General features: G+C 39.4%; 1 protein-coding gene and 1 non-coding gene across 2 annotated transcripts; both read right to left on the bottom strand.

The window, feature by feature from the left end:
* Positions 1 to 2,971: 2,971 nt before the first annotated feature.
* RS1 (retinoschisin 1) lies at positions 2,972 to 46,863 on the bottom strand. The gene is made up of 7 exons (XM_063444296.1): positions 46,774 to 46,863; positions 40,153 to 40,221; positions 26,271 to 26,287; positions 25,522 to 25,606; positions 4,759 to 4,900; positions 4,137 to 4,332; positions 2,972 to 3,634 (listed from the first exon to the last, which is right to left on the bottom strand). The coding sequence occupies exons 1-7, from the start codon at positions 46,823 to 46,825 to the stop codon at positions 3,482 to 3,484; spliced, it is 714 nt and encodes a 237-aa protein (XP_063300366.1). The 5' UTR covers positions 46,826 to 46,863; the 3' UTR covers positions 2,972 to 3,481.
* A 23,700-nt stretch (positions 46,864 to 70,563) lies between these two features.
* Positions 70,564 to 70,635, bottom strand: TRNAC-GCA (transfer RNA cysteine (anticodon GCA)). Its single transcript has one exon. It is a non-coding gene; the product is annotated as a tRNA-Cys (tRNA).
* Positions 70,636 to 72,089: the final 1,454 nt, after the last annotated feature.

Genomic DNA, 72,089 nt, shown 5'->3' on the forward strand with positions numbered 1-72,089 from the left:
ATACTACTTACTGCTAATTAAGAATTTCTCATTGAAGTATATCAAATTTATTATTTCATCTGCAGTTGCGTTCCAAATAAATTTTCTCCTGAGAGTATTACAAATAACTTCTTTTTTTTTTATTGGACTAACAGAATTTTGGAATGACAAGCTTTCAAGAGAACCTCCCTTTCTGAAGTCTAAAGCATTTTTGAGCAAAGACGACACATAGATTTCAAAGCTGAGTGAGACATAAGTGCAGATAAGTCACAGATTTGATAGAAAATAGACACCATTCTCACAGAGGGTCGTAAATATCTTATGTTAGTCCAATAAAAAGGTATTACAAGATATACATTTTAACTGTTTTACATCTGCATCACTGGACTAATACGGCCACAATCTCTACTCTCATATATAAATATATCCCTCCTGGGTGGTATGTTTATCCTCATTCTCTGGTCCTCTACCAGAGGCCTGGGAGTTTGAGGGTTCTGTGCAGTATCTTAGCTGTTCCTAGAACTGAACTCTTCAGGACAGCGATCTCCGATGTCCCACCTGGAATATGTTGAAGCCACTCCCCCAACTTGGGAGTCAAAGCCCCAGGTGCTCCTATCACACATCCTTCACCTTCCACATCCTTTCTAGTTCTTCTTCCAGTCCTTGGTATTTCTTCACCTTCTCACGTTCCTACTTCCTAATGTTATACAGGGAGTGCAGAATTATTAGGCAAGTTGTATTTTTGAGGATTAATTTTATTATTGAACAACAACCATGTTCTCAATGAACCCAAAAAACTCATTAATATCAAAGCTGAATATTTTTGGAAGTAGTTTTTAGTTTGTTTTTAGTTATAGCTATTTTAGGGGGATATCTGTGTGTGCAGGTGACTATTACTGTGCATAATTATTAGGCAACTTAACAAAAAACAAATATATACCCATTTCAATTATTTATTTTTACCAGTGAAACCAATATAACATCTCAACATTCACAAATATACATTTCTGACATTCAAAAACATAACAAAAATAAATCCGTGACCAATATAGCCACCTTTCTTTGCAAGGACACTCAAAAGCCTGCCATCCATGGATTCTGTCAGTGTTTTGATCTGTTCACCATCAACATTGCGTGCAGCAGCAACCACAGCCTCCCAGACACTGTTCAGAGAGGTGTACTGTTTTCCCTCCTTGTAAATCTCACATTTGATGATGGACCACAGGTTCTCAATGGGGTTCAGATCAGGTGAACAAGGAGGCCATGTCATTGGATTTTCTTCTTTTATACCCTTTCTTGCCAGCCACGCTGTGGAGTACTTGGACGCGTGTGATGGAGCATTGTCGTTCATGAAAATCATGTTTTTCTTGAAGAATGCAGACTTCTTCCTGTACCACTGCTTGAAGAAGGTGTCTTCCAGAAACTGGGAGTTGAGCTTGACTCCATCCTCAACTCGAAAAGGCCCCATAAGCTCATCTTTGATGATACCAGCCCAAACCAGTACTCCACCTCCACCTTGCTGGCGTCTGAGTCAGACTGGAGCTCTCTGCCCTTTACCAATCCATCCATCTGGCCCATCAAGACTCACTCTCATTTCATCAGTCCATAAAACCTTAGAAAAATCAGTCTTGAGATATTTCTTGGCCCAGTCTTGACGTTTCAGCTTGTGTGTCTTGTTCAGTGGTGGTCGTCTTTCAGCCTTTCTTACCTTGGCCATGTCTCTGAGTATTGCACACCTTGTGCTTTCGGGCACTCCAGTGATGTTGCAGCTCTGAAATATGGCCAAACTGGTGGCAAGTGGCATCTTGGCAGCTGCACGCTTGACTTTTCTCAGTTCATGGGCAGTTATTTTGCGCCTTGGTTTCTCCACACGCTTCTTGCGACCCTGTTGACTATTTTGAATGAAACGCTTGATTGTTCGATGATCACGCTTCAGAAGCTTTGCAATTTTAAGAGTGCTGCATCCCTCTGCAAGATATCTCACTATTTTAAACTTTTCTGAACCTGTCAAGTCCTTCTTTTGACCCATTTTGCCAAAGGAAAGGAGGTTGCCTAATAATTATGCACACCTGATATAGGGTGTTGATCTCATTAGACCACACCCCTTCTCATTACAGAGATGCACATCACCTAATATGCTTAATTGGTAGTAGGCTTTCGAGCCTATACAGCTTGGAGTAAGACAACATGCATAAAGAGGATGATGTGGTCAAAATACTCATTTGCCTAATAATTCTGCACGCAGTGTAGTCACTGGGTATTGCCACATCCACCTTCACATACATATATATATATATATATATATATATATATATATATATATAAACACCTCTAGACTAAGCTTGTTTGAGCAGGGTCCTCGTCAACTTATTGTTCTTGTAACATTTTGTAATCGTCTCAGTTATTGTTAAATTTCCACCTTTATAATATTGTAAAGCGCTGTGGAATTAGTTGGTGCTATATAATTCCTAATAATATAAAGAATATGGGCTGGACCTGCCTAAGTCAAGATGGGAGATACCATAAAGGGTAGTTGACAATGAGAGGGCTGATGCTGTTGGACTTTTAGATCAAGACAGCCAAGCTACTAATAGCCAACCACCCTGACATTGTGGTGGTTGACAAGGAGCAGAAGACTGCAGTGGTGGTAGATGGGACAATGCCCAGTGGCTATAATATCAGGAAGAAGGAACATGAGAAGGTGGACAAATAACAAGAAATGAAAGAATTGCAAAAAAGGAGGTGGAAAGTGAAGGCAGTGGTGATAGGAGCACTTGGGACTGTGACCCCCCAAGTTGCGAGAGTGGCTTCAGCAGCTTCCAGATGGGACATCTAAGATCGCTGTCTAGACTCCCAGTCCTCTTGTACACTAATACACAAAACATATACCATCCAGAGGTTTTTTGTTTTTTTTGCCATCGCTTGTCATCTTACAAAAAACTAAAAAAATGTTAAGTGAGAAGCAAAAGATCTGTGTGGTTTACTGGCTAAAAAAATGTGTGGTTTACCGGCTAAAAGATTTGTTTGAGTACCTGATTGAAAAATACTAAGCCAACTGTGACCTGAAAATTGTATATTGTATTTTCCATTTAGTTATTTGCTATGTCTGTTATTCAAAATGTTGGTGTTTTAAAAATTGGAAACAATTTGAAAAGTAAATCCATTAAACATTCCTTGTCTTCAAATGAACTTTACGCACACTGTTTACAGTTAAAACAAAACTTTTTTTTTTATATGGTAGCTTTTAATCACAACAAAATCTGTCCACAAACATATACCATTTAAAACTTCTTAAATGCAAGATACTGTGTTAAAAAATATAATCACATACATTTTGTGTATATGTTGCAGCTCTAATATGTTTAGCTATAAAGGGTTTTAAAACTACTTTTATGACTTTTCTTGATCAAAAATTAGTTATTAGAATACATTTGTATACCTAGATGTACACTAGGAAGTTTGTTACATATTCTGTGTATGGTAATTTACAATTTTCTGATTGTTAAGCACATTTGCTCATACACTCAAGCAATTCCATTCTTATGGCTATGCGGACATGCCAACCCAGTGGAATTATCCTTATGTAACGTGCTATTATAGGAGGGCGTAAGAAGTTTTGCACTGTTGAAGAGCGATCTGAGTTTCCATAAAATACCTAGAATAAAAAAAAATCCTAGTTATCATGTGACGAGAAAAAGTTTACCACTACATACACCATCATTAAACATATCCATTTAAATGTAGAAAGTATCTTATCTTGGTTAAATTGAATATTTGTTTCCCAACAAATTGCCGAGTTGAACATATGATTTGTATACCCCTTCCCTTGAAATTATTTACTCTGTCACCGATGAGACTATCTTCTTTGCAGATGTGACCACTGGGATTATCATCTTCCCCAAAATGTCACTCATATTGAACATAATTTACGCAATGGGTATATAATTAGATTATATAACCCAGTAAATTCTAATGAGTGTCCCAATTGTAAAACAAATATATAGAAATGTTGACCTCCAACATAAAAAAAGGTTTGTAATTGTTATTGTGTGTGTTGGTGTTATATAGGTTAACACAGGTTTTACACATCTACTTTTATTAGAATCAATATCCTTAATCATGCATATAGTCTGAAATAATTGTTATATGTCGCTTACCCGATTATTTCCTGTTTGATCTTTATAGTAAACCCAATTTAAAGTCTCATCCAATCGATATTGAACACTGTATTTTGTCGTCCACTCATCTATGTCACATCTTCCTTGTGTCATAATGCCAGAAATAACCTTCACATCTCTCAGGTCTATCTGTAGCCATTGTCCATTGTCTTGGATTTTAGCTAGCCATGCACATCTATTGGCATTTAAAAAAAAAAAAGACAAAATTGCAATTGTGTGTAATAAAGATCAGAAGATCTTGCATATAATAATAATAATAAAAATACTTTTTGCTGGAAGTAAATAATATACCAATGAGAATCTGTATATAGCATAAGTGCATAGAAAACTGCAACATACAATTACTATTTTGACCTATATCTACGAGGCAGCCCATTTCCAGGTCTGTCTATCTCTTGTACAGTTTATAAGCTCCAGATTAGAGTTATTTTTTGTTTGTTTCTTTTTCTTTTTTCAAATTAGCAATGCATTTTATAAGGTTAAAAATTTTTATGGTCATCTATAAAGAAATATGCTGTGAGCTTAAAAAAAATGCAGTGCTTTTTCTATTAAGAACATTCTTTGACATTCTCATTCCATGGCAAAGAATGAATTAACTTACCCAAAGCCTTGTCCATTAAGCCTTGCTTTGTTGGGAGTCCATGATGAGTACCATCCTGAATACTGGTCCTGGCTAGCAGATGTTAACTGCTCTGCACTTATGGCTCCAGATTCAAAACCAACAGCTTTATGATATGGACATTCTAAAAAACATTTTTATATTCTTTATTAATTAATAATTTGCTTACAAAGATCATAAAAAGTAGATAACATTTCTCATCAAATAAAGCAAGCAAATCCTGGCATTATGTGCCCATTCACATACAGAGAATCCATCATAGCATTAGTCTATCTCATATCTTCTATGCTGTCTACGTTTTGAGAGAAGGAATCTCCCCTAATTTCCAGAAGACTCTGATAAATGATTTGGACACCTTTAAGAGATGATGGACCAAGGATTTTTAGTGAAAGAGATGTACTGTGAAACAAGAACACCTCTGGCCTAAATGGAGGTGCCTCCCTCAAGATCATCTCCAGCTCCACATGGATCACAAGCCAATAAGGAGCAATCATTGGAAAGGACTACCAAATATATAAAGTCCAGCCAACCATTCCCCAGCATCATTAACACTCTGTGAAATTATGTTAAAGACATCCAGCCAGAAGCAGTTAATTGTGTTTGTTAACAATATGGGTTGTTTCTTGGCCTGACATGCGGACACCCCTGCAAGACTCTTGAAGGAAGCAATACAGGTGCATCTATGTTTGTGGCTGCAGCTCTCCTGAGATGGTGTATGGATGAGCAAATGTGCCTTCCCTGTGTATGTCTCTCCGGGAATGTCAGACTTGATGCTCTTCTTCCAAAGATTCTCTGTTCTATGTCTCAAGTCAAGAATTACATGGCTGTCAAGATTGAAAGAAGTGCTTGAGAGGTGAAGGCAGAGATCCATACTTTATTCCTGTTTTATATTTAAGGAGCTATTTTATTGCAGCTCACATGTCATGCATTTCACAATTCCACTGGGTGGAAGTGCCTAATCCTCAATTTAAGGTCTTTGGATCCCTTATTGAGACCAGAATATATAATAAATTAAACAAAACATCTTTAACATTTTGTAAATACCATAAATCATGATATACCATAGTACTCAATATTTCTAAAAATAAAAACCTCGGGGGCGGGGCCTGACTGCCGTATTGAATGGCAGCACATGGAGTGAGCACCGTGCAAATACTCCTAATCTTGCAAATTAGTACTGCTACGTGCTTGAATAAACTATGCCTCATGTGCTAGGGACAACATACACAAAGCAAAGCTGACATCTGAAGCTTTTAGACGAGCAGTTCACACTTTATAAGCCTCTGCAGCCTACCTAAGGATGCAGGCGAGGGAGAAGTGGCCGATCTCCCCAGTGGTATTGCGACTGTTCTTGCGGACGACGGAAAGGCAAATATCCCCCCCCCACCACCAGTGAGGGAAATCCCGGCACCTGCTACTCGGCTCTACTTACCTAATCCTGGAGGGGCTGTGACCTTATTAACGTCTCAACTGCACAAGATCTGCAATACCGCTCCTGTCAACATTATGGACATCGCACGTTGCACCAACACACAGGGCCTGCTGGAGACCAGTTGGGCACAGCTCTATGCAATCTTTGCCCAATTCTGGTTGAAGTTGTACAGTAAGCAATGTCAAGTCAAAGGAGACAAGACGGCAAAGCATCACAACACTCACCTGCGGAAGTCCAGTGTACTGCGTCTGCAGCTGTCAGACAGAATGCCATCACTCTGCCCGAAACAGCCAAAGAAGAAGAAGTCACAACCCTCAGATACATGTCTGCCTCCCTGGTTCCCCACTACCCACAACCACTCTCCTGGGCTTGGGGCTTTAACGGAACTACCCTTCACTCGGAAGAGGAAACATTAGAGATGTGCTGAATGCCTCAAAGCAAAAATCCTGCACCATAAGCCAAACAGGGTCTCGAAGCCATCAAGAAGATTCCAGTAGAACTACTTTTCGGCAACTGTACACCTACCCTCATGTGGGCACCAAGGCTTGATTCTAAGTTACTCACAGCCGAGCAGTTGCATTCTCTCTCAGATGTGGTGTCCCAGCATTCAACGCTAAGGAAGACTCTTATGTTTCATGTATTTTGGACTCAAGGCTAGCCTGCCCAAGGGGCCTCCTGGAGGTACTTTCCCTACCAGTGATCTCCGTGCCTTCCACTTACTTATTTACTTACAGTGAGGGGAAAAAGTATTTGATACCCTGCTGATTTTGAAAGTTTGTCCACTGACAAAGAAATGACCAGTTTATAATTTTAATGATAGGTTAGGATAGCCTTATGCCTATCCCACGCATGCTTAAACTCCTTTACTGTGTTAACCTTTACCACTTCAGCTGGAAGGCTATTCCATGCATCCACTACCCTCTCAGTAAAGTAATACTTCCTGATATTATTTTTAGACCTTTGTCCCTCTAATTTAAGACTGTTGTGGTAGTTTTTCTTCTTTTGAATATAGTCTCCTCCTTTACTGTGTTGATTCCCTTTATGTATTTAAATGTTTCTATCATATCCCCCCTGTCTCGTCTTTCCTCCAAGCTATACATGTTAAGTTCCTTTAACCTTTTATCCTGCAATCCATGAACTCTGAACTCTCTCTAAAGTATCAATATCCTTCTGGAGATACATTCTCCAGTACTGTGTACAATACTCCAAGTGAGGTCTCACTAGTGTTGTGTACAATGGCATGAGCACTTCCGTCTTTCTACTGCTAATACCTCTCCCTATACAACCAAGCATTCTGCTAGCATTTCCTGCTGCTCTATTACATTGTCTGCCTACCTTTAAGTCATCAGAAATAATTATGCCTAAATCACTTTCCTCAGATCTCTAGGTTAGGACTCTATCAAATATTATGTACTCTGTCCTTGGGTTTTTACATCCAAGTTGCATTATCTTGCACTTATCCACATTAAATTTCAGTTGCCACATCTCTGACCATTTTTCTAGTTTACCTAAATCATTTGCCATTTGGCTTATCCCTCCTGGAACATCAACCCTGCTACATATCTTAGTATCATCAGCAAATAGACATATCTTACCATCAAGACCTTCTGCAATATCACTAATAAATATATTAAAGAGAATGGGTCCAAGTACAGATCCCTGAGATACCCCACTGGTGACAAACCCATGCTTCAAATATACAGGGAGTGCAGAATTATTAGGCAAATGAGTATTTTGACCACATCATCCTCTTTATGCATGTTGTCTTACTCCAAGCTGTATAGGCTCGAAAGCCTACTACCAATTAAGCATATTAGGTGATGTGCATCTCTGTAATGAGAAGGGGTGTGGTCTAATGATATCAACACCCTATATCAGGTGTGCATAATTATTAGGCAACTTCCTTTCCTTTGGCAAAATGGGTCAAAAGAAGGACTTGACAGGCTCAGAAAAGTAAAAAATAGTGAGATATCTTGCAGAGGGATGCAGCACTCTTAAAATTGCAAAGCTTCTGAAGCGTGATCATCGAACAATCAAGCGTTTCATTCAAAATAGTCAACAGGGTCGCAAGAAGCGTGTGGAGAAACCAAGGTGCAAAATAACTGCCCATGAACTGAGAAAAGTCAAGCGTGCAGCTGCCAAGATGCCACTTGCCACCAGTTTGGCCATATTTCAGAGCTGCAACATCACTGAAGTGCCCAAAAGCACAAGGTGTGCAATACTCAGAGACATGGCCAAGGTAAGAATGGCTGAAAGACGACCACCACTGAACAAGACACACAAGCTGAAACGTCAAGACTGGGCCAAGAAATATCTCAAGACTGATTTTTCTAAGGTTTTATGGACTGATGAAATGAGAGTGAGTCTTGATGGGCCAGATGGATGGATTGGTAAAGGGCAGAGAGCTCCAGTCCGACTCAGACGCCAGCAAGGTGGAGGTGGAGTACTGGTTTTGGCTGGTATCATCAAAGATGAGCTTGTGGGGCCTTTTCGGGTTGAGGATGGAGTCAAGCTCAACTCCCAGTCCTACTGCCAGTTTCTGGAAGACACCTTCTTCAAGCAGTGGTACAGGAAGAAGTCTGCATCCTTCAAGAAAAACATGATTTTCATGCAGGACAATGCTCCATCACACGCGTCCAAGTACTCCACAGCGTGGCTGGCAAGAAAGGGTATAAAAGAAGAAAATCTAATGACATGGCCTCCTTGTTCACCTGATCCGAACCCCATTGAGAACCTGTGGTCCATCATCAAATGTAAGATTTACAAGGAAGGAAAACAGTACACCTCTCTGAACAGTGTCTGGGAGGCTGTGGTTGCTGCTGCACGCAATGTTGATGGTGAACAGATCAAAACACTGACAGAATCCATGGATGGCAGGCTTTTGAGTGTCCTTGCAAAGAAAGGTGGCTATATTGGTCACTGATTTGTTTTTGTTATGTTTTTGAATGTCAGAAATGTATATTTGTGAATGTTGAGATGTTATATTGGTTTCACTGGTAAAAATAAATAATTGAAATGGGTATATATTTGTTTTTTGTTAAGTTGCCTAATAATTATGCACAGTAATAGTCACCTGCACACACAGATATCCCCCTAAAATAGCTATAACTAAAACAAACTAAAAACTACTTCCAAAAATATTCAGCTTTGATATTAATGAGTTTTTTGGGTTCATTGAGAACATGGTTGTTGTTCAATAATAAAATTAATCCTCAAAAATACAACTTGCCTAATAATTCTGCACTCCCTGTACTTCACTGACTACAACCCTCTGTTGCTTGTCACTCAGCCACTGCCTTACCCATTCAACAATATTGGAATCCAAACTTAAAGATTGCAGTTTATTGATGTCTTCTTTCTTTTCTTTGCCTTATTATATTTCTTTAAAAGTGCAGTATACCTAGCGTTTTATGTTCCATCAACTATGCTTCACTTATATGTATATGCCGTCATGTTATTATATGATTGTCTGTTAACCCCTGCACGCCAGAAATAAAAAAAGTTAAAAAAATATTTTACAAATGAAAACCTCATACCACAAAACCAAACTTAATTAAAAAATAAAAGAAAATATATATATTTTTAAATCTATGTATTGCCACCGATAAAGGGTTAATATGTACTTAATATAACCATTTAGACCAGTTTAGAGTTCTCTTTTTCAGGCTGGCTGCTAATAGTGCTCTTGGTTTATTACCTAGACTAAAATGTGGCTGTTTGAATTTGAGGAGCATTAAACTAGTTTTAGCAATTTCCAAAGCCTGTATATCACTCCAAAGCTTTAATATTTCCCTGAGTGTTGTTTTAGAAGTTTTCTTCTTGTTAGCAAAGGTTGCCTGGTGAGTTTTTGGTTAAGTTCTACATAGGCCCAATGCATTTTCTCTTTTAGCAGGATGCATGTTTTATGATCATGCCTTATGCGCTAACCAACATGTGGGAATAGGCACAGTCAGGTCCATAGTCAAGTCAAACTAGGGATTTATTTTATTTTTATTTTTTAAATCGTTTTTATTAAGATTTTTTAATACAAAAGACAGGACAAATATGACATAAAAAAAAAATATATATATATATTTGTAACATGGTTAACCAATGAGTAGATATCGAAAGTGGGAGCATCCCAAAGAGGTAAGCCCATTTCGGGATTATATAGGCTTTAATAGTGTTGATCCTTCCCCACCAGGAGATTTCATGTACTCTCCATTCTTTTAGTAGAGCGTTAGTTTCTTTTAACAATTTCAAAAAATTAGTTTCCATAGTCCTTTTTGTATCTGAAGATATAATCACCCCAAGATAAGGAAACTCTTTTTTTGTCCATTTAAAATCAAACTCTTTCTTTAACATTGTTAAATTATCCCTTTGTATATTAGTAGACAGAGCTATTGTTTTATTCATATTCAGACTATAATTTGAGACAGTACTATAATTGTCAAATTCTTGCATTAGGTATGGGAGCGAAACGTGAGGCTCTGTTATAGAAATTAGGATATCATCTGCGTACAGACATATTTTCCATTCATCATTGCTTGGACCCATTCCTCTAATCTCCTTATTTTGTCTAATATTATTCGCTAAAGGCTCTATCGATAATACATATAGAAGGGGGGAAAGAGGACACCCCTGCCTTGTCCCATTATTTATACTGAACCATTCTGAACAGATATCACGGGTTACTATGCGGGACGACGGGTTCGAATATATAGCCCCAACTGCATCCATAAACCGCCCCTCAAAACCAAATTGAGAAAGAGTTCTCCTCAGGAACCCCCACCCGACCCTGTCGAAGGCTTTTTCTGCATCCACCGACAGGGTCAGGAGGGGGGTTCCCTCAGCCTGCGCCCAGTCCAACAAATTCAGGACCCTACGCGTATTGTTAAATGAGTGCCTACCTAGCATGAATCCTATCCTGTCCTGGTGGATAAGTGATGGCAATACTGTTTTTAAACGATCCGCTAAAATTGCGGCATAAAGTTTAATGTCAACATTGACCAACGAAATAGGGCGATAATTGCTCACTTCATATGAGATTTTACCTTGTTTTAAAATTGATATGAGCCCTTAATAGATCTACAGAAGCAGATCCCTTAGTCGCCAGTTCATTAAAGGTGTTCGTTAATAGAGGGAGAAGTTGTTTTTTAAAGACCTTATAGAACAAATTCGTATACCCATCCGGACCTGGAGCTTTCCTGTTAACCAGCTTTTCAATAGCTAATTCAACTTCATTCTGAGATATAGTCCCGTTAAGTCTCAATTTTTGCTCAGGGGACACTTTCATCAGATTAGATTTTTCCAAATATTTCTCGATCCCATCCATATCAGGTGACTTATTCAAATTGTATAAATTCTCGTAGAATGACCTAAATTTCTTAGCTATTTCGTCTGGTTTGTAGACAAAGTTTTTACCATCTCCCAATTTGGATATTTTATGTTCAGCCCTTTTTTTCTTTAATTTGTTAGTTAACATTGAGTCAGCGTGATTACTCTTGTAGTAATAACTAATATTAAGTTTTTTTAGATTACGTTCTATCCTTATTTTAAGCTGTGCGTTTATCTTTTCTTGGCATATTTTAATAGCAGATGTTCTCCCTTCGGAAAAAGATTGCTTATTAGCTTTAGCGAGGTTATAGAATTCTATATAAAGGTCTGACAAAGTCTTATCTACATTCTTTTTTTGATGACTTGCTAATTTTATCCAGTATCCCCTGATGACAACTTTAAAGGAGCACCATAGGCATTCTTTAGATATATCCTCAGATGAATTCTCCTTAATAAAATAATCCATAAGTTTCTCTATATGATCTACATTAGTTTTATCCTTTAATAGATAGTCTGCCAATCTCCATATCGTGGGGGGTCTTCGAGTTCCCACCATATCTGCAATTACCATATCATGGTCTGACCATGTATTTTCAACGATAGAGATTGTAGACATCGTCTGGATTAAATTTAGATTACCCATAATCATGTCTATCCTCGCCGATGAATTATGAGGGATGGATCTATGGGTCGTATTCTTTTCATTAGGATGGAATAGTCTCCAACAGTCATACAATTCTGCTTTCTTTAGCACTCTATTTAATGATGCTGCCTGTCTTTTCAGGGATTTGTCTATTTTTTGATTTTTAGCTAATTGTTTATCCATTAAAGTATCACAAATACAGTTAAAGTCCCCCGCAATCATAACTATACCCTTTTTTACTTGCTCCACCATATCTAGAATTTTGAGCAATGTTTTAATTGGATCCTTATTGGGTAAATATACATTATCCAAAGTATAATCTATCCCATTCAATTGACCAACCAGTATAATAAACCTCCCGTTTGGGTCTAAATAATTAAAGCAACAGTCAAAGTTAACTTCTCTGGAAAAAATTATTGAGACACCGCATTTTTTTTCCCCTTGTATAGAGGCAGAAAAAATCAAAGGATAACTTTTATACAACCAAAGTTTCTTCGATTCCGCCATCCAGTGGGTTTCCTGAATAAACCCTATTTGTATACGTTGTTGAACAAGGGTATTATATAAATAGCCTCGTTTAATAGGGGAATTGAGACCTTGAGCATTAATAGTTAAAACTCTAACCATATTTCAGCCTAATCTTCTTTCTCATGCTCCCTGACCATATAAGCGAAATGTCCGACCGGTTACACAGATTACATGACTGACAAAACAACATAAAAACATATATATTTACATAGAAACCTGGAATACAAAAAAGTATTCCATATACTGGGAATCCCATAGAGTCCCACAGGGAGGGGTATATAGATTCGGAGTATCTTATTAAGAGAGAGAGCGAAGGGAAGAAAAAATTGTAATAGTAGGCCCATATAGCATTAATTTTAAGAAACATTATAGTTCTCTATATCGTTTCGTCTATAACTTATTGTTATTCCCAACATCATAAAGAAAATTTTATGGATCAGATCTTCCCTATGTCCACTCTATACATATGAGATTAATTGTAACGAGAAAAACTAAAGATACTGAATGTTGCAATTAATTACAGTGTCATAGTTAATGATATGTCCACTCTATACATATGAGATTAATTATAACAAGAAAAACTAAAGATACTGAATGTGCAATTCATTACGGTGTCGTAGTTAGTAATAATAGAGAGTGGTTTACCTAAAGGTCCTAAGTCCTAATTCAGGGGTCTAGGCCCATATTTCATTTTATGCATAAAACACAGTGAAAAGCCAGAGATACTAAAAGTATTATATACTGTCATCAACAATCCCTTATATCCTTAAGTACGTAAAAAAAAAACAAAAAAAAAACCGAACCCGTGTATCATTAACTTTTTTAAAGAACATTATATTAATCCTAATCGATTGGTGTTTTACTTATTAATTTTCCCATTTACCTCTTGAGTGTTTTGTGGATAAACTCTACTTAGTTCTATTATATAGGTGTGAGATTAATTGTATCATAATTATTAAAGCCACTATCTATGAACTGACTTAATGTGTCTAGGTTACTACTGGTAATAAGTGAGTTAATTAATACTTTTAAGTCCTAGTGCAAAATCCAAAGCCAATATATCACTATAAGTGCATAATACTGTGATAACACTAGACTAATAAAACTGAAAATATTATATAATATCTCAAGTTAGTGGGATGACCCCTCATTAACTAGATGATGATTGGGAGGCTGCATGTCATTGTCTGTAAGCCAGGCTTGGGCAGTCTCCGGTGTCTTGAAGGACTTCCATAGATCTTTATAGCAAATTATTAAAGCTGATTGCGAGTTCCATTTAAACTTTAAGTTGTATTTCTTCAGGGTTGGGAAAATCATAGAGAATAGGTTTCTTCTTTGCCTCGTTGTAAAAGAGACATCTGTGAGAACTCTTATGTCTTTATATTTTTCATCAATTATCGTTGTCCTTCTAGCTGCTTGGAGAATCTGTATCTTAAATTCATACGTAGTGAACGCCACAATTACTTCTCGCGGATATAATTGATTCTGTTTTCTATATGAGAGACGATGGTAACGTAACATCTTAGAGTCTTGCTGTGTAATAGAAATTCCCAGGCATTCAATATATTTTATTAAAAAGTCCTGTAGTTGAGCATCTGATATTTCCTCTGGTATATTTCTAAATCTCAAGTTCGATCTTCTTGATCTATCTTCTAGATCACATATTTTATCTTCCAGATCTTTCAGTTTCATTGTCATCTTAGTTTGGATCTCATTTACTTTTTGTAGTTGAAATTCTAAAGCCTCTTCCTTTTCTTCTATTTTCTGGATACGATCATTTATCATGGCTAAATCTGTTTTTAAGTCTAAAAATTTATTATTCAGCTCCATTTTGATATCATTAGAGATGTCTTCCAAACATTTCTTTAGAAAAATAGGGGTAACATCCCCTTTATCTGAGATCTTAGTGGGGGAGGATAAAGCCCCTATATGTAACGGTTCCAGAGAGGATTGTTCCACACCTTCCATGTTATCTTGTGGTACAAAAAAAGCGGAAAGTCTCTTTTCATGTTTCTGACCTTTTTTATCTGACCTGGTTGAGGTTTTGTCTGGAATTTTTTTAGTTGACATTTCTCCGTAATAGGTAGATATAGATTCCAAAAATATTGAGGTTTTCAAAATGACACTATTAGAATAAGATAGTTTAGAGGTTAAAGATGTGTCTGAGTCTCTTCAGTAGATTTCTTCGCTGGGAGTATATATTTTTAGAGTAGAACTATGTATTTTTGTCTCTTCAATGAATTTATATATTTTCAAAGTCAATATAATACAGAGAATTAGTTTGAGACTTAAAAGGATATCTATGTCTCTGTATCTCTGCAGTAGGTCTCTTCAATAAGGACGTATATTTCCCAGCACATATAGTAATTTAACCTGTGGTGTCCTGGTGTATGTTGGTTTCCAAAGTAGCTAAATTGATTTGAATTAATTTAAAGCGTTAATAAGGTATCTTCAATAAGAACTTATCTTTTCAACGTGGCTATATTAGCATAAATTAGAGTGGAGCTCAGGGAGATCTCTCCGTTTCTGCGTTAATAAGATATCTTCAAGAAGAACTTGTCTTTTCAACGTGGCTATATTAGCATAGATTAAAGTGGAGCTCAGGGAGATATCTCCGTTTCTGCAGTAGGTCACTTCAATAGGAGCATATATTTCATATATTTCAAATGTTTTCAATATTTTCATAAAACATATAGAGGTTTAGCGAATAGTCCCCTAATTGTTGACACCTCTAAGTTTATAATCGGGGGTAACTTTATAACATAGTCAGAAATATTTACTCTCTCCTCTCCCCCTTCCTCTCTTTTCGTTTGCCTCCAGAGATTATGATGTCCGTGATATACTTTTGCGGAGAAAAAGGGGAACCCCCTTTTATTTTTATTTATTTATTTATTTTTTTCCCCCCTGTCTGTTCACTTTCTGTTAACTTTCCCGTTGTCCTGCCCCTTAGGGGCAACGTTGCACCAGTAGCTTTGCACCCTGATCCTCTTGAAAGGCTTTGGTGGTTTGGCCGTGGTTTGACCGTTTGACCGTTATTATCCCTGGCGTTATTATCCCTGGTGTCAAAGTGTCTTAATCTCACACTATAGTGGGGAAACAATCTGGTGCAATCTGGTGCAATCCGATGTATATGCTCCAGTAGGACATAATCTCACCACATCTTCCAGGCTCTTATTGTCTGCTTATGTTGTGTCCATACGAGCATGTTCGAAATCTCTCCTCCGTCTCTCAGTGTCTCTCAGTGTATCTCGGCTCCACGCGGTGATGGCGACCTCAACCTCTCCTCACCTCTCATCTCCGATCTCCGATCGTAAACCCTCCCCACCCGGCGTGAGCGTCATCACGTCATCACTAGGGATTTAACTAGGGATTTAATTCCTCTTGTAAGTTTTACACAATTACAGGGTTGGTTCTCAAACGTTAAATGAGTCTCCATGAGCCAGGTCCCCTGAATGGGAAAGGGTTCACTAAGGGTACGAGTTATAGGAGCATTATAGGAGCAATTGTGGCTTTCTCTGGGTGCAGCAAGGAAATGGAAAAGGGCAATTCTAGAATATGAGTTGTATACCACCATGTGTAATCGATACCTGAAGTATGGAGAAAGTTCCACAAAGTCATGGAGTTGCATGAGTTCTTTAAGTACTTTGGCTAGTGTTTATCTCTGTATAAGCGTGTCTGCCAAGATTGTTTTAGCTGAAGATAGGTCTAAACTGGATCAAGTAAAAAGTAGCTATTCACTCCTATTATAACTTCCCCAAACATTGAAATGTTAATCATTGTCAGGATTTCCTCTAAGAATTTTACTTGTTTTTTGTGAGGTCCATATATGTTAACTAATGTGTAGGATTGTAGATATCTACCCTCTCTATCACTTTATTTACCAGGGAAAAATGGAAAAAAAAAAAAAAAAACACCCCTCTTTTTATACGATTGCTAAGGAAGTGAAAATCTATAGGAAAGTGAACTATAGTTACATTTTGGAAGTGGGTCTTTTGGAAGAAGTCAATTTGAGCGTGAGCTCGAGTAGCTTCTTTCAGAGCCAATCGCTTTTTATGTGGTGAGTTAGCCCTTTGGCATTAAATGATACAATAGTTTGCTGTCTTGTGGTGAAAAAGAGAAGTTATACTAAGCATAGCTAGTGTATTGCTAGACTGGACCGGCTCCCATAAGTGGTATAGCCACTGCTTCTTTATGGAGAGCATCCATGAGTGGTGGTGGTGCACATGCTAGATTCCACGAGTAAAAACATCACCTTATTAAAAAGTGACCCCTCCACGGACCGGAGAGATGATCACTCGGGACGTTGACTGCAAGATACACATAACGGGACTCTATGGGACTACTACCCCTGCACGGTGACCCCCTCACTCACAAAGGGCATTGCAGTTGCACACTTACCGCAAGATAGTGGACACTATCAGACCGGAGTGCATTGACTTTTTGGTTACGTTACTTTATTATTTTCTTGTTTGAATGTTTGAATGTTTTAATTTTAACGGGGTAATCCAGGACGCAGAGCCGTTCCTACCCGCAGATCCCACTTACCAACCCCCCATATTTCTCTCTGGGCAGAACACATGGCACACGATATTGATATTGTTTATCTAAGGTGCTGTCCAAAGACACAGAACTAGCCATAGGCAACACTTTAGGGGGAGAGGCTATTAACCCACGGCTGACTGACCCTGAGCTGCTTAGCTACGCAGCTCTACAAATATTACCACTACAACTCGGTAATTTTGTCGGCAGATGCCGAATAGGTCCTTACTAGTTTCGTGAGGTCAGACTCACTTCATCAGAGGCTGACATCTGTACGGAGTCTCTGTGTTTAAATAGCCAGCCAAATCTCTGCGGTTGTGTATTAACTCCTTGTGGTACAGATGAATATGAGTATATTTTTTTCGCGTGGGATTTATGGTACAAATTAACAAACATCAATTGAAGTCAGAGAAAATGATATAATAATTCAGAGTATCAATTAAAATAATGTAAGCATGATTTGACATATTATGGATAAAACAAAGTGTTCCAATTGTTCCAATAATAAAGTAACCTTACAGAGTAGTAATATTAATACATTGGTACATATAAAAATAGAGTAAAATGGTACACGTGAAAAAAGTACATGATTGTAGAATTACATGCATGTTTTTAAGATCCATGGGAGTTCGCAGCACTCTACAGGCCAGGATTATGTACAGCCACAAATGGGCATTGGTTAGTCGCAAAAGCAGAGTCTGTCTCGGCCATAGGCCTCCCTCCATGCTAGGCCACACATAGCAGCATTAAAATTGGCTAGGCTAGCCTAGCCTGATACTTACCACAGCTGGCCAAGCTGGCACACAGAGCAATTTTTTACGCTCCATTATCTTACTTTGCTTTAATTTCTTACCCACGTGACTTGAGTAATTTTCTTACACCACAGTTAGCTACAGTTGTAATGCAGGGAGCCCCATTTTGTCAAGCATGTATAGCTGATGCCGAAGGCAAGTGGCATAATATATCCAGTGTTAATCCGAGCTTGTTATATTATATTTCTCTTAACAATGCTTAACTCCTACCTAGCATATACCATGCATCAAGCAATACGTTACTCTTCTTTAAACTCGTAATCACTCAGATCTAATGTTCAAACCCACAGTTAAGCTTGATTTCTCATACCTATAAAATGAGCGATTTCCTCATATGACATGACAAAGTATCTTGATGTATGTTCATACTATGACTGCCACAGCTGTCATGGCATCTCAAGCCTATATGTCTACCGTTAACATGTTTCCTATCTTGATTATAAAAACAAAAAACTGTGCTATGTATTTCAATGCCATTCTTATGTTAATGTATGTTTACTTATTTGCACCAGCTACTGTGGCAGTGCAAACATGATTGTTCACGCTATGCACAAATAAAATAAAGAATTAAAAAAAAAAAAAAAAAGTGACCCCTTACCACACTACTGCTAAGATATGCTTCGAGTATAAGTGTAGAGTGTGAAATAAAAAAAGAATGGGTGGGGGGGGCTTCCCTCAAAACTAGGCGAGACATCAGTGTTTACCTGTCTGGGCAACAAAAATCAGGGCAGAGCAATAAACCCCTTGTTACTATGGGGTATTAACATAGAGGGTCTTATTATAATACAGAAATAATAGAACTTAGCAATGGATAAAGATTGAACACAATTGCAAAACTTCAGTGTAGGCAGTTTTGTGAAAGTACATACTGCTTCACAGAGCCCTGCAGACTTGGATAGGTGTAATCCTCCAGCAGGATGGCCACAACTGACGGGTCAATCAAGTGACCGGGATGGTAGACGAGTGTCCTGGGTTAGATCGGGGCTTGAAGGTGGGGATCTTGGAGAGGTCCATGTATTGAAGACGAGTGTTGTTGGCTTCCCTCGTCAATATAAGATCCAGGCTGTGCATGCTGACCTCCAACTCCTGTGGGCTCCGTGCCCTGTAGGTTGTCCCTTGGTGCGTAAAGAGGAGTAGTCTGGGAACTCCCCAGCTGTAGGTATTTTCCTTGAATTGCAAGTATGGCAGTAGCGGTTCAGCAATCTCTGCCAAATTAGGGTAGACCTTGTGAGGTCTGGAAACAGTTGGAGCGAGGAGCCCTTGAACTGGATCAGTTTTTCCTCTCACTGCAGACTGGAGTAAGCTTTATCTTGCATAGTTTGGAATTGGAAGATAAGGTCTGCTGTGGCTGCAGTTGGAGCATTATATGGCCTTGGTAGGTGAAACATGCCATCTAATTTAACAGATCTTGCCTGTTTCGGCAGGAGCAGGGCCGAGAAAAGCTGCCAAATCGAGTCAGGGATGCCCCTCAGTTTAATGTAGTGGCTTCTCCTTTGGTCTTCTAGGGTTTCAACACGTGATTCTGTGCCTCTCTGGGCTAGTTGAGTTTCCTCCAGCTTTTGCTCCATGATGGTTAGCCTGGAGTCCTGAGTGCTAGTGGTGGCCTCCAGTGCTGAGAGCCCAGTAAGTGCACAATCTACCGCCGCTTTAAAGTGCGAGATATCGGCTGTGATATTAGTGCGTAATTCAGCCAACATAGATTGGAGCATTGCCTTTGTAATAGGCTCTTTGTCCTCAATTGGTATGGGTCGCTCCCTTGGTGCTGTCTCACCCGAGGCTCCCTCTTCTAGGTCAATATCGAAGTCCACAGAGCAGTAGGATGAGCCGCCATAGTGCTTTTGGTTTTTTAGTTTTGCGGCCCATGGTAGTGTGTGCGCCGATCTGAGGTATGTTTCCCAGCACGTTTAACCTGGTTTTGAGGCAGTTTTTGGACTCTTTGCAAGTCTTCACTATGGAGCTCTCTAGACATGCGCCTGTTATGGTCTGTTGCTAGCTGCGCCTCCCATAAATTTCATTTTTAGTTCTTCTTGGAAGAGTCTCTCTGAGAAGGTTCATTCAAAGCATATGCCTTGATACTGTCCATGTTAAATCAACTGAATTCCTTTTTTTTTTTTTAAATCACTTGAATGGTTGGACCGTATTCAAAGGTATGTCAACCTAATTGCATTGTTAAAAGAGCAATACTGTAAGTGCAAACAGACTTAGAGATAAATAACATGTTCAAGAGAGTCTTATTGCAGGTTAATTCATAGCCAAAGACTATTTTGCTGGAGATCGTCATTCATTGTTCCCTGCAACATGCATGTTCTTAATGTGTACATTCATCCCACTGTTCTAAGAGGCAGATGCTCACTGAGGTGCTAATCTGCTTTTAAGTTGGCCTTTTTTTTGTGGTGGAAGATTAAATGCTTATGTGTTAGTTTGATTAGAAGGGTGCACGTGACAACTGATGGCAGCAGGATTCTGAGGAAAACTAAAAATAACACAAATACTGTATGCATCTTTAGTCTAGTGAAATAAAATCTGATACTAAGGGGGTGGGGCCTGATCAGCAAGATGGCCGATTGTGCTTTTTTGTAGTGCCTGACCACTTGTGCAATAAACAAGGGAAAACCGCTTCAAAATCTTGTACCTTAAGCATCCCGAGCAGCAAACAGATTGCCGTCATAGCCAAGCACAAATCCCTAAGCCCAATCCAGAGTAACCTGCTGACTAGCAGCTGTGATTATCTCCATGGCTTACTGGTGCTGGCGTGCATGCCAGGGTGAGAGGCAGCTGATCTCCAGCGGGTCTGCACGCATACAACTACAGCTTTCACAGAGCCCTTTTACCACCCCTTTGGACTGGCGGGGGTCATCCCGGTCCCCACTGGTCGGTTTACCTCTTCACACGCAACAAACAAGTAATGCTGGTGGCCTTAAAAGCAGTGTGGTGCAACCAAAATGGCTGCCATGTTGGAACTTTCTCACAGTCGAATGAGCCTGGAGGGTCAAGAATGGAGAGACTTCTTCCTAGCGAAATTTGATGCCATCTGTGAATGGTTTTGGCAACGGATTGCGAGCAAATCCCTTACCCCCCCTGCCGGGGACCCACTTGTTGAAATCTCCACTTCGCCTTCCATATACTAGGAGGACATCACAGAAGTCAGTGCACGATCCTACCACATTGGCACGCGGGATCCATGGACATAAGGCGCAGACTCCTGCTCAGGCCTGGATCCGAAGACATGTGGCACTGATGGTCTGTGGTTTGAGAAGCACTCAGCAGTGGGGCATTCCAGGTCCGTTGACGGGGAGACGGGATGCTGTTTCTGAAAGGGGGAAGAAAGTTTTACCACGGCCCATCTGAGGTATTGGGTGAACAGATTAATTGGCTAGCTGGTGCCCTGATGATCTATTCTTTTTCCTTCTGCTGTTTTACTTGTATTTTAATTATTCCTGCAAAGCTACTCACCCAATATATTACTATGTACTAGTATCATAATTGTGGCTGCCTTTATTTTTTACTCATCACCCAGTGGTACCTGTATTCTCATGATAACTAGCGTGGTTAACCCTACATCCTGTCATTTCATGTTCTATTGACATATCTTTTCTCATTTTTTTTTTTCTAAATACCTGTCCCCTAACCCTGTTAGACACTACTAATCCAAGCATGGCTTAAATGTACATAGGCTGTGCCTTCTAATTAGCAATTAGTATTGTGCTTGTACAGCTACGAATGGATTGCCTACCATACTCCCTACTCATCCTCACCTGGCAATCTCCCAGTGTTTGGTGCCATGCCTAGAAAAGTCTTCTCAGAACACTCTTGCGCCTTGTTTTTTGCTATGCCTAGAAAATACCTTACATTCCAGCCTGTGTTCAGCTGAATATGTCTAGCCTGTTATCAAGCATGTTTTATTTTACTAAAGCACTATCAGTTAGAGTAGACAGATCACTGCAGGATGATTCCTTACTGTTATATGTACCATTCCGTTTACTGACCAGCCTGATTTTACTTAAAAAAAAAAAATTGTGCAGTTATTTCATATACCATGTCAAAGTTATACCTTGTCTGTTACTTGAATTGCTTGCGAATACTGTTGTGGTATTGCAAGCCTGTTTTTAATTGCATGCACTGCAAAAATAAAGAATTATATAAAATAAAATCTGATACTAGATAATCTGGAAAATATACATAGTTTGATTCAAGACATTTAACATTGGTTTATGAAAACACTATTTTACATAATTGGCAAAAAATAATGGATATAAAAATGGCTGTGTAGGCAGCTTACAAGCTGGGAGAAAGATGTATGTAAAAAAAAAAAAAATTAGAGCTGGTTAAATACTTATGAATAAATTTTTAACAAGATAAATGTAATTTTTCACATTATTAAAAAGGCTAAGATAAAAGGCTATATAGTTGTTTACATCATTAAAAATGATACCATATATGCTATAGTTCGATGTAATAGTTATGCTGCATAACTAATAGGGGCATAATCTGCACTTTTTGTCAAACTTTTTGTCAAACTGTACGAGAGTGATTTGACTAAAACTGGGCCTCTGTTTAGTACCTAGAGGCTCTAACCTTTTTAGGCCAATTTAATGTTGCAGAATTTACATTTCAACATTATCAATTTTAACTCTATCCAACTTGCAAACCTGTGGACTAGGCAAGCAGTAAAGATGGGAAGACAAAAGCACGGTTTGGGCAAATAAATTTGTCCGGGTGGACCAAAATTCAACCATGTGACGTTTCACTTCAGACAACTGCTCTTCACGCAATTGTTTTGGGGAAACCAATTGAAAACCGGGAAAACAAAATTAAGTCAAAATTGGCCAGTGTACTGCAAAATATATACCAAATAAAACTATTACATATATTTTTCAATACACTAATAGGAACACTTTCCTGCTATGCAAGTGAGAAGTGACCAACAATGGGGGGTGGGGAGAGGGGTGGTGAAGGGGAGGGAAAGAGGAGCAGTAAAACATTTTTTTTAAATTCTATATGATATATTGATGAAATATATAATATATAAATACAGATTTTTTTTCTGCTCCCTTTTGCCCCTCTATTGGTCACTTCTCATTTGATCTGTGAGTAAAATCAACCATTTAGTGGCTGTTCCCTAGGAATACCTTGTCTTTTTTTTCCAATTATCTCTTTTTCTGGTGCCTTGGGCGGAACTCCAAATCTTGAAACAAATAAAACTTGTTGTCCATTGTTTCGTCCATATTGTGCTTCTGAGTTGCGAATTTTGGACGACCCGCCAATCGCCCAAAATGCAGACAAATTGTAGTTCATTTGAAACCAAAGTATATCACCTGTTTCTATCTTCTGAACCCCTCTCTGGACTTATCATTATTGGGTGAGGGCTGAATTAAAATGAAATGATATCTGCTTCAATTTTGGCAAAACAGGAACATGTATGGGTCCAGGATCTGCACAATAGCTTTCAAACTTTGTAATTCATTAGTTATGTCAAATTATATGCAGTACCAGTTTAAAAACATGATCTTTTTATACACTTTTTCCATGGTTAAGACATATTACACCTTGTATTATTTTTTAATTTTTTTTAAGTATTAAATTGAATGATGAACGAGTATGATAAAATACGCAATAATAACATAAGCTTCTTCAGTACAAGGGAGTAGTTAAGCATGGCTCCATCATGATCTGGGGCTACAGTCACTCAAGGGATTTTATAATCAAGTATATAGTGAAAATTAACCTGTAGGTTAAGTAAATCATGACCCAGGGACTCCTCTTTAGGGCGTAACCCGCAAAGTATTAATAGACAAAAACACCTTATTAAACCACAGTGGCACATAGGTCACTTAGGTTTAGGATCTATGAAAGGTGGGTATATAATATATTGGATGTAACAAAACAAGATAATAAAAATGGTCTTTATTATCAATCAGACACGTGCTTGTGATAATACACAGATACAAATGGTATTTTACACTCCTAGCAGGGTGTCCTAAAAAGCTATATTTGATAAGCTTTCCAAGGAAATTTCTATGTCTAATGAATAGCATTGCATATCAAATCCAGTGGAGTGAGAAGAAACAGCTATCTATGGTGTAGACAACCAATAAATAAAATAAGCTGAACAAAGAAGTAGTAGCAGGAATACAGGTGGATAAAGGTAAGAAAAAGACCGAAAGGGGAGTATTCGCTAAAACCTCTCATTGTCCCTAGGTTAACACAATATCCCAGAGACACAGATACCTGCCTATCTCTCAGCACACCTAAGATATGGGTGCCAAAGAAAAAGATAGTAAACCTCTATAAGCAGAAAATAAACTTAAAGGTAATCATAAAAGAAGGAATATACAGCAGAATGAGGAGTATAGATTTGACCTAATTCAAACCCCCAGCAAACTGTCTCCTGCCTATACCTCAACAAACCTAAAATACTGTGTGCCTACCATAGGGTACATATACACTATAGGAAAAAGGAAAAGGAAAAGGAAAAAATACTGCAACCTAGGATAAACCTAGCAACACATTGGGACACCCACAAATATGTGTGCCTACACAAGCCACCAAAAAGTCAAAAAAGTTGCTAGGAACCCTGTACAACAAATAGCTACAGTCCTGCTAGGCCTAATAAACCCCACACTACCTCTGTTCACCTCACTGGTTTGCTTACATACCTAAGAAAATAGTCCACACTAAAGCGGGAGAATAAAAAATATACTACTACATACTAAATAATATAAGATTCGGCGTGTATTCAACAGGGGATACACGCCGAAACACGTGTCAGGCTGGTCTTGTGTGATTTTTTTTTGTCACTTTCTGTAGCTCTTATCTTATTTAGTATCTAGTAGTATGTTTTTGATTCTGCAGCTTTAGTATATTGATTTATATTGCATTGAGAAAGGCAGTGCTGGTATGTATTCTTACTGTGTGTGATTGACTATGGCCTGATTAATATGCTTTATCTGTTCTTACAAGCAAAGATCCCCTAAATTATATGGGAACAAAGGTTTGGGTTTTGAACTGGCTGTTAAGAGACATTTATCTAGAGTCGATAGAAACAACCTTAGTCTTCCAACCAATGATTTACAAATCTCATAAAAGAACCATGATTTACAAATAATTGGAAAAGAAACCGGTAATATACAATGTTATGGCTATAATGCACCTCACATTAAGATATAAAAGTCGTGCATTTATTTTGCCACTGTACAATGAAAATTACAAAGATTTGTTGATGTGAAATGCAAATGTAAACTTTGACCATTATAACACTCTATAACAGTGGTTCCCAACCCAGTCCTCAAGTACCCCCTACCAGTCCAGGATTTAAAATTACCCTGTTGTGTCGGAAGTGTTTAGTTTTTTTTTCTTTTCTAAAAACACCTTAGACACAACTAGGTAATCCCTAAATCCTGGACTGTTAGGGGGTACTTGATGACTGGGTTGGGAACCATTGCTCTATAAGAATCTCAGTAAAATTATACTCTCACCTGGCATGCAATCTAGTGCTGCAACTTTGGAAGACAATGACCCGGATCCTCCTTGGCAATCACATTTGCAGGATTTGCTGTGCCACTGTCAATACAGTTACATAAGAAAATCACAAGATGGCTCTGTAGACGCACCTTCATCAAAGTGTAATAGCTATTCAAGGATTATATCTAGTGGACAATGTAGCAACAGAGATCCTTGCAATTAGCTAGGCCTGTGCTTTTAGCATATAAACATAACAATTAACAGCTAAAAGTATATAGATTTTCGCAAGACCCAGCTTCACTGTAGACATTGGCTACAATTAGGATATTCTGGTTTAGCTCTTCTCAAAAGTTTACTCCTTTTCATGGTATATAGGTGGCTAGGCTGTAATAATACAATTCAAATTTGGCGTTAGATGGTTATGTACATACATTGTTATGAGAGTTAGAGACTCTTGCCTCATTCAGACCTTAAGACTCATCCAAAATATATATGACTTATCTCAGAATATATATGACTAACTCCACGTGAGGGCAGTAACATTGTTACTAGGATACTCTGTGGGTGCTACACACGTATCAAGATACTCTGATACAATATTTCTGTATTTATTCTGTGCTGTATGTTACATAAGCAATGCACCTACTAAAGTACACCCCACCCTCTCTTTATTCTTTTCATAATGGTTAGCTGTTAAATAAAAAGCACAGTAAATAGGTAAACATGTATTTTTGCTAATCAAAAGGCTTTTGCATGCTCTTACCTCATTTAGACTTAATGCTGATGAAGTGAAGGGGAAAAAAAAGAATGAAACCATAAAATTAGAGCACGAATTCAACAGTAACAAATATTTTGAGTACATTTTGTAGACAGAATTCCCAGACACTGTTGAAGGCTCATTACTTATTAAACATAATAAATACAAATGAATAGAATAAAGACAAATTATCCACTATTTCTCAAACAAAACAATAAAAAAATGTTTCTAAAAAAAATAGAAGCTATTTTTGTTAAATGTTTACTAGAACTTGTGCCATTTTTGTCCTGTTTGTTACAATATTTTTTCCAGTTATTCACAAGTCAGCATGCATTAAAGGACCACTATAGGCACCCAGACCACTTCATCTTAATAAAGTGGTCTGGGTGCCAGGTCCATCTAGGATTAACCCTTTCTGCTGTAAACATAGCAGTTTCAGAGAAACTGCTATGTTTACAAATGGGTTAATCCAGCCTCTAGTGGCTGTCTCATTGACAGCCGCTAGAGGCGCTTTTTGATTTTCACAGTGAGAAGATGCCAGCGTCCATAGGAAAGCATTGAGAATGCTTTCCTATGGACTGGCTGAATGCGCGCACGGCTCCTGCCGCTCATGCGCATTCAGCAGATGACGGGGAAAGGAGGAGGAGAGTCCCCAGCCCCGAGGGAGTCCGGTGCTGGAAAAAAGGTTACCCCTTCCTCACCCTAGAGCCCGGCGGGAGGGGGGCCCAGAGGGTGAGGGGGATCGAAGGACCCTATAGAGCCAGAAAAACAAGTATGTTTTCCTGGCACTATAGTGGTCCTTAAACCATAGTGAAAGTTTTATATATTTGATAGTTAAGTGGTGATTTATATATCTAGCAACACAGTACCGAGCATCCCTGGTTCTGTATTAAGGGAAAGCGTTGCTTCAGTAGGAGCTCAGGGAAAGTTGACTGTGCAGAAAATTGTAAGGGTATTTAATCGCTCGAACTCAGTTATAGTTACCCTCCACCTTCCCACACATTTTATAAAATGAACTACTCAATAAGCATCCCTGGTACTCCTCAACCTATTTTGCTTTATTTGGGAAGGGAGGGTCCTAGAGTTGGGTTTTCACTGGTAACTTGTTGGTTATGGAGGCCCTCAGTGGATTACAGTAAAAAATGATAAGGTAGTCCATCATCAATAAAACCCAGGAAAAGAAGATGTAATGATATTGTTCTGATATTTCAAGGGACACTATATGCACTAAAACAACTTTAGCTTAATGGAGTGGTTTTGTTTTAAAGACCATGTCCATATCTAAATGCATATCTGTGTGTATATGTATTTGTGAGTATGTTTTTCAGTACAGTGTGTGTAATACAGTGTACAGTTTCATGTACAGTGTGTGTAGTAATATGTGTGTATGTACGTGTGTTTGCATAACGGTGCCTTTATTAGTGTGTGCGAAAGTATGGGTAGTAGCAGTATGTATTAATAGAACTTTAATAACAAAATAATTTAAAGAAGCTACACTATTTCTCCTCAATGGTGGACATAATCCACAAAAACATAAAACTGATACCAACCTTAGCTTAATGAATCAGTTTTGTTTTATAGATAATGCCCATGCACTGTGCCTAAACAAGATCTTGAAGTTCCTTGGCGTGTTGGTCCTAATTTTTTTAAATTGAGGTGTGTATGCTGCTGTAATATGCTTGTTTTATAGCTTTTTATTTGTGCATTTTTGGGCTGTTAGATTGTGTATGTTCATGAGTGGTTTGTGGTATTGTGTATTATACCTATAAATGTGGGCTATCATATCCCCTCTGAGATTTAAATGTGTTAACTTTTCTTCATAACTAATATGCACCATTCCTTTTATTAATTTTTTAGCCAGCCTCTGCACTTTTTCTAGTGCCATAATATCCTTCTTTAGAACAAGTGCTTAAAATTTCACAGCACATCTAAGTGATTTATAAAAAAGACAAAATTATATTTACATCCCGAGAATTAATGCCCCTATTTATACATGATAAAACCTTTGTTTTAGCAACTGCCGTTTGACATTACATATTGTTGCCTACTTTGTATTTGTCTATAATACCTAAATCCTTCTTGTGTGTTGTTATCCCTAATTTACTATTATTTAGGGTGTAATTTGCTTGTGCGTTCTTTACCCTGAAATGCATAACGGTGTGTGACGATACGGCCACTGGCGGATCCAGGGGAAGGGCAATGGGGCAATTGCCCCCTCACCTCCCCCAAGGCTCTCCCCTGCTGGCTAATGCAGGGCTGGCACTGTCCAAGCGCCAGCCCTACAATGTGCCTTCACCGACCGGAGGGGAGATCAGAGATCTCCCTCCCCGGTCTGCAGGCAACTTGCTGGCAGCCGGCAGGGGAGGGAGAGAGGACCCGGGAGCTCAGCCTGCAGCTCCTCAGGGTCCTTCTCTCATAAGCACGGAGCGTTGCCACGGTTACCACGGCAACACTTTGGATCTTGGGAGAGTGAAATCTAGCCCTGGAGCTACGGGCTAGAGTTCACTTTCACCACTGTGACCACCAGGGATTCCCCACGGACCACCAGGGATTGAGAAATGTCCCCTCTCCTCCCTCAGTAATGGTAAGAAAGGAGGGGGGACATACATTTATTTATTTTTTTAAATTTAAAAAAGACCCCTACCCTCCTCACCACACATTCACACACTGCCCCCCCAAACACAGCCCCCCATGCACACATTGCCCTAAACACACATACACAGCCCCCATACACACACTGCCCCCCCACACACACTGCCCCCACACACACACTGCCCCCCCCCACACACACACATACACTGCCTTCCGTACACACATTGCCCCCCCACACACATACATTGCCCCCTCCCCCCCACACTCACACACACTGGCACTATTCTTAAACGGTTTGACTACTTACTCTGGGAGGGGGTACCGGCACTCCAGGCACCATAACCACTACACAGAGCTATGGTGGTTATTGTGCATGGATTATTTAATCTACAAGTGGCCCTCCCAAGATCAGGCTCTGGATCCGCCACTGCATACGGCCCTAGCGTCTGTCACCAAAGGCACAACAGAAACCTAATATTGTCAGTGGGTACTTGCGTTAACTTGCACAGCTGACTGCTAAACTAAGTGCCATCACCTAGGCTTTGAGTCGCTGTATCCATCAACATTGCAGGATACACTGGCCTGATATCTCCAGTTACTATAGGATATACTATTTAGTCCTCTGGCCATACTCTATGAGTAACTGTAAAGAAACCAAGTGTATTTAAACCTCCTTCGGTAGTTTCCTCCCGAACCGTCAGAGCCTAGTATATATAGCTCTCCGTTCGGTAGTTGAAATAGACGAAATCCATACGAAACACAAATAGCTTTACAAGATAATTCCCTTAGTAAAGCATACGAATCCCCAAACATCAGCCAAAGTCAAGAAGAAGGGTACAAAATGAACGGTCTTTAATTACCACACACCGGCTTTTATGCAAGTCCCCATGCAAGGGGACATTCCCCAGGGAGGGACAAAATATAACCAATCACATACAGTAAAAGCATAAAACACACCTAAGCACAAACATACAATTCCCTGCCCTAGCCCTGAAGATAATCAAGTCTGATAAAGTAATAACTTGATTATCTCCAGGCAGAAAAATCACTATTTTCCCCAATATCTGGAACACCCCTTTATACATGAGGTATTCCCACAAATATGTCCCCTGATAGCCCCGATCTGGGTGACCAACATATTCAAATTTCACCCAGATCGGTTCAAGGGTTCTCAGAAACTATGGAAGTCCTCTGTGACCGGTTCACCGTGGGTGGGCTGCCCAAAACAGTTCCACAAGTTTGGGTGGTTTTGCCGGTCACTTCAGAAAAGGGAGAAAAACGAATAAAAGTACTGAATGGATTCCCCTGGCTCCTAGCAGCGATTGTTCCCCTCAATCGTATGCACAACTGTACCGAATAGCGCTCTTCTAGCTAATCGGTACATATAGATCCAGCGTTCATGTGTTTGAGACCGGTGTTCGGGAAGTCGAGTGTCCGATTTTAGTTCCAGGCACTCGATGACCAAGTCCAGCTGCCTTTGTTTGTCTGAAAAAAGATGGCCGCGGTTTTCTCAGCCACGTGGCGTTCGGTAGTACGAACGCTGGCCGCACACATAGAGGGTTTAATTGACACAGGCTTTGAAGTTAAATGAGCCAGGGGGGTGGTCTTTGTTCGGTAGTTCCATCTACCGAAAGAAAAAACGAAGAAATAACCCAGTAACTACTCTATAGAGGACAATAAATCGCAATATGAATATCTCAAGAAAGAGACACAAACAGCTTCTTCTTGATGCAAACCACAGCAAATAAACTTTATTTTTCACTGCCAACAGCATATACAAACTGCACCATTATCTCAACACTTCCCGTCCCCCATCTGCAAGTCCACCTTGACAACAAAAGCACATCTAGTTTTGCCAGGCAGATATCTCAGCATCAATCTATTTTTGGTCCCAGCTGGCTCTGTCTCTTGTGCCATTTGACACATTAAAGTCCCTTTTTGTCACACTGTGCATTTTCTGACATTAAATTTAATCTGCCATTTGAGTGCCCAGTTTCCCAATCTATCTAAATTAATCTGCAGCAAAACAACATCTTGATACATTGTATTACCTTCCAGAGGCAAACACTGAAACATAGCTTTCAATGCCTATTTCAAGATCATTTATACAGGTGATACTCGAAAAATTACAACATTGTGCAAAAGTTCATTTATTTCGGTAATGCAACGTAAAAGGGGAAACTAATATATGAGATAGACGCATTACATGCAAAGCAAGATAGTTCAAGCCGTAATTTGTCATAAGTGCGATGATTATGGCTTACAGCTCATGAAAACCCCAAATCCACAATCTCAGTAAATCAGAATATTGTGAAAAGGTGCAATATTCTAGGCTCACAGTGTCCCACTCTAATCAGTTAAGTAAGTCATAACACCTGCAAAGGGTTTCTGAGCCTTTAAATGGTCTCTCAGTCTGGTTCAGTAGGAATCACAATCATGGGAAAGACTGCTGACATGACAGTTATGCAGAAAACCATCAATTGACACCCTCCATAAGGAGGGAAAGCCTCAAAAGGTAATTGCAAAGGAAGTTGGATGTTCCCAAAGTGCTGTATCAAAGCACATTAATAGAAAGTTATGTGGAAGGGAAAAGTGTGGAAGAAAAAGGTGCACAAGCAGCAGGGATGGCTGCAGCATGGAGAGGATTGTCAGGAAAAGCCCATTCAAAAGTGTTGGGGAATTTCCCAAGGACTGCCTGAGGCTGGAGTCAGTGCATCAAGAGCCACCAAACACAGACAGATCCTGGACATGGGCTTCAGATGTCGTTTTCCTCTTGTCAAGCCGCTCCTGAACAACAAACAACGTCAGAAGCGTCTTACCTGGGCAAACTTTTGCATCTCATTTGGAAACCAAGGACCCAGAGTCTGGAGGAAGAATGGAGAGGCACACATTGCAAGATGCTTGAAATCCAGTGTGAAGTTTCCACAGTCTGTGTTGATTTGGGGAGCCATGTCATCTGCTGGTTTTGGTTCACTGTGCTTAATTAAGTCCAGGGTCAATGCAGCCATCTACCAGGAGATTTTGGACCAAGAAGAGCAATGCTTGGGCTGAAAAAATTTAATTTCTTCAACCAAAAATCAATGCAAGCTACTCCGGCCATGAGGGCCGCAATGCAAGATTGCAGCGGAGAATCCAGGACTGGTAACCCTAGCTCTACCCCCGAACACCAAGAACCCAGCAAACATCTTATGTAAACCTACCTCCAACAAGCCCTCGATGATCTCTTGAGCAAACTAATATCTTCATGGAAAGCATCTGTTGCTGATATCAGGAAAGATATCCAAGACCTGGGACGGCGCACCACACACATGGAATCCAAAATGGACAAATTTGCAAATGCCCATCATGACATGGCAGACCACGTCAAAGCACCTGAACAAAAATAGAAAGTATGGAGGCAAAACTCATGGATTTAGAGGACTGAGCACACAGAAATAACCTCCGCCTCAGGGGGGTCCCTAAAACAGTGCTACCACCAGACCTGCCTCTTTATGTACAAGGCCTACTGCATGCCTATGCTCCAGAAATACTGGAAGACATGCTCCTTATAGACCAGGTCCTATTAGACCAGGTCCACAAACCTCATCACCTGCCTGACACAGTGCCATGAGATGTGCTCTTGAGGGCACATTATTTTCACATTAAGGAGCCAGCAGATATAGAACCTAGCCACCAGAAGAATATTCCACAGTAAAGATATTTGCCAACCTGTCAGCAGCCACACTCTGGAGGCACAAAATGTTTCAGCCGGTGCTCGATATCATCAAGAACAACTTTATTCGCTACAGAAGGGGATTTCCTACCAAGCTCCTCGTCACTCGTGAAGGGGGCATCAAAGTCCTGCTGCCACCTGAGGAAGGTCTATGCAAGATGAAAGAGTGGGGTCTCATGGAGCAAGAACCTGAAAACACCTTTAAACCAAGACAGAAAATTACCCCAGACTGGCAAACAGTGAAAGCCACTTCGATCAATGGATGAGCAGAACCTGCCCACAAGCTCGGACAGGCGAAAGTACACCTGCTAAAAAAATTGCTCATAATTGACAGACTATGTTGTCCCCTGTTACTATAATGTCAGAGTAAGAATAACTGTCCACTTAACGGTACTTAGTATAAATATTAGGCAGCCCCTTATGCACAGAAAGGACCCACTAGATACAAAGAGGCAAGCGAAAGTACTGCAAAAGAGTAACCCAAAGAATCCATACGGATAAAGCTTATAGTCTCCACAAATAGCCCAGTACAACCCTCACTAATGTTCCTACACATATGTATTCTCATATGCTAAGACATCAGGTTCGGGTTCGCGCAAAGCACTAATGCACAGGTGGAAGACGACCGGGAGGAGTCAACGCATTCGGCCTAACTACCTGTGAAGGTCTTCTGCTATTCTGCATGTTTGTAACCACCTGCTCTTTAGCGCATAAGTGCAGGGGAGAGGGAAATAAGCAATCAAAAAAAGGGGGGGAATTATGTTAAAGACTGGGAAGAAAACGTAAATTGATTATAGAAACGACTAACACAATGGGACTGCCTGACAAAATGTTTAACGTACATGTATTGCGCACCTATGCTCTCATCATATAACCCAACCACCTCTCTCCCCCCTCAGTAACAACATTTAACCCCACTTAGGGGTCAGGCTGAAAACACCTCTATGGTGTAAAAAGAACTCCAAGCCCTGATAAAGACTCACCATGCTGAGCCCCAAGCCACAATAGGAGATGCTGTTCTCCACTACTCCCATAGTGCGTAGCATCCGCACTACTTCTCCACGAGAGAACCTTTGTAAATACTTGTGTTTGGTACCAGTTCTCCCCCTTGTTTTTGCTTAAACCCTAACCTACGAACTTCCCGATACCTAAGAGGCACCATAGCCAATGAACAGCACCATATCTTAGGCCATCATAACAACCAGGTAAAGCTGCTTGAAGATACAACAACCACAAAACCTCCAGCTGTTCACACACCCACCTACATATGTAAATAGTGTTGCATATTGTACGCTGGGCAAATACACTGCATAAACGCATAAATGCATAAACGCGCAAAACGCAATAATGTAGACATACTATGTATTCAAGAAACACATATTGTAAACAACAGAGTACTTAAATTTGGTCTGCATGACTACCCTACACAATACCATGCAACACACACATCAAAATCTAGAGGTGAGTCCTTTCTAATTCATAAAATCGATTGCCTTTGAACTTCTACAAATAAAGAAAGATTGTCAAGAACGATTTCTAATAATGCATTGCCTATTCAATGCCCTACCTATCACCTTAGTAGGGATCTATGGTACTCATAAAACTGACCCAATCCTTGAACAACTCTATAATAATCTGCGGAGAACTCAATCACATGCTAGAATCACAAATAGACACAACAATCCCTTGCAAATCCACACAGCACACAACACTCCCAACCCAATATAAAGCACTCATTAAATTGATCACAGAATATGGACTATGATGCATGGCGAAACCTCCACCCCAATGGCGCTGATTTTATATTTTACTCATCAGTCCACAAATCCCACTCTAGAAGTGATCTAGTGCTAGTGTCAGGCACCCTGCTTCCACAAGCCATACAGTGCACGATTGGAGACATTATGGTCAGATCATGCACCGGTAACACTGACCCTACAAGATAACTTTCAATTCAGAGGCATGACCCTGTGGTGCTTAAAGGATGTGTTACTACATGATAAAGAATTTGTACAAAAATTAGAAGACGATATATCCACATACTTCACGAACAATGACACTCCAGATGTTACCCCATTGTCACTTTGGCAAGTGTACAAATCAGTTATCAGGGGCCTGGCAATTAGCAGCGCTTCCTACCTCAAACGCCAATCCCATAAAGATTATCTTGGGTTACTCAGACTACCATAAATAAGAGACATCATAAATGCCAATAATGTAAACCCCACAACTCATAGCCCGAACTAGGCAAAATCTAAATGACATACACTTAGCGAAATACATACTACAGAAGCTAAAAGTACAAAGTACACACAAGGCAACAAAGAGGGGAAATTACTAGCCAACATGTTGCAAAACAAATACGCACAATCCAAAATCCCAATCATCACGAACACAGGACAAAATATATACAAACCCCAAGGACCAAACAATACACCAACAAACTAACCCAGACATTGAGCATTGCTAACGCAGACTACACTGCCGACACTGACGCCTACACAGAAAGACATCCTAAAAGCCCCTGTAACCACTACAGAAATTCTAGACACCATAAAAACTTTACCAGCTGGGAAATCTCCTGGCCCAGACAGCTTCACAAACTCCTACTACAAAATAAATTGCACACATTCTAGCCCCAAAATTAGAAACGTTTTTTAATCATCATAGGACAGCCAATATTCTGTCTGAAAGGCTCTTGGGGCATATCTCCACTCTTCCCAAACCAGGGAAAAACTCCAGCGGATGTCAAAACCTACGACCGATATCGTTATTAAACACAGATGTCAAGATTTTATAAAAAATATACACCAATAGATTGTCCTCTATCATCCCAACCATCTTCCATGAGGACCAGGTGGGAATTGTGGGGGATAGACAGGGACCGGAGGGAACCAGGAAGCTGCTAAACCTCTTGAATCAGCGGAAGGGGGGGGCATTATGTTCTAGCCTCCCTTGATGCCGAAAAGGCATCTGACAGGCTGCACTGGCCCTTCCTGCTCTCGGTCCTTGAGAAATTTGGGTTCCCACAGCAGTTCATTTCCTTGGTCTCAATGCTGTATTCCAGCCCTGCAGCAAAAGTAGTAAACGGAGGTTTCACCTCAAAGCAATTCACAATCACCAACCAAACAAGACAGGGATGTCCCCTATCCCCACTACTTTACATCCTCAGCCTAGAACCTTATAAGAGATGCAGTTATACACGGCATCTAAGTAGGAGGAGAAAACCACAAAATCCCACTTTTTGCAGACGACATCTTTCTCACACTAGAAGAACCACACATCTCACTGCCCAATTTACATCCACTATTAAAATAATACAGCGACTGTTTCTATTACAAACTTAATGTTACTAAGACACAAGCCATGGGAATCGATATCCTGCATAAGACACTCTCCGCGATAAAAGCAGCCTTTCCCTATGATTGGGGAAAAGTCCACCTGACCTTCCTAGGTGTGGCGTTCACAAACTCTGAACGCACCCTGTTACAAACCAATTACAACAAGCTTCTCCAAGATATCAAAAACAAGTTGCAGGGGTGGAAGGGAAAATTCCTCTCACTGTCAGGTAGTATGACAGCCATCAAAACGATAATATTACAAAAATTACAATATTTATTTAGGACACTCCTAATTCGAATACCCCCCAACATACTTAAAAGATGCGCAGAATGTCATTAACACATATGTGCGGCACGGGACATGACCCAGAGTGGCAGCAACAACACTATATAAGCCTTTTTCTATGGGTGGCATGGGACTATCTAATCTAGCTGTCTACTAGCAAGCGGCTATCCCTTCAGCTGCCGCAAAACTCAGCCAACCCCCTGGATACGTATAGAGGCTAGCTACACTGGGGATCACGCACTGCCCTCTCTTGCCTGGATGCCAAAAGCCCTGCACAACGCATACCCTGGAATACTGCCTACAACGGCCCATACACTTAAACTCTGGGATAGGCACCAACAGAAGACAAACCAAACAAGAATATCTTTGGCAATGCAAATCAAGACACTTATCTCCCTGATCCCAGATTTTAATGGCAAAATATAGCAGAGACACTGTATTACCTCCTTGTACCATTTAGTTCACAAAGGCAAACTTAAAGAATACACAAAACTACAAACACAATATAATTTATCAAATGTCGCCCGATTATCATAAAGATTAACTCATGGGTTCACAAAAACTATACGCAGTGCAATAACTCTGTACATGGACAACAGCTGATGGACAAGGAAAAAATAAGGCTGAAACTAAAACCTCCCAAGAAACTCATCTCTCTCATCTCACTCAGCCAAACACAACTGCCTACCTAGCAACTCCAACTCATACATACATAAATGGGAAAAAAAGTGGAATTTACCACTTCACAAAAGAGATCAATACTCAAAGCTCACAAGCATTTAACGCTATGCAGTTCCTACGTGGAGCTCTCCAGAAAAATACTATACTGATGGTCCACACCCTACTGAAATATCTCGACCCTCTCAAATCGGACTGCTTTTGGTGATGCTGGGAACATACCGGCTCAATGCTTCATGTCTGGTGATCGTGCCAGCGCTTAACCTAGTACTGGGCGCACATTGCCAAGCTAATACACGCAAGTACGAGAATAAATTTACCAGACACACCAGAGACCTTTCTATTACTTGTACTCCCTGAAAAAATCTCCAAATATCAACTATATCTAATATATATATGTATATATATATATTGGGGCGGTGATCTTGGGGGCGGTGGTTTGTAGCCAGTGGTGGCTAATCATGGTCAGTGCTGCTATTATATATATATATATATATATATATATATATATAATAGCAGCAGTACTGACCATGATTAGCCACCACTGGCTACAAACCACCGCCCCCAAGACACAAGAATGCATAGACCAAATTAATATAACAAAACACTATGAAATCATGGCTCGAAAGGCACTTGACCCTCCAAATTTTGGATGGAAGCATGGGAGAGATGGGACTGATACATAGAATGGAACAATACCCAACACTCAAATCCTTAAGTCAACCTTAACGGCAATTGAAGGCCAACCTTCAGATCACTGACTCCAACAGCTGTGTCCATTCCACCCAAACACAAATGTACAAGGTAACTTTTTGAATGCGAAGATGAAACTATTATATATTATACACTTCTATCACTAGTAACCTGGTACCAACTAGATACACAAACTGCCCCCCACCCCAATTCCTCTTCCTTTCTGTACCCTCTTCTTGAAACCAATAAAAAGTAATACCCCCAAAAAATACCCTTTTTACATATAAGAACCACATCTGTCTTCCTCCAATCCTCTGGTACAATTCCTGAAAGAAAAGAATCTTGAAAGATTAAATGCTGTGGTTTACTTATTTCTACACTTAGTTCTTTAAGTACTCATGGGTGAATACCATCAGGCCCAGGAGCTTTTTTTACATTAACTTTCTTAGCTGCTGTAGCTTGAGTCATCAAACCATGATTTTTCTGCTGCTGCTGATGCTTGAGTCATCAAACCATGATTTTTCTGCAAGTTTTGTGCAGCAATAGTTTGCATATCTCTTGCCATATGATCCTTCTTAATATATACTGAAGAAAAATAGTCATTAACTAGCATGCCCATTTCTGATTTCAGTGTACCTACACTTTCATTTTTAGTTTTTTTTAGAATGTATGTACTTAAATATAATTTAGGGGAAGGTTTTGCTCTCTTTGGCTATCACTTTCTCATTTTCTAGTTCAACCACTCTAATTGCCTTTTGGCATGTCTTATTTGCGTCCTTATATCTTATACAGTAGCAGTGCCCAAAAGGTAGATCCCCAGATGTTTTAAAACTACAGCTTTCATGATGCTTTGTCATTCTAAAACCATTCTAAATGTATGCAAAGCAATATGGGATTTGTAGTACTACAACATCTGCCTTTTTGGCACCCCTGTTATTACTGAATGCCTCTAATTTGTCTGATGTAAATGCTTTCAATGACCTTGGTTTACTTTCCCACTAAGCCATAATGTTTCTTTTATATTTATTACCTAATGGTACATACTGAGAGATTTACCTTTATAATATTTGTTTTAGATTCCATTTAGCCTCTGTGTTTTTTCACTATAGTGTTTATGCCAGTCAATATGTTGTAAAGCTACCCTTATCTTATTGAAATTGGCCTTTTTAACATTATATATTTTAGTGTACCCTGTGTGTTTTTGCTTTTTTGAGTTTACTTCAAAATACGTCATATTGTGATCATTATTTCCCAAGTGCTCCCCTAATTGAATGTTGTCAAACGTTGATCAACATTGTTTGTGATAACAAGATCCAGACAAACATCCTTTCTAGTTTGTCCTTGTACCATGAAGGTGACATTTAAGATGTTCAAAACCCTGATTCCCCTTGCTGAACTACTAGTTCCTCTCTCCCAATTTAAGTCTGGATAGACATATAATTAAAGTACTACCCAGATTTCCCAGTTTGCTCTAACAGCTGTTCTTCCTCATCAATATTAACATTAGTTTGTCTATAACATATCCCAACCAATAACTGATTCCCTTTCTTTTGCCCCAAGCAAATATCTATCCATAAAGCTTCCACATTTCTCTTGTCACATTCCACTTGCTTAAGATTTGGCTTTAACTTATGGTTGACATACAAACATATCCCACCAGCTTTTCTATTTTTTATCCTTCCTAAATAATGAGTAGCCAATTAAGTTAACTGCCCAGTTATGTGTCTCTTCCCACCATGTTTCTGTTATGCCTATTATATCATATTGCTTACTGTATGCTATTGCCTCTAGTTTCCCCAGGTTATTTAAGTTTTTTTTGCATTAGTAAGCCTACATTAAATATTATCATTGGTTACTTTTAATTTATGGGAATTTTTATTGCTATTACATACCTCTTCTGTTCTCCCCTCCCCCTTCTCCGCCTCCTTGAGGAGAGCTAAAGCCTAACTCCATTTAGTCCTATCTCAATTTTGCAGTTTTCTGTGTCCCTGCACCCTACCTCTAGATTAATGTCTCCTCCAACCTTCTAGCCATCCTGTCCCCCAGCACAGCAGACCCTCTTCAGTTTAGGTCCAATCTATCATGTTATGAAGATTGAACCCAAGCGCAAAATCGGCCTAGTGCTCTGAAAAGCCAAAACCCTCCTTCCTACACCATGACTTTAGCCATACATTAACCTCCATAATCTCCCACTGCCTTTGTACTGTTGCGCACAGCACAGGTAATATTTCTAAAAAAATACTACCTTGGAGGTCCTTTTCTTAAATGTATTTCTTAATTCCCTGAACTCAGCAACCTTCCAATTTTCCTCTGACTTTGTCATTGGTAACAATATGGACCATGAAAGCTGAGTCATCCCCAGCCACTCCCAATCCATCCACTCTGTCTGCAGCATGCCAAACCAGAGTACCAGGGGGACAGCAAACATTTGAACAGAGAACAGGCAGAAAAATGCACCATGAATAAAAAGCATGACATTTTAAAATCCGCATACAGTTAATGCAGCATAATAATAATAATACTAATAAACTAATGAAAAACTAAAGCACAAATGTTTTCTTGAAATCTATAGTAACTATGTCCAACCTTTTGTAGAGGTTTCATTTTCATCATCAGCAGATGAAGTGTCTTCACCAGGTCGAGCACCTTGAATTACTGTCAAATAAAGGGCATTGTATTATATTAAAACAATTTATTACATTTTCATGTTTTCCTATAAGGCATTCTTTTAACAGCTTGCAACAATTAACCATGCTTAATACCTTCACAACTGGGTCTGTATGTGGTATAGAGATGTTGGGTACAATTCAATGCTTGCCATATTTGTCATGTAGTCTCCAAAATGTATTGCAATAATAGACATATCAGGCATTTTCACAAATGCGACTGAGTAAATATATTTCAAGTAAGTTTTCTTTAGTTGCATTAGTTGGGTAAAAGTTGTTATGAGCAAAATCTTGAAAGGGAAGGTCTCAGTCTCATGCTTTCAGTTAGACTCGTAAGTGCTCACTCATTCCCATTTGTTTTGTAGGATTCAGTAAGTGCCAGAGGTGTAACAATATGAGGGAGATTTATCAAAGTAATCTGAAAACATTTTGTTTTGGTCTCGAATGTGTTCAGATTTATTATATTGATCTAAAAAGATTCTGCTTTTCTCTGCCTAAATTACACAATTTTTTGCAGATAAGTCAGATTCAAATTTAGAGTGGTGGAAAAATAAGAGAATTGAAATGGAACACTTTTTCTGGCAGTGATGTGATGGAAAGATTGAAAATAAACATAGTTACATAGTTACATAGCTGAAAAGAGACTTGCATTCCTCACATATGTTTTTGCTGTTGATCCAAAAGAAGGTAAAAAAATCTAGTCTGAAGCGCTTCCAATTTTGCAACAAACTAGGAAAAAATTCATTCTTGACCCCAAAATAGCAGCAAGATGTCTCCTTGGATCAAGCAGCTATTACCCCACTAATTATAAATTATATCCCCGTTATGTTATGTTTTTGCAAGTATTTATCCAATTGCAGTTTAAACATCTGTAATGACTCTGACAAAACCACCTCTTCAGGCAGAGAATTCCATATCCATATTGCTCTTACTGTAAAAAAACTTTTCTTTGCCTTAGATGAAATCTCCTTTCTTCCAGCCTTAAAGGACCACTCTAGTGCCAGGAAAACATACTCGTTTTCCTGGCACTAGAGTACCCTGAGGGTGCCCCCACCCTCAGGGACCCCCTCCCGCCGGGCTCTGGAGAGAGGAAGGGGTTAAACTTACCTCTTTTTCCAGCGCCGGGTGGGGAGCTTTCCTCCTCCTCTCCATCTTGATCGCGACATCATCGGCTGAATGCGCATGCGCGGCAGGAGCCGCGCTCGCATTCAGCCGGTCGCATAGGAAAGCATTTACAATGCTTTCCTATGGACGCTTGCGTGCTCTCACTGTGATTTTCACAGTGAGAAGCACGCAAGCGCCTCTAGCGGCTGTCAATGAGACAGCCACTAGAGGATTTGGAGGCTGGATTAACCCTCATTATAAACATAGCAGTTTCTCTGAAACTGCTATGTTTATTAAAAAAAGGGTTAATCCTAGAGGTACCTGGCACCCAGACCACTTCATTAAGCTGAAGTCGTCTGGGTGCCTAGAGTGGTCCTTTAATGTGTGACCTTGTGTCCTATGTATAGCCCTGTTTATGAATAGATTTCCAGATAAAGGTTTGTACTGGCCCCGAATATATTTGTATAATGTTATTATATCCCCTCTCAGATGCCATTTTTGCAAACTAAACAGATTTAATTTTTTTAACCTTTCTTCATAACTAAAATGCTCCATTCCTTTTATCAATTTTGTAGCACGTCTCTTCACTTTTTCTAGTGCCATGATATCTTTCTTTAGAACAGATGCCCAAAATTGCACAGCATATTCAAGGTGTGGTCTTACCAGCGATTTATAAAGAGGCAAAATTATATTTTTATCCTGAGAGTTTATGCCCTTATTTATACATGACAAAACCTTACTGGCCTTAGCAACTGCAGATTGACATTGCATATTGCTGCCTAATTTGTTGTCTATAACAATTCCCAAATCCTTCTCGTGTGTGGTTATCCCTAGTTCGCTACCCTTTAGGGTGTAAATTGCTTGTGCATTCTTAACCCCAAAGTGCATAACTTTGCATTTCTCCACGTTAAATTTCCTCTGTCATTTTAGTGCCCAGTCCCCCAATCTATCCAAATCCCTCTACAGCAAAGCAATATCCTGCTCACATTTTATTACTTTACAAAGTTTTGTGTCATCTGCAAACACTGATACATGGCTTTCAATGCCTATTTCAAGATCATTTATAAATATGTTAAATAGAAGTGGTCCCAAAACAGAACCCTGAGGGACACCACTTACCACTTTTGTCCAGCCTGCAAATTTACCATTAATGACAACTCGTTGTACTCTATCCTTAACCCCTTAAGGACACATGACATGTCTGACACGTCATGATTCCATTTTATTCCAGAAGTTTGGTCCTTAAGGGGTTAAGCCAATGTTCTACCCAAGAACAAGAATATTCATCTAGACCAATTTCTTTTAGTTTGAAGACTAACCTATTGTGAGGAACCGTATCAAATGCCTTGGCAAAATCCAAGTAGATCACATCCACTGCAACACCCTGATCTATACTTCTACTTACTTCTTCGTAGAATGCAATTAGGTTAGTTTGACATGACCTATGTTTCAGAAAACCATGCTGATTATTGCTAATAACAAAGTTCTTCCCAATGAATTCCTGAATATTACCCCTTAATAGCCCTTCAAATATTTCCCCAGTTACAGAAGTTAAGCTCACAGGTCTATAATTTCCAGGCAAGGCTTTTGAACCCTTTTTAAATATAGGAACAACATCTGCCTTCCGGTACAATACCTGAAACAAAAGAATCTTGAAAAATTAAATACAGAGGTTCACTTATTTCCCCACTTAGCTCCTTAACCCCTTAAGGACCAAACTTCTGGAATAAAAGGGAATCATGACATGTCAAATATGTCATGTGTCCTTAAGGGGTTAAAGGACCACTGTAGTGCCAGGAAAACATACTTGTTTACCTGGCACTATAGTGCCCTGAGGGTGCCCCCACCCTCAGGGTCCCCCCTCCCGCCGGGCTCTAGGGGGTGGAAGGGGTTAAACTTACCCTCTCCTCCTCCTCTCCTCCTCCATATCAACGTCATCGGCTGAATGCGCATGCGCGGCAGGAGCCGCGTGCACATTCAGCCAGTCCATAGGAAAGCATTCTCAATGCTTTCCTATGGACACTGGCGTCTTCTCACTGTGAAAATCACAGTGAGAAGCGCGGAAGCGCCTCTAGCGGCTGTCAATGAGACAGCCACTAGAGGCTGGATTAACCCTATTATACACATAGCAGTTTCTCTGAAACTGCTATGCTTATAGAAGAAAGGGTTAATCCTAGTTGGACCTGGCACCCAGACCACTTCATTAAGCTGAAGTGGTCTGGGTGCCTATAGTGGTCCTTTAAGTACTCGTGGGCGAAAACCGTCAGGCCCCGGAGCTTTATTTACATACATTTTCTTTAATAGCTGTAGCACCTTGTCTTGAGTTATCCAATCACAAGTTATCTGCAAGTTTTTTGCAGCAATCATTTGCATATCTCTTGCCATAGGATCCTCATTAATATATACTGAAGAAAAATAGTTATTTAAAATTTCTGCTTTTTCCTTCATTAGCTAAAAAAAAAAACGGTTTTCATTTGCCAATCTTGGCAGCCTCCATCAATCTGAGATGTGCAGCAGACTGGAGCATTCAGAGAGATCTGCTCATATGTAAGAGACGCAGACTCTGTTTCCAGTGACTCCACTGTCACAAATGATAACCAGAGTGTCCTGTAGTGATCAAATTCCTCATAGTGTGGTAACCCAGTTGGTTCTACATACTGCGGTATACTAGCAAACATGCCTGTGTGCCAATCAGTCCACGTGAGCCTTGAGGTTGGGTTTTTTTTTAACCAAAGCACAAATGGCCCTGCACAAAAGATATACAAATAGGAGACAAGGACACCACAGCAGATAAATACTTCAAACAGAAAAGTCAGAGAGACCTAAAGAAGCCATAGATATGTTCTAAAAAGAAGGCACACACAGAAAATTTGTTTTGAAAATATAAGGTATGTTTTAGCAATAGTAGCAAAATAAAATGTGCCCAACAATGTATAGTCCTATTCCACACAGGGCCAAATGCATTATTGTATACTTATATGTCAGATCAGGATAACAATACTAACAAAAAACAGAAGAAAAACAAACAAACCTTGATTGAAATACAACTAATTCAGTGATTTAAATTGCAAAAATAGCGATACAATTCACAGAAATCAGTGTTAACCTCACATTAAATGGTTTTAATTAAATGAAGTTGTATAATTGTTAATATATTCTTTTGTATTAAAAGAACACTGTATAAATAAGTTAATTTTAGTATGTGGTTTCAGGCAGATGAAGCTGTCTTGGATTAACCTTTAAAGTCTTTCTAATGCCTTAGTACCTCTATTATATAATTTGCTTGTTAGTCCATCAAATATATATCAGATCTTATTTAAACTTCTTTTATATTTATAAACCCTTTCCTTAATAGATTAATCTTATAAGTAGATACTAACACAGACAAATGCGCATTTACACAGTCTAGCGAGGAAAGTAGCAAGAAAAAAAAAGGAAAGGGAAGAAAATAAAACGACCGAAAAAAGGAACATGCTCAGGGCCCAAAGATGAAAACAATACACTAATCCTCAGTTGTTCCCTAATTGTGTTCCCCATTTCCTCCATCGTTCTCTTCTAGGGTTAAAATAATTATCCTGTCTTAGGATACCTATCTCCATTTTACAATTATTTAAGACTTGCTGCTTAATCATATCCCAAGAGGGCATGTCTGAAAGGTTCCGGTATCTAGCTATTGCTGCTTTAGTTTCTACGAGGATATGCATCACCAGATCTTTTTCACATATAGAGATCGTAGGCCAACCAATATGTAGTACCATCGACCCACACATGAGGTCTAGGTTTACATCTATTTGATATTTGCAGAATTTCGCTACTTGCTTCCAGAGTTGGCTTATTTTCGGGCACTACCACCATAAATGGACATAGTCTGCCCTGGCAGAGCCGCTTCTCTAACATATATGTTGCTTGAAGGGGTACATTTTGTCTAGTTTAGTAGGGACATAGTGCCATCTATTTACAATCTTATAGTGGTTGTCTGCTAGATTAAAGAAGTGAATGGCCTTGGCTACTGCATTATTAGTTCTTAGTATTATTGACATGAGAAATAAGACAAGATCACATGGTTGCATATGTATGTAGATATGCTATTCATTTATCCATTTTAAAAAGCAGAAAATGAGAATACACCACTGGGTTACACCCCCCTGACTTTTCAAGCAGATACAATGTCCTGTTACTTCCTGGTTTGGTTAGCTTATTTTTTTTTTTACTGAATTCAAGATGCAGCAATTCCCCAGAGCACCTGACTTCTTATTGAGCTTCATTGGTCAGTCTGTGATTTGACAGCACAGAACGTCTGATCGGAATTAGAAGAGAAGGGCTTACAAAGGCAGCAGACAAGAGATCTGCAGTTTTTGCAAGTTGATTTTAGATATAACTCCAACAAAACAATGCATTATTAAATGCATGCAAGTTTTCAATTGGGGTATATCTACTAAACAGTGACTTTTATTTTGTTTGTATTTGGGCAGTGGCGTGTCCCTTTAACGTTATTTACTCATCTCCAATTTATAATGAATGTGTATTTGTGGGAAAACTAAAATAATAATTTGGAAATCCACACATCTATGTTAGAACTGGGCACCTCCGTCTTAGCTCTCTATCACACAAAAGCTCTGTCCATGTCACTCAGCACAGAGAGAGAATGCAGACAAGAGGACAATTAAAATAATGATGCTAATTTGCCTTCTCATTTCTAATATTTGCCTTTGTTTTCCTGGTCTGAAATAGGTGGTTTATCATGTAATTTGATACATCTTTAATATATAGATTGAAAAGAAAAAATAAGCATCTCATAAAAAAGGGTAACACAATTTCCAGGTGGTTTTCAATGTTATATTTAATGGTGTAAATTCCAAATAATTGAGAGCTCCCCTTTAAAGTGCTGTGTTAGACATCAAAAGAGGTTAGAGGATTTGTTTGGACGGAATATACTGCCTTATTTAATGAGGAATTAAAGAATGATGGAATATACTTTTTGAATAAATAATATTTATATAATTACATTATGGTGTTCATCTTACCAGAGGTAGCAATTCTAACACACAAATGCTCTAAAATACAAAACTACATTTCTATATCATTTGCATTATTCGATGTTAATTGAAAGAGGGATGTAAACACAACAATTGTAATCCTTTTTAAGATGATTAGCTTTTGTGTACTGGCTGACCAGATATATTTAACGTGGAATCACATGTTATCTCTGTCATACCAGTGTCATACAAAGACACAGTGATCTATTACAGATTATTTGCAGGTTAGTTAAATATAAACAGGTAAATAATACGTCTAGGTAGAAAATCATCACAAAATTACCCACGATTTTTATTATGTATCTAAACAAAACTCATACATGCAACTATTAATATTTTTATTATTACATATTTTTTCCTTTTTTATCACACACACAATATATAATAAAAGAGTACCTTACCTTTTAGCCAGATCAATGCAGTCAGTACAGCACTTCTCCCTGAGAACTGCATGTCTAGTTGCCTTTATCTATGAAGAATATACTAAGGATTAGACTTGTTCATGTTGGTGAGATTGCTGTAAGCTTTTACATATAAGCTCCTTAAATGTACATTATTAGTTTCCGTTAAGGTCATCAAATGATTGAATACATTACTCAATGACTGAGCTTACAACAAATAAGAACAACAAAAAAAAAAGATTGTGGCTGCACCCTTGGAGTGTAAATCCCACCAATATTTTTAAACTTAGTGAGCAGCAGTTGTCTGGTTATGAGCAATGTGCATGTCAGTGAAAATGTGTATATGTCTGTCGGTGTTTGTGCATTGCATTCCACAGCAGATGGAAAGTGTTTGCCCCTCCAGCTTCTGTGGAGCAAAGCATCAATAATACAATAAACATTTAATATAAAATATAGTCATCAGTAAAGATTTTGTTAGTAAATAAAAAAGAAAGTGAATTCCTAAACCATAACCTTTGTTACAAATAGATAAAGATCCAAAAATTAAAAACACTTCACCTGTATACAAAATGTCCAAATCTCTAAAAATAAAAATAAAAATCACTCCTGTAAAGATAAATAACCCATTGCTAACAAAAAATATATGTATTATAATGTATAACCAAGCTCATTGATAGAATGTTATTTTTATGCTTCTTAATTTTCCACATGTTAGTGAATAAGCCCCTAGACCAGTGATGGCGAACCTATGGCACGCCGAGCCATCTCTGTGGGCATGCGGCCATAGGTCGCTGGGGTAGGGGGCTGCTGGCGCCGGTCGGCAGCAATACAGGGTAGGCTGCTTTCATGTCGGGAGGACCTGGAGGCAGGGGGAGGGATCTGGGAAGCAGTTCTTCTGTCCTCCCACGAGCAGGCTGTGTGGAGCGTTGCCGTGCATTCCCAACATAGAATTATCAGGCACATGCATACCACCACCTGACCACCAGGGTTGGCTGTGCCCCCCCTCCTTCACCAAAGGTAAGAAGGGAGTGGGGATAAAGATTGTATGTATCTTTACCAACCCCCCACACAAACACACAGCGCCACTACCCCCCCCCCCCACACACAGCACCCCTACCCCCCCCACACACAGCACCCTTACCCACACAAAACAACTCCCCCTACACACAGCACCCATGAGACATACACACAGCACTCCACACACACTCCGCACCGCTGAAGGCAGTATGTGTGTGTATTCAGCAGTCTGTATGTATTCAGTAGTCTGTGTGTATGTGTATTCAGCAGTCTGTGTGTGTGTGTGTTTGTGTGTATATATTCAGTAGTCTGTGTGTACTTGGCATTCTGTGTGTGTGTGTGTGTGTGTGTATATATATATATACTTAGAATTCTGTGTGTATTCAGCAGTCTGTGTGTGTGCATGTATTCAGCAGTCTGTGTATGTATTGTATGTTTGTACTACATTTGTTGGAGATACTAATAAATATAAGCTTAATTTTATCTATTTATATAATTATTTAAAATTTGTATCATTGAACTCTGTTGTGTTCTTCTTTTAAAACAAAAGACAAAAGTTTGGACAACTGTACGAGTTGTTTTTTCTAAACTTAAACCTCAGTATTCAGGTTTAATTGCCGTGTTGCCACTTTGAGGAGAAGAAAGTTGACATTTATTGCGGTTTGGGCACTTGGGCTCATAAAGATTCGCCATCACGGCCCTAGACTAAAAAGCTAATTTCTGTTCATCTTAGACAGGGTGTTGGCTGTACATTCCTATACATTGGTATCCTTACTTTGTATGGCAGTGACCATCTGTTAGTATTTTATTTATATACAGAAAAATGTCCAATGGATACAGAATCCAGAGGACACAAAAAAGTCCCTATGTAGATACAATGTTTTATGCAATATAAGAAAAAAGGGTAGGTTAGCGCTAATAATACAGTGGACAGGCAGCGGCCTAACAGAGGGTAACCCTCTAACCCTCTATATGAGAAATGTACAACAAGAAAAAAGAGAAAGGCTGCGCCAAAAGGAAATGAAAATATTAAATATATATAAAATTTTATTTATTTTTTTTCTAAAAATTATAAAAATAAGTTCCAATAAATATCAGAAGGTGAATGGGTATAGTCACTGATTCCGCTGGTAAAGTATCTTCTCTGTTTATTGTAGTTCAAATCGTCATGTGATATGGAAGACACAAAAAGAGAGGACCAATCATGCAGAGTGTATAAAGTAAATATTACATAAAATAAAATTTAATTTAAGTATTACACTCACATTTGCATGAGCTATGGCCAGCTCAGGTATAACAGGCATACAGCGGAAATCCCTGCTTGTAGGATATGTTGAAGCTTGTCCTCCAGGGAGTGATAATATCCAATTCTCAGGACCGTAGATAAAATAAAATAAAATATACTCACAAATAGAGTGCAGACCACACTGCACTCTGGAAGTAGCGTTGGTGGTATAATCCCCACCTTAGGATTAATTGAGTAGAATGCCAGGAAAAAATAAAATAGTGTGTAAAAAGATAGTGGCACAAATATATAGCCAAAAATTATTTATTATATAAAATACACAATATTTAAAACCATTAACGCATTTCGCCACTGGGGCTTTATCAAAATGGGTTAATATAAAACCTGGCACATAAAGAGTATATATAGGTACACTGGTACTTAAAAAAATGGCGCCAAAATGACATTATTAGTCAATGGCCAATCAGAAACATGCATTATGCATATACAGAATAGAATTTACAAGTGAAAATAAAATAATAAATAGAGGTAAGTATAATTTAACAAGCTATATGTCACAATCATTTAGGATAAAATTGCATAAAAAACGAGGTTCACAACTTTAAATTTAATATTGAATAAGATGGGGCGCGTCACGTGACCCGCACAGCACTATGGGGAATGTAGTGCGCGGGTCACGTGACCGGCATCGGTGTTGGTGTGCTGTGATAGGACTTGAGAGGGGGGCTTAGCCGTATAGTAGAAATAGGTGTGCAGCCGTCCTATTGGTGGGTGGCATGCACATCATAGGGGGCGGGTGCGTGATGGATCTCGTGACCCGCGGCCAATAGGAGAGAGTGTTTCGCTGGTTACGTGATCGGGTAGTGGCGCTCGGACGCATGGGATATGTAGTTTAGAAAATATTATAATTGCTAAAAATGGAAGCAAACAATGTGGGATATACCTAAATTCATCAGTCTATGGGCTCATAAATATAAAATAATAAAATTTGGCACATAATGATATGTATATAAAAGGAACTGTTAAGGAACATTCATAAAGGGGGCCATATTTGTTGTGGGCATCCATATACAAACTGGAAATAGATTGCATAAAATTATCAGGGAAAATTAAAAGAAACAGACATATATTGGCAAAAGTATAAATACAGCACATGGTAGTTAAAATGCGGTCAGGTACATAATAATATGCATATAAAAGAAACTATTAAAAAACATTAAAAAAGGGGGCCATATTGGTTGTGGGCATTCATATACAAACTAGAAATAGATTGCATAAAATTATCAGGGAAGATTAAAAGAGACAGGCATATATTGGCAAAAGTATTAATACAGCACATGGTAGTTGAAATGCGGTCAAGTTGGGGGTATCCTAGACTATAATGCCGTAGGTAACAACTATGAATAGGATAGCCACAAGTTGACAGCAAAAGTACTGAATAAACAAAATAACATATAAAATATAAAAATTTAAAAATAGAGGATAAAGGTAATAAGGATAAAACCAATAATATTCTTGTAAAAATTAAATAAATCAAAGTCTACATTTAAGCCTTGGGGGGTTAGGGTCTGTAAATTAAATACCCACTCCATTTCTGATCTACCTAAAATATTTTTTATATTACCACCTCTCCAGGGCACCTTAAATTTTTTAATACCTATACATTTGAGAAATTTGGGGTCCCGATTGTGTTTGACAAAATGCTTAGAAACGGAATGGTTTAGGTATCCGTTTTTTATATTTCTGCAGTGTTCTGCTAATCTTGTTTTGAGGCACCTAGTGGTCATACCCACATATTGGAGGCCACAAGGGTACTCCAATAGGTAGATAACATTGATAGTATTACATCCGATAAAATCTTTTACAGTATAGCTCTTATTGTTATATTAGATTTAAAGTTAGTGACTTTGGAGTGTGTGGAGGGATCGGTACTCTTACACACAATACAGCATTTACAGTTGTAGAAACCTATAACTCCATCTAAAAAGGTGTGTTGAGTATTTTTAATTTCCCTAGTATAATTGTTAGTTAGGATAGATCTAAAATTAGGTGCACCTCTAAAAACTATTTTAGGTTGTGTTGGTAAAATTTATTTAAGGAGATCATCTTGTCTTAAAAGGTGCCAATGTTTTTTAATTGTTTTCTTAATAAAACAGCTTTTATTATTATAATTAAAAATTCTAGGAAGGGTAGGAGCTTCTGAGATATCCTTATAGGTTAAAAGGCTTTCTCTAGATTTATTTTTCACTGTTTCTATGGTATTATCCAATTGTGTGGGTGAGTAGTTTTTTTCTAAAAATATTTTTTTTAAAAACGATGATTGTTCATTAAAATCATCAATGTGGGAACAATTCCGGCGTATTCGTAAAAATTGACTCTTGGGGGCACTTTCAAGCCACGGCTTATAATGGCAGCTAGTTTGGTCATTTGTTGTATTGGTACATACTTTTTAAAAAAATGTTTTTGTATGTATTCTACCTTCCTTAATAAACATACTTAAATCTAAAAAAATTAATTGTTTCTTTGCTATATTCGCATGTTAAGACAATCCCTCTGTTGTTAGAGTTGAGATGTGATATAAAAGAATTAAGTTTTTTTTTAGTTATAATTAAAAGCTAAGTTTTATTGTTGGGAATTAACTACCTACTTTTTCCCACTTCAGTTTCCCTCCAGATTGAGGGAAACCCACTCTATCAGGATTATTTCTACCTATTTTTCCTGTCCTTTCTCTCTACGTTCTTTCTACTATTTTGTATTTTTGGTGAATTTATTTCACTAGGGGTTAACCCCCAAGTAGGAGAAATCCACTTATATATCCCCCCCCTTCCCCCCTTTTTGACAAAAGAATTAAGTGAGTCCTCTGAACCTTTCCATATGAAAAACAGATCATCAATGTATCTAAAATAGGAGACCAGGCTATGCTCCCAGGTATGCCGTCCCCAGATGGCACTGGATTCCCAGTCTGCCATAAAGAGGTTGGCATAGCTGGGGGCAAACCTGGTCCCCATAGCTGTCCCTCTCTTTTGAAGATAAAAAGAATCATAAAACCAAAAATAATTGTTATTTAAAATGATATCAATGCCCTCCACAATAAAATCAATCTGAGTATCTGGTATTCTTTTTTCGTTTGATAACATAGTTTTAACAACATTACATCCAAGTTGATGGGGAATGATAGTGTACAGTGAGTTCCGAATAAATCTGGTTCCGAATAAAATCCATTTAAAAACCTCAACAGAGTCATTGAGTCCTTTAAATAGGACTTCATAAGTTTTACTGTTGGTTGGAGTAAGGTATCGATGTATTGAGATAAGTTACATAAAGGAGAATTGATCCCAGACACGATAGGTCTACCAGGGGGGTGTCTAGCATCTTTGTGTATTTTCGGCAGAAAATAACTTACCGGAATTTGGGGATTTTTGATGAATAAATAATCAAATTATTTCTTGTTTAAAATGGTTTCATCTAGTCCCTTTTGTAAAAAAATGATTATTTTTTGTTGTATAGAGGATGTTGGATCTTTGGGTAATTTCTCATGTACAGCAATGTCATTCAATTGTTTATAAGCTTCTTTAATGTACATGGTACTTGATTGGATAACCAGACCTCCACCTTTATCTGCAGGTTTAATGACAATGTCTTTATCTTCTTGGAGTTGTTTAATCGCTGATTTTTCTAGTGTATTTAAATTTTGGATATCATATTTGTTGCACTTGATTTTGTTAAAATCTCTCAATACAGACTTTCAAACATCACGAGTGGGACTGATTTAAAATGATAAGGATAAAATGTAGATTTTGGTTTGAGGTCAGTGTTGATGTATATAGGTTGATCTGTGGGGATGGAGGGAAGGGGAGGAGAGGGATTGGTGTCTGGATTTTGTGCATTAAAAAATCTTTTTAGTGTGGCTTTCCGTACGAATTTGTTGACATCTAAAAATGCTTCAAAAGGTTTAAAAGAATTTGTCGGAGCATATTTTAATCCTTTGCTTAAAACTGAAATTTGCGCTGCACTTAAAACGTTGTGTGATAAATTAAAAATACCAGCATCAGACTCATTTGGGGCAGTTATTGTCTTTCTAATCTCTCTTTTTTGCTGTCTTCTGCCACTCCGTTTGCCTCTGGGCTTAGGGTTCTTTTCTTTGCTCTTGTTGGATATGGTGTGTTTAAAAAAGTGGTTGGATGTGTCTGAATTTCTAAAAAATGGTCCTCATTTTCAATTTCAGAATCGATAGATAATAGTTTGTACCTATTAGTGTGTGAGATAGGAGTTTCGGAGTGATTTTTGTAATAATGGCTGGGTCTATGAGTTTTGGGTGAGTGTTTGTAAGTATCAGGGCTGCGTGCATTGTAATAATTAGGACGGGAGTCATGGTGAATAGACGTATTAAAAGGAACTCTGCGTGATTTATATGATGTTGGTCGGTGGTGAGGATGAGGGTGCATAGTTAGGGTTGTAATTCCTATAGTGAGGTCTTGATTTGTAAGGAGAATGGTGAGAGGGTTTATGTGGGATGGGGAAGTGATTCTTGGTGACATATGGAGATTAATGTCGTGCATTAAGTGCGGTTGGTCTTTGGTATTGATATGATTCTGTTCTTATATTGGAGGGTTGATTTTCTGATGTGTACCTTTTGTTTAGATGGTATGTCCTCACCTGTCGGTTGGCATAATCTTGTTTGTCTCATATGTATTTCTTTACTTATGAATGTTCCTTAACAGTTCCTTTTATATACATATCATTATGTGCCAAATTTTAAAATTTTATATTTTATTAGCCCATAGACTGATGAATTTAGGTATATCCCACATTGTTTGCTTCCATTTTTAGCAATTATAATATTTTCCCTAACTTAATGGCGGCTGGACGCTCTAAACTGCATATCCCATGCGTCCGAGCACCACTACCCGATCACGTGACCAGCGAACCACTCTCTCCTATTGGCCGTGGGTCACGAGATCCATCACGCACACGCCCCCTATGATGTGCATGCCACCCACCAATAGGACGGCTGCACACCTATTTCTACTATACGGCTAAGCCCCCCTCTCAAGTCCTATCACAGCACACCAACGCCGATGCCGGTCACGTGACCCGCGCGCTACATTCCCCATAGTGCTGTGCGGGTCACGTGACGCGCCCCATCTTATTCAATATTAAATTTAAAGTTGGGAACCTCGATTTTTATGCAATTTTATCCTAAGTGATTGTGACATATAGCTTGTTAATTATACTTACCGTATATACCCGAGTATAAGCCGACCCGAATATAAGCCGAGGCCCCTAATTTTTCCCCAAAAAACTGGGAAAACTTATTGACTCGAGTATAAGACTAGGGTGGGAAATGCAGCAGCTACTGGTAAATTTCTAAATAAAATTAGATCCTAAAAAATATATATTAATTGAATATTTATTTACAGTGTGTGTATAAAGAATGCAGTGTGTGCGTATGAGTGCAGCGTGTGTGTGTATGAGTGCAGCGTGTGTATGAGTGCAGCGTGTGTATGAGTGCAGTGTGTGTGTGTATGAATGCAGTGTGTGTATGAGTGCAGTGTGTGTGTATGAGTGCAGTGTGTGTATGAATGCAGTGTGTGTATGAATGCAGTGTATGAATGCAGTGTGTGCAGGGCCGGTGCAAGGATATTTGCCCCCCCCCCATATGTCCTGACCTCCCCTCCTCCTCCCCTAGTGGTCCTTATCCCCCCTCCCTCCCATAGTGGTCCTTATCCCCCCCTCCCTCCCATAGTGGTCCTTATCCCCCTCCCTCCCATAGTGGTCCTTATCCCCCCCCTCCCTCCCTCCCATAGTGGTCCTTATCCCCCCCTCCCTCCCATAGTGTTCCTTTTCTCCCCCCCTCCCTCCCATAGTGGTCCTTATCCCACCCCCTCCCTCCGATAGTGGTCCTTATCCCCCCCCTCCCTTCCATAGTGGTCCTTATCCCCCCCCTCCCTCCCATAGTGGTCCTTATCCCCCCCCTCCCTCCCATAGTGGTCCTTATCCCCCCCTCCCATAGCGGTCCTTATACCCCCCCTCCCTCCCATAGTGGTCCTTATCCCCCCCCCTCCCTCCCATAGTGGTCCTTATCCCCCCCTCCCTCCCATAGTGGTCCTTATCCCACCCCCTCCCTCCCATAGTGGTCCTTATACCCCCCCCCCCCACAGTGGTCCTTATATCCCCTTTTTTTATTATTATTTTTTTTTTATTATTATTTTTTTTTATTATTATTTATTTTATTTATTTTTCGTCCCCCCTCCCTGCTTGATACATGGCAGGGAGGGGGGCTCTCCTTCCCTGGTGGTCCAGTGGCAGTTCAGTGGGGGGGAGAGGGGGGCTGGCAGAGAGCGTTACTTACCTGTTCTGCAGCTCCTGTCAGCTCTCTCCTCCTCTGCGCCGTCCGTGCAGCTCCTTCTATCAGCTCACACTGTAAGTCTCGCGAGAGCCGCGGCTCTCGCGAGATTTACACTGGGAGCTGACCGAGGTGCTGAACGGACGGCGCGGAGGAGGAGAGAGCTGACAGGAGCTGCAGAACAGGTAAGTAACGCTCTCTGCCAGCCCCCCTCTCCCCCGGTCTGTATTATGGCAATGCAAATTGCCATAATACAGACTATGACTCGAGTATAAGCCGAGTTGGGGTTTTTCAGCCCAAAAAATGGGCTGAAAAACTCGGCTTATACTCGAGTATATACGGTACCTCTATTTATTATTTTATTTTCAATTGTAAATTCTATTCTGTATATGCATAATGCATGTTTCTGATTGGTCATTGACTAATAATGTAATTTTGGCGCCATTTTTTAAAGTATCAGTGTACCTATATATACTCTTTATGTGCCAGGTTTTATATTAATACAAAAAGAGAAGTCCTGCGCTTAAGCTGCAAGGACTACAACACACATCAGCCCCAATATATAGTAAAAACCAAAGAAAAGAAAATGTTACTTGCGCTTTTTCCTTAATCCCTATGTATATTTAGACAAATGGAGGTCATTTAGTTGCTCCAATGGCCATTTTGATAAAGCCCCAGTGGCGAAATGCGTTAATGGTTTTAAATATTGTGTATTTTATATAATAAATGATTTTTGGCTATATATTTGTGCCACTATCTTTTTACACACTATTTTTATTTTTTTCTGGCATTCTACTCAACTAATCCTAAGGTGGTGATTATACCACCAACGCTACTTCCAGAGTGCAGTATGGTCTGCACTCTATTTGTAAGTATATTTTATTTTATTTTATCTACAGTCACATATCATCATATTATCAGAGAGCACTATTTGCTGTTTTTATTCTCTTCTTCTCCTGAGAATTGGATTTTATCACCCCCTGGAGGACAAGCATCGACATATCCTACAAGCGGGGATTATTCCGCTGTATGCCTGTTATACCTGAGCTGGCCATAGCTCATGCAAATGTGAGTGTAATACTTAAATTAAATTTTATTTTATGTAATATTTACTTTATACACTCCGCACGATTGGTCCTCTCTTTTTGTGTCTTCCATATCACGAGACGTATCCATATCACGATCTTTGGTGTTTAACGGCAATGAAAATAAATCAGTTTGGCTCAGTGACCCCCACCTGAAAGGAATCCTTGGGAAATAGTCACTAACAGTAGAAGTAGCAGTTAAGCCTTCATAGTAACTACCTAAAAAGATCACTATCTTAGGGTTAGGGTAGGGTTAGGTTAGGGGTAGGGTTAGGAATAGGGTTAGGGTAACCCTAACCCTACCCCGAGCCCTAACCCTACCCCAACCCAACCCCTAACCCCAACCCTCTCCTGTTTTGCCACTTTTCAGAAATTCTAAGTACTTCGGCACTTCTGAAATTCGGCACTTCTGAAATTCGGTTCGGGATTCCAAAATTCTGCACTTCGGACATTCGGACATTCCAAAGCATCCAAATGTCTGAATTTCCGAAATTCGTCCGAATTGCACATGTCTAAAAATGAAGGCTAAAATCCTACTGAGGAAAGGATGAACTTGCTAACTTTAAAGTAGCCCTTAACTAAACCCCATTTAAAGAGAGTTTCCCCTCAAAGGTATAAAGCAGAATCCCTCATAAACTATCCATAATGTGAACACATCTGTGCAGTGATTTAAAAAATAGAAAATAAGCCTGACGCACTTTTCGGCGCTGCTAAAGTGCCTTCGTCTGAGGCGTACCCGGTAGGGGGTCCTTGCTTTCTCTTCTGGCTTATTTTATTTACCCTCCCCCGCCATATCCTGTAGACTGCAAGACCATGTGTGTCTCTCTATTCCCCACCCTATTTCCTTTAAGCCTCTTTAAGAACTATGTGTTAGTACCCTATTGGATAATCCAATAAGGGGCATGTACAGTTCTCATTTCATATACTATTGTTTGCTACCATTAAAATTTTAGTCCTTTTGAACAAGCAATGAGTGTGTGCCGTTCAATTGGAATTCCCAATACTGCAGAGGTACAGACAAAACCAGTAATTGATAAAATAGAAGTCCATGGCAAATTAAGCACTTTCCTATTTAACAAATTCTTCACCAACCTAACACCTGGGGGCATCTGTCAGGATTGTCAAGGAAATAGTGATATTTGCTGATGAGTAAACAGAATTTATTTTCTGTCTGTTTCTAAACTCTCAGCATGTCTTCTGTCTCACTGATAGTTTGAACATGTGAATATTGCATTATGGTGAAGTGTTGAGACTCTGCCAGCGTGCAGTGGTTGTTAGATATATAGATAGTATTACCGGCGATGTAATACTGTAGGTTATATATATATATATATATATATATATATATATATACACATACATACATACATATACACATAAACATATATATACACACACACACACACACACACACACCTGTTGAGACAGCCAGTGTGAAGTGGTTGTAGTCACATTCTACCAGGGTGTAGAGTGTGTATAGTCACAAACTTCTCTGGTACTCGGTAAAGAGTGGAGAGAACCTTCGGAGAGATAATTTTTGTTTCCCCCTTTTATTTTAAGGTTAAAAAAAAAAAATCATATCTCTGGTTTCTACTCTGTCCTCCTGAAATATAGAGTATAAACTTTATATGATTATTGAATTATAATTCATTTGAGTCTGAGTGTGTGATAATTGTAATTTCACCTATGAGCCCTGTTAACATAATTGATGGGACTAGAAATATTTTGTGTATGTATGATGAGCTTGGTATGATTAATACTGAGACAATTGTCCCCTCACTAGAATAGTGATAATAGTGATAGTCTTTTGGACTAGGGATTAAAAAACACTACACATACCCCACTGTGTGACTGACTGATCTTCGTTCATACTCATTGGATTATTGTAACTGTGTTTATTTTTATTGTTTTACATTTTCAGAAGGATGCACGCACATATATAAGTTTATAAGGCTAGAACTAAAATTTTTGCTTGCTCACAGGATTCTTGCATTATCTGTATATACAATTTTTTGTTGTATAACATTGAATATGGGACAAGGCAAAGGTAAACTTTTTTTTTTTTAAAGGATAGCTGATGATTATTACTGTGAACCTGTTGTGGATAATTTGGAAGAGTATACAGAGGGACTAAATAGTTCTAATTCTTTCCCAAGAGAGGGTAATTTTGCAGGAGTCCACTTGTGTATGATAGATGGTCTATGCTTAGGAAATAGGCATAAATGGGCCATGGACCCGATCCGGCATGGAATAAGGGTTAAATGAGGACTTGTGGCAGGGTGTGGGATATTCTTGCTCCACAGTGGCAGAGGGATGAGGAAAAGCAGCAGACACTAGCTTGTGTGTCTACTCCTCTTCCTCCCCCTTACTGTTCATCTACAGAAGCTCAAAATGCCCCTGTCGAGGGACAAAGCACCAATGCTCACTAAAATTAAGGCATCCAAGGTGTTGTATGCAAATTTGAAGGATATTGCATTTAGTAAAGATGAGGATAAGGATAAGGAGGTGTTACTGACAGTAGCAAATCTTCAAAACAAAAAATTATGGTCAACAGAGCGTAGGGAGAAGGAGGCTGTACTTATTGATATGCCTCCCTTTGGAAGGTGAACATGAGGAGGAAGAAGTGGAGGAAGGAGTAAGGAAATATGATCTGAGAAAAAGAAATAGAAGTGTTTGGAGGGAGGAGTGGAAGTACCATATATGCTTATAGGGAATCAGTTAATTCTTCAACCCCCAGATATGAATATGACGACAACTCTGGCTAGATGTTGCGCAGACCCAGTCTGCCCACAGCAGCCATTACATATCTCAAGAGGGACACGGCAGGATATTTCCTTTTCCCCTCTGGCTATGTCATGTTGCTGAACCTTATTATGGGCATTGGTAATACAGATTGGAAGATAGTAACCAAGAATATATTAGATCCCAGTCAGAAAGTCTTGCACAAGGACCATATACCAAGTAGTATGGACCTTGAGAATATGTATAAGGAATTGCAAGATTTTTCTTTTTTAGTGGAGAAAACTAAAAGCAAAGCATGGCAAACAAAAGCCAGGTGAGGGTCCCATCACTTTTGCCAGAAGGTTTCAAAAGTGCTTTTTTAAAAAAGGAATGTTGCCTCCCAGTCTCCAATGACATGAGGGGAATGTTTATCAATATGTTACTAGATAATCTAACCGCAGATGCCTCACAGACCTTTAATCGGGCCCATCCCAAATGGTATGGACTATTAAGGAGCTGGTTGACAGCATCATTGAATTTGCAGAGTGTTTTGACCCCTCCCCCCAAGGCTGTCTCAGTGCCCAGTCATGCTGTGTCTAATGGCGTAGCCCCAAGGGTATGTTGGCACTGTAATAAGATAGGGCATTGGAAACAGTGTCTACAATTAAGTGGAGAACCAACAATTTGCTACAACTGTGGCAAATTTGGTCATGTAATGCGCCATTGTCACCCTAATACTGCCTAGGTCTATCCCACCCGATACTGGCTTTAACAAGGTCTCAGTACCCTGAAAATCCCAGATATCATATAAGAAGGCATGAGGTTGGATCCCTTTTCTTGTGCATCGCTGCGGGCTACTGTTAATTGATCTCAGTTACCGATGCTCTACCTTAAAATACAGGGACAAACGTTTGAATTCATATGTGATACTGGAGCCATAGCATCCTCACTCAAAGATGCTAAAAAATTTATTTCTTGTGACCACAACTCTTGACTTAATGTTCGTTGGGTCTGAGGTTTTGGTCTCGGGCTTATAGTTTGTATCAGAAAATCACAGAATACCCATTATGAGGTGTGCAGCTAAACTGGCAAATAGATCTATAGATAGAAGTCCCAGGCTAATAACCTATTAACCCCTTAAGGACTGAGCCAAATGTACATGTTTTGATCAAAATAAAACGTAAACAAAACTTGGAATTTTACTATATGTCTGTTCAACCGTAATTCACCTATTTCATATTAAATGCACCCACACTTATATATCATTTTATTCAGGAGTAATAGGGCTTTCATTTAACATCAAATATTTAGCTATGAAACATAATTATGTACAGATTTTATGGTGTTTTGGGAAGTTACAGGCTCAAATATAGACTGTTAAATTTTTCAGTTTTTTCACATTGAAATTCACCAAATTGGTTACGTTGCCTTCGAGACCATATGGTAGCCCAGGAATGAGAATTACGCCCATGATGGCATACCATTTGCAATAGTAGACAACCCAAGGTATTGCAAATGGGGTATGTCCAGTCTTTTTTAAGTAGCAACTTAGGCACAAACACTGGCCAAAGTTAGCGTTCATATTTGTGTGTGAAAAATGTAAAACAACTAATTTGAACGCCAATTTTGGCATCCTTTTGATAATATATATTATATATATTATCTAAGTATATATTTTATTTTACACTGTTTTTAACCTTTATTTTACTGTATTACAGGAAGCAGGGGGACTGCATGTCATTCCATGCACTCCCCCTGCTGGCACTGCTATGGACGGCTATTCCATCCATGTGATCGTGAGGTACTCGCAAGGACCTCGCGATCACATGGCCCAGGTGGGCTGGATCAGATGCAGGGGGGCTACCTGGGATGCCAGGCAAGTCCCTCCGTTGCGATCGCTGATGGAGGATTGCCAGCGAGCAGGTAAGTCCACTGGACGGCGGGGATGTACTATGCCACCCGCTATCCCTAAGGGGTTAACTAACTATTGCTTAGAACAATGGGAGTTGAAGTCATTCTAACAGCTCTATGGTATAGTATACAGAATGCAGCAGATACTGGTTGCAATATCAGATTGCATATCTTTTTTTAAATTCCTTGTTTATCTGCAAGTATTCATCTGCAGTCTGATTAATCCATATGCCCTAAGCATAGAAAACTAAATTTTGTCTTATTGCGATGTTTCATTTTTCCTCTAAAGGACACAGAGTGTGAAATGTATTTGCTTATTTTATTAACTTTATTTATTTGGATTATTTGTGATTTATTTGCACATCCCCGAATATTGTGCTTTGCAATGTTTTGTTATAAATTGGTGTCCATTGTCCAAACGAGTTTAAATAGTAAAGAATATTTACATGTCATTAATGCAAGCATTTATTGTTTTTAAAACAGGTCAAATGCTATACAGCCGACAAAAGTGAAATATCGCATTCGATCGCTCCTGGAGATTATTTGATATGAGGCTATGTAAGAAAAGCACTTGTTACCCCCACAAAATGATACTTATCAGATCCTGATTCACATCCTCCATTGCACAGTGACTTGTCTGACCCTTGTGCTAGATTAAGGGAGTATTATTTTGTGCAAGAATTCTTATTTTATTTAATTATCAGTACTTAATTTTTTAATATCAAACTATGAGGATAACCTTACTAATTGTCCCAAAATTGTGTCAGTTTGTTTAATTTATCCAAAACATCTTCATACTCCTTGACATGCCTTGACTCCTTCTAGAGCAGATTAATACCTCTGTCATCTGAGGGGATAGATTTTTTTTAATCAGCCATAACTAATAACCCGGTTATGGTACCCTGGAGGCATGGGCTCCCTGTTCGGGAGTGGTGGGTAGTATAATGTGTTTATCTAAATGTAAGGTTCATCAAGCGTACTTCATTGATCAAAGAGCAATAGTGAGATTTTATTTTTACCAGAAAAAAACCCCCAAATAATTAAATTTATACTGAAATTATTATGTTTATAAGAAGAAATTATAATTGGTGGAACTAAGGTACTATATTAATAAACTGAAGCATTTTGCTGAAAGATCTTATTAAAAGATGTTTCAGCAAAATGATCCAAAAGAGATTTAGGTTCTCTTGACGGCCTCCTGCTGGTCATTAGCAGAACTCACAAAATCGACAGAAATGAGTAAATTCTGCTCTTTGATTTAGAATCGAGAGGAAGATTTCTTCAAATGAGAGGAAAATGTGTACATTCTCCACCAGCATCTAGTAGAAATTTGCAACACTATAACATGTTGCACTGAAATAAAAATCTGTTACTTTTAAAAGAACTGGATGGAAGATTTTATCATATGAGTAGGAAATAAACATTTTGATGAGATTTTTTTCTTCATTTAGGTTCTCTTGACGGCCTCCTGCTGGTCATTAGCAGAACTCACAAAATCGACAGAAATGAGTAAATTCTGCTCTTTGATTTAGAATCGAGGGGAAGATTTCTTCAAATGAGAGGAAAATGTGTACATTCTCCACCAGCATCTAGTAGAAATTTGCAACACTATAACATGTTGCACTGAAATAAAAATCTGTTACTTTTAAAAGAACTGGATGGAAGATTTTATCATATGAGTAGGAAATAAACATTTTGATGAGATTTTTTTCTTCATTTAGGTTCTCTTGACGGCCTCCTGCTGGTCATTAGCAGAACTCACAAAATCGACAGAAATTAGTAAATTCTGCTCTTTGATTTAGAATCGAGAGGAAGATTTCTTCAAATGAGAGGAAAATGTGTACACCAGTGAGGTAGATTAATTTAGAAATAAACAAATATGTTTAAATATCTATCTGTTCCTGTCCAAATCTGAGATGATTACATTGCATATACGCAGAAGTAAATTCACACTGACACACGAAGTTCAGGTTAAAATAACTTCGAGAAAATTTAATGGCATCTGCTTAAAAGCGGGCTCGCAGACCCTTATAAGAGCAAAATTACATCATCATTGAATATCAAGATATCAGTAAATAAACATAATTAATTGGATTAAGTGTTAAGTGGCTATGTCAATGTCCACCCATCAATATTATTAATTGGCTCAAGAACTAAGTGGTTAGCTAGGTGTCCTCCCACCGGGAGGTGGTATTGTTCTGGACACGGGTGTGGACAGATGGCTCAAGCGCCATCTTACCCAGCACGAGGCTTACTCGGTGGGAAGGGGGACTTGGGCGTCATTTTGGGTAGTTAGTGATGTCAGACTCGTGGTCAGGTTCAGGGTTCTTTTTATGAATAGGACATTTCATAAGGCCAGCTTTTCTCATGGCCTTGGCTATACTTTGTTGCATGTTACAGGAGATTCAATAATTCCGGGGTTAGTCATGTCTTTCTAGAAAATACAGTCTCTATTCATTATACTAAATGCTTGTTAGGAAATTCTGTCATGTAATGTGGTTTAAAATGGAGTTAGTGCAAATATTCAACACAGGTTCAATACAGGTTTTTAATAATTCTACATCAGTCCCCCCTATGAAATGTTAGATTCTAAAAAGATAAACTTTATTTGTTAATACCAGAAGACGTGTTAGCCCAAAGGCACAGAAACCCCGTGGCCGCTAGCTAGGTGTTAATGCAAAGTGCAATCCTGTCCCTTAATTTGACCCTAGTAGGCTAACTCATCCGTCAGCATGGCTCTCGAACGCTTCACTCCCATGGGTGGCCCACGGTGGCTTGTCCACCACTTCTCCACACGGGAGGCTTTACCCATTACAGACGGATGCTGTCCCTAAGCAGGTCCCTTCCTAGAACTCTTGCACTTTATCAATAAAAGGGATAGTTTGTAGCGGTATACAGGGTGAGTTGAGATATTGAAAATCTTGGTCGTCAACTGCCAAATGTGCAAAAGTTGGTGTTGCCTGGTCTACAGTCTTCTGTAGGAATGTTCTCAGACAAGGGAGGACACAACAAACGAGAAGAGCAAAGATAAAAAGAGAAATTAGTATTGCCATACCAATATGCATTAAAGCTTTTTACCATCCTGTCATCCAACCAAACCATCTTTCCCAGGGATCTTTTATCCCAGAATTCCTTTTTAACTCTTCAGAGAGCTCATTTAATTTTTCTATGGCTAAGGTGACTTTACCATTAGGGCCTGTGTTTTCTGGGATGTAAGTACAACATGTCATGGTGTCGGGCAAAATTTTACATACACCCCTTTTTCAGCTAGAATCATGTCTAAGGCCATTCTATTCTGGAAGGACATTTGGGATGTAGCCTGCAGCTGTTCGGCTAAACCCTGGAGGGCATCCCTGGTGTAGTTAACAAAGCGTTGTTGGTTGTAATAAATGTAATTTATCCAATTCAAATTCTTGTTTGCAGTAACTATGGTAAAAAGTGATTCAAATCCTGCAGCAACTTCATCTCTTGCTTTAAATTCATTGGGCAACCCCCTAGGCACCCCAATGGCATCAATGTAAATGTGAGGGTCAAAACTGCCTTTTACTGGGGCTTCACGCTTAACCTTGGTTGGTGTGTGTTTGGACTCATGTGTGTCAGGGTGTGTGTCAGAGATAATATGTATAGGCATGATGGTTTTAGCCAGAGTACACTCCCCCCACCATTCCTTGTCCATCCTGGATCTTAGCTGTAAATCCCCACACAACCAGTAAATATCCCCCAATGACCTAGTATGGAATTGCAGCAGGTTCATGGAGACAGTTCTGTAGGTGGCACAATACCCTTTGGAGAAGTTACCCAAGAATTTACCAATTCCATCATAATTAGCATAACAGGTGTAATTACCTTTATAGACTGTAACACCGTCTGGGGGTTTGACATCCTTGGCTAAGAGAGGATATTCCACTGTCCATGCTTTGCAGAGGGACCTATTGAAATTGTAGTGGTAGGCAAAAAGACTCAAAACACACTCTTCTATATCTACTGGCAAGGTTAAAGGTACGGTGCCGAGGTGAGGCCGGGCACCACCACAGACATAGCATGCGGTTCTGTTATGTTTGTTGGCATTATATTTCATCCATTCCAACCATAGATTAACATCATTAAAACCTTTTTCAGCGGCCGTGGTATCTTCAAAGGTGGGGTTTGCAATGGCCATCATGTCTTTAAAGGACTGGGATGCTCAATATTTAGGATTCATTTCATAGGTATACCTCCTCCAGGTGATAAAGCTCATCTTCGTAGCAAGGCTCAGGAGTGCTGTTTGGCTTATACCACATGGTACAGAAGGCATATCCTGGTCCCTCGCAGAGAGGAGCTTGTTCATCATGAAAGGATAAATCAGGATGCATTCTCTTGATTGTACCAGCAAGAAGGTAGATGTAGGTTTCATCCATGATAAACCCATAGTGGATACCTCCCTCAGGTAGTGGGAGAAGAGTGGACGGATTGAGAACTTGACATCTTTGTATGGTAATGTTGTCAGGTAACAGGAGATGACATTGGAGGCGTAGGTGTCTTGCAGGAGACACATGCTTGAGTTGTACTTGGTTGATGATGGCAGAAATGTCATGAGGGGCCAAGACAACTAGAGGGTGGCCAAGGACCAGGTCTGCAGTTCTTTCAATCAGTTCTCTTGTTGCAAAAATGGCCCGAAGGCAAGAAGGGGTCCATCTGGCCACGATATCCAGCTGGCAGGAGAAAAATCCAACATGGCCTTTGCAAACTGACTTGGAGAGTTTTGTACCCCTTGGGGCATGACAGTCCATGTGTACTGTTGCATTTTATGTGTGAAAGCGAACAGGTATTGGCAAATTGGATCCAGTGGTACACTGAAGAAGGCATTGGCCAAATCAATGACTGTGAAGTATTTTGCAGAAGGTGGGACCCCAGAGAGCAGAGTGTGTGGGTTTGGCACAATAGGGGTGTCCAGGACTGTTGCTTCATTCACTGCACGGAGATCCTGAACCATTCTATACTTCTCTGGTTCACCTTTTGGAGTTTTCTTCTTCACAGGAAATAATGGGGTGTTGCACTTTGATTCACATTTCACTAGAGCACCCTTCTCCAAGAGTGCTTTGATTTGACTTGAGATAGCTGCAGCTTGAGCTGGTTTCAAAGGGTATTGTGGTTTTCTTGGCAACTTTGCTCCTGGAATGAGCTTTACCACCACAGGTGGAACCTTTAGGTGACCTATGTCCTCTGGGCCTGAGGACCATAGTTTTGCATAGTTTTTCGTAAGTCTCACTACCAGCGGCCAAGGATAACAACTGACACCGGCCCGAAATCCATATGCCTCCCTCGTTACAGCAGTCCACTAAGTGTGGCCACCACTATCCTCACCCTCGTAGCGCCCCTATGAACCCACTCATAAGTCTCACTACCCCGTGGTGATGGGGACAGCAATGCCTGCCCGAATCCACGCACCACAAATAAAAATTGGAATGCCACCAGCCTCAGCGCTCGAAGCTGGAGGGTACCACCTCTCTGCAAGCAGAGCTATGTGCACAATGAGGCTAGCTAGGCTATCAAAGTGACACCATGGGGAATCCCCAGGAAGCATTGAGTCTACACCCTCCACAGATTCCCCCAACCTCTTTTTCCTTACTGCTGCAGCTACCCAGCACCTAAAAGAGGTAAATAGGCAAAGAAGACCCACAGGAAAACTTCCACAGGTCCACCCCCTTTTTCCCTACAGCCACAGCCACGTGGCTCCTAAAAGGAGTAAACAGGCAACAGAGGACCCCCAGGCAAAGACCCACAGGTCCACCCCCCTTTATCCCAAAAGGGGTAAACAGACAAACAGAGCACCCCCAGGCAAACTACCACAGGTCCACCCCCCTTTATCCCAAAAGGGGTACACAGATAAACACTCTACCCGGGCACTTAAGCTAGAGACAGGCCAATACAAACACACCCAGGCAACAGATAGACTAAATGCAGGTAAACAAGTGGGTAACAATAAGGCACCGGGCAAGATATTACCTGTCTTTGATGTCCTCTCGGTAGCAGTCACAGACACTTGGACGGGTCAATCAAAGGGGCTGGAACATACCGGATAGGCTCTGCAGTAGTCTCTACCGTGTACAGGGAGGTGATCAATCTCCTTTCCTTCCCCCCGGATTCCTCCGTCCAACAGCGTCTTCCTTAGGACGGCTTACCGGCCAGAGGCCATAGCCCGGTGCCCCACGTTCTGGGCGCCAAATTGATGTAGATTCATTTAGAAATAAACAAATATGTTTAAATGTCTATCTGTTCCTGTCCAAATCTGAGATGATTAAATTGCGTATACGCAGAAGTAAGTTCACACTGACACACGGAGTTCAGGTTAAAAGCACTTCGAGAAAATTTAATGGCATCTGATTAAAAGCGGGCTCGCAGACCCTTATAAGAGCAAAATTACATCATCATTGAATATCAAGATATCAGTAAATAAACATCATTAATTGGATTAAGTGTTAAGTGGCTATGTCAATGTCCACCCATCAATATTATTAATTGGCTCAAAAACTAAGTGGTTAGCTAGGTGTCCTCCCACCGGGAGGTGGTATTGTTCTGGACACGGGTGTGGACAGATGCTCAAGCGCCATCTTACCCAGCACGAGGCTTACTCGGTGGGAAGGGGGGCTTGGGCGTCATTTTGGGTAGTTAGTGATGTCAGACTCGTGGTCAGGTTCAGGGTTCTTTTTATGAATAGGACATTTCATTAGGCCGGCTTTTCTCATGGCCTTGGCTATACTTTGTTGCATGTTACAGGAGATTCAATAATTCCGGGGTTAGTCATGTCTTTCTAGAAAATACAGTCTCTATTCATTATACTAAATGCTTGTTAGGAAATTCTGTCATGTAATGTGGTTTAAAATGGAGTTAGTGCAAATATTCAACACAGGTTCAATACAGGTTTTTAATAATTCTACATCACCAGCATCTAGTAGAAATTTGTAACACTATAACATGTTGCACTGAAATAAAAATCTGTTACTTTTCAAGAAACAGTATGGTAGATTTCATCATACGAGTAGGAAATAAATATTTTGACGACATTTTTTTTTTCTTAAAATACAATTTTCAGGGGGCGGGGCCGGACCGCCGAGCTGGACGGTCGCACTTGACACCAGCTCCTGCAAACTAGGCCCAGATTGGCACCAAAATCGCAACTTTGGGCAGAAAACCGACCAGCTCCGGTGGCCCCCAGCGGGCAGAGAGCCCTGGATCTAGGGAGAGGCTGGCCATACGGGCTTCAGTCCCCAGGAGGAGGGTTCCTCATCGGCATCTTAAGGCCTACTCAGGCGGTGAGGGGGTGGACGGCCGCTGCCCCACTGACTGCCGATCAGCGCCCCCTTTGGACCGGGGGGGTGATCCCGGTCCGCACCCTCGGGATCCAAGCACCTCGAAGCACAGTAACTGGGCCGCAAAGACCCGCAACCCCAGCACTACAATCAAAATGACGGAGGCCATGTGCGATGGCATAAAGCCTGCATACACCATCAAACACCAATCTGTTACTCACCTCCGCTATGGCTGGAATCTGGGAGACCTTCTTCCTCCTCCGGGCACTGTACGGGACGGCACAAAGATGCGCCGGCTGCCCGCAACCGCTCAGCCTACTGCTTGCACCCACGTAGACCGCCGGTAAAGCGAGACCTCAGCTCTCACCCCAGCCCGGCGCAAACCGAATGGCGAGAAGCGGAGGGGTAGGTACCTGCCGCATACCTCTACTCTGGACCATCCCCTGAAGCCTACCAGCGGCAACAGACCGGAGTCCCAAACCTTAACTGGACTCATCGTTTCCAGTGACGTCCTCAAGGCACTCCAAACCATCACAGAGGCACACACTACAAATGCCATGCAGCTTCTGGGACATCACTTACAGCAAATGATCGATGTATCTCTACGATCCCGGCAGCCATCTTTGATCTCTGTTCCTGCTCTCGCCTATCCACCTCTCCAACATGGACTTACATGGACATAAGTACCTGTTTAGCAGTCAGCCCGACTCCAGTGGTCTCTGCTATATAATATATCTGTCTAGCATGTAACCTATACCAACTTAACGTAAATCACTGTATCATTAACTGCAGACAGGCTAGCTTGCACGCTCTGGTGTACCTTAGGACCAACAGTTACTGCTATATCATTATATAATAAGCTTGTTTCACTACTGACATATCTAATCTCACTTCTCATGCAACCCATATTGAAAATGACCAGTCTGCTATATAAATAGTCGTACTCTACTATTAGACTAACTAAGCATGCTTTACCCTAACACTGTTTGTTTTTTCATGCACTTAGCCTGATTATTCTATAAAACAAAAAATGTGCTCTTTCTCACTTGCCACGATGCCCTGAAATGTTTATGTAAGCGTGTTCTACGCTGTTGTGGCGTTACATATATGTATGTGAACCTAAGCACTACCAAAATAAAGAATTAAAAAAAAAAAAAAAAAAAATACAATTTTCAAATTGAGGACATGATGTTAGTCATGATTCTGAAAATATATTACCATTCAAGATTTTTAAAGGGGGCACCATGATTTGAACCTGAGACCTCTTGATCTAGCAGTCAAATGCTCTACCACTGAGCTATACCCCCAATTTGGCATTTTTCAATTACTTTTGATTTCCCCCCAATATAATTTAAGAATTTATTTATTTGTTTTTCTTAATTTAGGTTCTCTTGACGGCCTCCTGCTGGTCATTAGCAGAACTCATAAAATCGACAGAAATGAGTAAATTCTGCTCTTTGATTTAGAATCGAGAGGAAGATTTCTTCAAATGAGAGGAAAATGTGTCCATTCTCCACCAGCATCTAGTAGAAATTTGTAACACTATAACATGTTGCACTGAAATAAAAATCTGTTACTTTTCAAGGAACAGTATGGTAGATTTCATCATACGAGTAGGAAATAAATATTTTGATGAAAAAATGTTTTTTCTTTAAATACAATTTTCAAATTGAGGACATGATGTTAGTCATGATTCTGAAAATATATTACCATTCAAGATTTTTAAAGGGGGTATCAGGATTTGAGCTATACCCCCAAATTGGCATGTTTTGATTACTTTTGATTTCCCCCCAATATAATTTAAGAATTTATTTATTTGTTTTTCTTAATTTAGGTTCTCTTGACGGCCTCCTGCTGGTCATTAGCAGAACTCATAAAATCGACAGAAATGAGTAAATTCTGCTCTTTGATTTAGAATCGAGAGGAAGATTTCTTCAAATGAGAGGAAAATGTGTCCATTCTCCACCAGCATCTAGTAGAAATTTATAACACTATAACCTGTTGCACTGAAATAAAAATCTTTTACTTTTCAAGGAACAGTATGGTAGATTTCATCATACGAGTAGGAAATAAATATTTTGATTAAAAAATGTTTTTTCTTAAAATACAATTTTCAAATTGAGGACTTGATGTTAGTCATGATTCTGAAAATATATTGCCATTCAAGATTTTTAAAGGGGGCACCAGGATTTGAACCTGAGACCTCTTGATCTGCAGTCAAATGTTCTACCACTGAGCTATACCCCCAATTTGGCATGTTTTGAGTACTTTTGATTTCCCCCCAATATAATTTAAGAATGTATTTATTTGTTTTTCTTAATTTAGGTTCTCTTGACGGCCTCCTGCTGGTCATTAGCAGAACTCACAAAATCGACAGAAATGAGTAAATTCTGCTCTTTGATTTAGAATCGAGAGGAAGATTTCTTCAAATGAGAGGAAAATGTGTCCATTCTCCACCAGCATCTAGTAGAAATTTGTAACACTATAACATGTTGCACTGAAATAAAAATCTGTTACTTTTCAAGAAACATTATGGTAGATTTCATCAAATGAGTAGGGAATAAATATTTTGATGACATTTTTTTTTTCTTAAAATACAATTTTCAAATTGAGGACATGATGTGATGTTAGTCATGATTCTGAAAATATATTACCATTCAAGATTTTTAAAGGGGGCACCAGGATTTGATCTGCAGTCAAATGCTCTACCACTGAGCTATACCCCCAATTTGGCATGTTTCGATTACTTTTGATTTCCCACCAATATAATTTAAGAATGTATTTACTTGTTTTTCTTAATTTAGGTTCTCTTGACGGCCTCCTGCTGGTCATTAGCAGAACTCACAAAATCGACAGAAATAAGTAAATTCTGCTCTTTGATTTAGAATCGAGAGGAAGATTTCTTCAAATGAGAGGAAAATGTGTACACCAGCATCTAGTAGAAATTTGTAACACTATAACATGTTGCACTGAAATAAAAATCTGTTACTTTTCAAGAAACAGTATGGTAGATTTCATCATACGAGTAGGAAATAAATATTTTGATGACATTTTACTTTTCTTAAAATACAATTTTCACATTGAGGACATGATGTGATGTTAGTCATGATTCTGAAAACATATTACCATTCAAGATTTTTAAAGCGGGCACCAGGATTTGAAACTGAGACCTCTTGATCTGCAGTCAAATGCTCTACCACTGAGCTATACCCCCAATTTGTTAGGTTTTGATAACTTTTGATTTCCCCCCCAATATAATTTAAGAATGTATTTATTTGTTTTTCTTAATTTAGGTTCTCTTGACAGCCTCCTGATGGTCATTAGCAGAACTCACAAAATCGACAGAAATTAGTAAATTCTGATCTTTGATTTAGAATCGAGAGGAAGATTTCTTCAAATGAGAGGAAAATGTGTACACCAGCATCTAGTAGAAATTTGTAACACTATAACATGTTGCACTGAAATAAAAATCTGTTACTTTTCAAGAAACAGTATGGTAGATTTCATCATACGAGTAGGAAATAAATATTTGGATGACATTTTTTTTTCTTAAAATACAATTTTCAAATTGAGGACATGATGTTAGTCATGATTCTGAAAATATATTACCATTCAAGATTTTTAAAGGGGGCACCACGATTTGAACCTGAGACCTCTTGACCTAGCAGTCAAATGCTCTACCACTGAGCTATACCCCCAAT

The sequence above is a fragment of the Pelobates fuscus genome, chromosome 1 (genome assembly GCF_036172605.1).
Source record: "Pelobates fuscus isolate aPelFus1 chromosome 1, aPelFus1.pri, whole genome shotgun sequence".
NCBI lineage: Eukaryota > Metazoa > Chordata > Amphibia > Anura > Pelobatidae > Pelobates > Pelobates fuscus.

Bases quoted from the DNA above. Each gene is read 5' to 3' on its own strand.
- RS1 (XM_063444296.1), bottom strand. From the start codon at position 46,825: ATGCAGTTCTCAGGGAGAAGTGCTGTACTGACTGCATTGATCTGGCTA. The intron at 40,222-46,773 runs GTAAGGTACTCT...TTTATTTGACAG, and splicing joins TGCATTGATCTGGCTAAAAG to TAATTCAAGGTGCTCGACCT. The intron at 4,333-4,758 runs GTAAGTTAATTC...AAATGCCAATAG, and splicing joins CTTAATGGACAAGGCTTTGG to ATGTGCATGGCTAGCTAAAA.